The 69,627-nt window shown below is 47.4% G+C and overlaps 3 protein-coding genes, 4 long non-coding RNA genes, 5 other non-coding genes and 2 pseudogenes across 12 annotated transcripts in view; 6 read left to right on the top strand and 8 right to left on the bottom strand.

The window, feature by feature from the left end:
• LOC135580538 (olfactory receptor 12D1-like) overlaps nt 1-448 on the bottom strand; it is a 627-nt gene extending 179 nt beyond the window's left edge. The window contains exon 1 of the mRNA XM_065076358.1: nt 1-448. This exon is cut by the window's left edge and continues 179 nt beyond it. Coding sequence (XP_064932430.1) covers nt 1-448 — 448 coding nt within the window.
• An 11,102-nt stretch (nt 449-11,550) lies between these two features.
• Nucleotides 11,551-12,771, top strand: LOC135580516 (olfactory receptor 12D2-like; annotated as a pseudogene).
• A 3,416-nt stretch (nt 12,772-16,187) lies between these two features.
• Nucleotides 16,188-16,259, top strand: TRNAM-CAU (transfer RNA methionine (anticodon CAU)). Its single transcript has one exon. It is a non-coding gene; the product is annotated as a tRNA-Met (tRNA).
• A 642-nt stretch (nt 16,260-16,901) lies between these two features.
• On the top strand, nt 16,902-16,973 carry TRNAQ-CUG (transfer RNA glutamine (anticodon CUG)). Its single transcript has one exon. It is a non-coding gene; the product is annotated as a tRNA-Gln (tRNA).
• Nucleotides 16,974-17,640: 667 nt separating this feature from the next.
• On the bottom strand, nt 17,641-19,288 carry LOC135580605 (uncharacterized). The gene is made up of 2 exons (XR_010475524.1): nt 19,206-19,288; nt 17,641-18,424 (listed from the first exon to the last, which is right to left on the bottom strand). It is a non-coding gene; the product is annotated as an uncharacterized LOC135580605 (long non-coding RNA).
• A 5,364-nt stretch (nt 19,289-24,652) lies between these two features.
• Nucleotides 24,653-26,326, top strand: LOC135580604 (uncharacterized). The gene is made up of 2 exons (XR_010475523.1): nt 24,653-24,790; nt 25,543-26,326. It is a non-coding gene; the product is annotated as an uncharacterized LOC135580604 (long non-coding RNA).
• A 602-nt stretch (nt 26,327-26,928) lies between these two features.
• TRNAQ-CUG (transfer RNA glutamine (anticodon CUG)) lies at nt 26,929-27,000 on the bottom strand. Its single transcript has one exon. It is a non-coding gene; the product is annotated as a tRNA-Gln (tRNA).
• Nucleotides 27,001-28,172: 1,172 nt separating this feature from the next.
• On the bottom strand, nt 28,173-28,244 carry TRNAM-CAU (transfer RNA methionine (anticodon CAU)). The gene has a single exon. It is a non-coding gene; the product is annotated as a tRNA-Met (tRNA).
• A 4,032-nt stretch (nt 28,245-32,276) lies between these two features.
• Nucleotides 32,277-33,248, bottom strand: LOC135580537 (olfactory receptor 12D2-like; annotated as a pseudogene).
• A 4,449-nt stretch (nt 33,249-37,697) lies between these two features.
• On the bottom strand, nt 37,698-50,549 carry LOC135580536 (olfactory receptor 10A7-like). Its single transcript, XM_065076357.1, has 2 exons — nt 50,412-50,549; nt 37,698-38,956 (listed from the first exon to the last, which is right to left on the bottom strand). Exons 1-2 carry the CDS (start codon nt 50,547-50,549, stop codon nt 37,925-37,927), a joined length of 1,170 nt encoding a protein of 389 aa, XP_064932429.1. The 3' UTR covers nt 37,698-37,924.
• A 239-nt stretch (nt 50,550-50,788) lies between these two features.
• On the top strand, nt 50,789-50,860 carry TRNAM-CAU (transfer RNA methionine (anticodon CAU)). The gene has a single exon. It is a non-coding gene; the product is annotated as a tRNA-Met (tRNA).
• Nucleotides 50,861-52,715: 1,855 nt separating this feature from the next.
• On the bottom strand, nt 52,716-54,584 carry LOC135580603 (uncharacterized). The gene is made up of 2 exons (XR_010475522.1): nt 54,281-54,584; nt 52,716-53,499 (listed from the first exon to the last, which is right to left on the bottom strand). It is a non-coding gene; the product is annotated as an uncharacterized LOC135580603 (long non-coding RNA).
• A 5,401-nt stretch (nt 54,585-59,985) lies between these two features.
• Nucleotides 59,986-61,709, top strand: LOC135580602 (uncharacterized). Its single transcript, XR_010475521.1, has 2 exons — nt 59,986-60,148; nt 60,926-61,709. It is a non-coding gene; the product is annotated as an uncharacterized LOC135580602 (long non-coding RNA).
• A 4,730-nt stretch (nt 61,710-66,439) lies between these two features.
• Nucleotides 66,440-67,387, bottom strand: LOC135580535 (olfactory receptor 12D1-like). The gene has a single exon (XM_065076356.1). It carries the CDS (start codon nt 67,367-67,369, stop codon nt 66,440-66,442), a length of 930 nt encoding a protein of 309 aa, XP_064932428.1. The 5' UTR covers nt 67,370-67,387.
• Nucleotides 67,388-69,627: the final 2,240 nt, after the last annotated feature.

The raw sequence follows: 69,627 nt of genomic DNA, 5'->3' as shown, positions 1-69,627 counted from the left end.
ACAACAGTGCCACAACGGTGAGGTGGGAGGCACAGGTGGAGAAGGGCTTCCATCTTCCTTCCTGGGACCGGACTTTATGGAAGGTGAAGAAGATGAGGTAGAGGTAGGAGAGGACTATGAGAGCAAAGGAGCCTAGTGCAACAGATGTGGTAATGACATTGAGGAGGGTCATGTTGAGGCTGGTACTACTGCAAGCCAAATTCAACAGTGGCTTGATGTCACAGAAGAAGTGATGAATGTGGTTGTGGCCACAGAAAGTCAGCTGAGAGGTCATGACTGAGTGTATCATGGCATGCACAAAACCAATGGACCAGCTGGCCGCAGCCAGCAGCAGACAAGTCTGGGGGCTCATGACAAGGGTGTAGCGCAAAGGATTGCAGATGGCCACGTAACGGTCATAGGCCATGGTGGCCAGTAGCACAACCTCAGTACTTCCCAGGAAGTACATAATCAAACACAAAAGAAACTAACATGGACAAAAATAAAACTTGAATGTAGTCTTCTCCTATTTCTGTCAAGAACCAAGAAAATCTTCAAATAAAGCCTTCTACCTATGCATAACAGCACAATATGTAAGATGTGAAACATGGCTACTTTCTCACCATCACCCACACTCATATTTCAGTTGTCCTCATCTGTAACTTCCTGCTGCAACTCCTGATCCCATCAATAAAACTCCTAGCTTCTGATGCTTTCTTTCCACTATTGTGCCTACATTTCATTAAGTCGCTTTCAGTTTTCACATTTCTAATGGTTACCATCTCTTCCAGACAGTTCTGAGATATGAAAAACTGCACAATTTCCAATTTTGTATAAACAGCCAGCAGAACGTGCCCCAAGGTATCATACAGGCCTCAGCATTTCTTTTGGTTGCTGATGAGAATAAAGCAAGAGGCTGCCTGAGCTTGTGATCACAAACTGCTTTTCCTATTGGACTGTATACTCTGCCTAAAGAATGTCTCTAGGTTGCTCAGCAGCAGACGAATGGGACAAAAGCCAAGATCTCAGCTCCCGCAATACTGTGATGGAGCAAGACTGAACTTGCAGGAGACGAGTTACCTGGTGCAAGTTCCAGACGAACGGGCTCATCCCACTGAAAGTCGGTCATACTGCCCAATGAGACAACACGGTCAGTTCTGTCACCATCGTTCGTCTTCTGAAATGCAAATGGGTACACACTTGCTTTCAGTTTTTTTTTCATAAAGAACAAAGAACAAACTCCCGACATTATTCTACTAGAGCAGGCAGGCACAGCTATTTCTGGCTTACAACAGAGACCCCAAATTTTACAAGATGAGTAGTTTTCTCTGTACATTCAAAGCAGTGATGATTAAGATTGACGAATCCAACTAGAAAAATATAATTACTTGCAAAATATGCCTTTTAAATACGTTAGAAAATATACATATAGGTTAGAACATATCCTCAGCAAAGCTGAGGATAAATCAGAATATTTTGTGGAGTTAAGAGACCGAGAATTTCTGCTCTCCTTTTTTCTGTGGTATCTCCTTGACATTCTTGTAGCTGAGAGATCAATGCTGCAGCTGTGATGACAATGACTACTATGAGTTCTCAAGGGCTTGTAGTTATTCAGGTAGGATGCATGGAGGAAGCTTTGCAAATGGTACTAGAAATCTCTGGTGACCTCATTAGAGGAGGAATAAAGATTTTCCTTCATGTCCAAAATGTGCAAAATATAAACAACCTCATGTGGGAATTAAATTTCCTATTGCTTTGTTCACTCTCCTGAGGTGAGATTTCTGAATCAATGGGGAATTGCACAGCAACATAGTGTTGCCTGAAGAAAGTGCGTAGATGAGCACCCGTAAAACAGAAAAGATAAAGTGAAACAGTCCACAAAAAACAAACAACCAATCTACCTCTCCTCCTCAACACCCCCCCCCTAAAAGATCTAACACAAAGATCTCCATCTCGGTGCACAGAGTTTATGGCTGGAATTCCTCCTGAGTTGTGCAACCCCAGCTGACCTGAAGCAGTGTTTGGGCAACATTTCCTAAATCTCTTTCAAATATTAGAATTAGAATTAGTATTTGTGAAACCTCACATTTGTTCCATCCATTGTGCTCTCTTTGGATTTCTGATGTTTTATTTTCGCTGTGGTTTCACAGATAAGGATGAGATTCTGGCGTCTTTGTAGCAAAATACTTGCCAAATTTGCATCTCAATGTCAGGAGTCAGCCCAAGGGCTCCTAGTTTCCTTTCTGAAGCAAAACAGCCACCCATAGAAATTGTGGGATCCATACCAAGGTCTGGCTGCCCTACATACCACTCCAATAGTAAGACAGTTTTGGATATTCCTGGTTTATAATCCCACACCCAGGTCCCACCAGCAGCAGAGAAGAGATTGAAAATAAGAAGCTATAAGATGATAGGACAGACTGCAGAGATGAGGTGCAGGGCTCACCAGGTGAGTGCATTGACTGGCCCTGTTTTCATGGGACCAGTCCATTTTTATACCCTTTCCTGTTTACCCTGCCTTTGTTTGTCCCTGTTTACCTTCATCGAGTCATTGACTGACAAGGTTTGGTTCTTCTCAATGTCTCCCTTATCGTTTGTCCCTTATTACCATGTCAAGGGAGTCAGTTTATTCTCCAATTTTCTGCGACTGCGTAAGCATCGTACCTCTCACACTCCCCTCTCTTGTGGGGAGAAAATTAAAAGGAAGTGGAAAGAGTTGTGGATCAAGGTAATGACAGTTTAATAAGGGGAGAAAAAGCTGTGTGCACAAGCAAAAATGGACTTAATTCACAACTTCACATCATCAGGCAGATGTCCAGCCACTTCCTAGGAAGCAGGGACTCAGCATGCCTAAGTGTGGCTTGAGAAAACAAACACCTTAACTGTGAACATGGTCTCATCCTCCTCCATTCCTTGAGCTTTTCTTGCTGTGCGAAACCTCATATGGTATGGAATATCCCCTTGGGCAGTTTGGGCCAGCTGTCCTGGCTGTGTTCCCTCCAAGTCACCATCTTATCCCAAGACTTCTGGTCTTTGTGGAGAGACAGACTTGACTCTGAACAAGCACTGCTCACCAATAGCCAAAATATTGGTGTTTTTTCAACACTCTTTAAGCCAAAAATACAAAGCACACACCACACAGCACTCACTAGGAAGAAGGCTGACTCCATGCCAGCTCAACACAGTACAATCTCCTCCCCTCATTCCATGCCATCTGCATCATGCTGAGGTCCAGCATTCTCTGAAACATTGAAGTATCCTCTGACCATCCCATTCACACATTGTGTTAATTCTATAACCGACTGAAACCTTTCCACTTGCCTAAGCCACAATGCATTAAAATCTTTTATCCTTCTACCCCATACAGTATCACAGTATCACAGTATCACAGTATCACAGTATCACAGTATCACAGTATCACAGTATCACAGTATCACAGTATGTTTGGGATTGGAAGGGACCTCAGAAGATCATCTAGTCCAATCCCCCTGCTGGAGCAGGAACGCCTAGGTGAGGTCGCACAGGAACATGTCCAGGCGGGTTTTGAATGTCTTCAGAGAAGGAGACTCCACAACCTCCCTGGGCAGCCTGTTCCAGTGCTCTGTTACCCTCACTGAGAAGAAGTTTTTTCTCAAATTTAAGCGGAACCTCTTGTGTTCCAGCTTGAACCCATTACCCCTTGTCCTATCATTGTTGGCCACCGAGAAGAGCCTGGCTCCATCCTCATGGCACTCACCCTTTATATATTTATAAACATTAATGAGGTCCCCCCTTAGTCTCCTCTTCTCCAAACTAAAGAGCCCCAGCTCCCTCAGCCTTTCTTCATAAGGGAGGTGCTCCACTCCCTTAATCATCTTGGTTGCCCTACGCTGGACCCTCTCCAGCAGTTCCCTGTCCTTCTTGAACTGAGGGGCCCAGAACTGGACACAATATTCCAGATGTGGTCTCACTAGGGCGGAGTAGAGGGGAAGGAGAACCTCTCTCGATCTACTAGCCACTCCCCTTCTAATACACCGCAGGATGCCATTGGCCTTCCTGGCCACAAGGGCCCAGTGCTGGCTCATGGTCATCCTGTTGTCCACCAGGACCCCCAGGTCCCTTTCCCCTACACTGCTCTCTAATATGTAATTTCCCAACCTATACTGGAACCTGGGGTTGTTCCTGTCCAGATGCAGGTCTCTACACTTTCCCTTGTTAAATTTCATTAGGTTATTCCCCGCCCAACTCTCCAGCCTGTCCAGGTCCCGCTGGATGGCAGCACAGCCTTCTGGTGTGTCAGCCACACCTCCCAGCTTAGTGTCATCAGCAAACTTGCTGATAGTACACTCTATTCCCTCGTCTAAATCGTTAATGAATATATTGAATAATATTGGCCCCAGCACTGACCCCTGAGGCACTCCACTAGATACTGGCCTCCAACTAGACTCCGCACCATTGACTACCACTCTCTGGTTTCTCTCCTTAAGCCAGTTTGCAACCCACCTCACTAGTCTATTGTCTAGACCACACTTCCTCAACTTAGCTGTGAGGATGCTGTGGGAGACTGTGTCAAAGGCTTTACTGAAGTCAAGGTAGACCACATCCACCGTTCTGCCATCATCCATCCACCTTGTTACATTCTCCTAAAAGGCTATGAGGTTGGTCAAACATGACTTACCCTTGGTAAAGCCATGCTGACTGCCCCTAATAACCCTCTTATCCTTGATATGCCTTGAGATGGCACCAAGGATTAGCTGTTCCATTACTTTCCCAGGGACAGAGGTGAGGCTGACCGGTCTATAATTACCCGGGTCCTCCTTCTTGCCCTTTTTGAAGACTGGAGTGACATTTGCTTTCCTCCAATCCTTGGGCACCTCCCCCGTTTCCCAAGACTTGGCAAAGATGATGGAGAGCAGTCCAACAATGACTTCAGCCAGCTCCCTCAGCACCCGCAGATGCATCCCATCTGGACCCATGGATTTATGGATGTCCAGACTATTTAATTGCTCCCTAACCCAGTCCTCATCAACTAAAGCAAACTCCTCCATTGACCTGGCTACATCCGGGGTCTCAGGGGTACAGGGCTCCCCAGGACAGCCTCCGGCAGAGTAGACTGAGACAAAGAACGCATTCAGTAATTCTGCCTTCTCTGTATCTTCTGCCACCAGGGCACCCACCCCGTTCATTAGTGGGCCTACATTGCCTCTGGTATTAGTTTTATCAGCTATGTATTTGAAAAAGTTCTTTTTGCTGTCCTTGACCCCTCTCGCCAGCTGTAATTCTAAGGAGGCCTTGGCTATCCTAGCTGCCTTCCTACATCCTCTAACAGCAGCCTTATATTCTTCCCAAGTGGCCAGCCCCTGCTTCCATGACCTGTAAACTCTCCTTTTCTGCTTGAGCATACCCAACAGATCCCTATTCAACCACGCAGGCCTCCTGGCTCCCTTCCTTGACTTCCTTCGTGTGGGGATGCTCTGATCCTGAGCGTGGAAGAAGCAATCTCTGAATGCAATCCAGCTATCTTGGGCCCCTTTTCCTTCAAGCAGTCTTGCCCATGGGATTTCCCCCAGCAATTGCTTGAAAAGGCCAAAGTTAGCCCTGCTAAAGTCCAGGGTTGCAATTCTACTTGCTATTCTGTTCCTGCCACCCAAGATGCTGAACTCCACCATCTCGTGGTCACTGCAACCCAGGCAGCTCTCAACCTTTACTGCTTCGACCAGACCCTCCTTGTTAGTGAGGATGAGATCCAGCAGTGCACCTCTCCTAGTCGGTTCCTCCACCATCTGCATGAGGAAGTTATCATCAATGCACTGGAGGAACCTCCTGGACTGTGGCTGGCTGGCTGAATGGTCCTTCCAGCAAACATCAGGGAAATTAAAATCCCCCACAACAACCAGGGCCTGTGACTGTGAGGCCACTCTCAACTGCCTTTATTTTCATTTCCTATTTTATCCGTTTTTTATTCCCAAAATCCACTCTTAGCAGCACTTGTTACATTTACTACTGTAGTGGATTGGGCTGCAGCTGGACTCCCACCCAGCTGTTCTCTCATGTCCCCTCCTCAATAGAACAGGACAGGAGGATAAAATAAGATGAGAAATCTCTTGAGATAAGTATGCGAAGATCATTGACTGATTACCATCAAAGGCAAAACAGGCCAACTTGGGGAAAATTGATCTATTTTTTGCCAATTAAAATACATTGGATGGTAAGAAACAAACAAACAAAAACACCTGCCCCCACCTCTCCTTATTTTTCCCAGGCTAAACTTAACTCCTTCATTCCCCGATCTCCTACAGTGATGTGATTTAGGTAATAATGACACAAAGTGGAAGAGAAAATACTGCTTGGGTATAAGCAATTCTAGAATTGGGACTGAAATTAGATCGAAATAAGCTGAGAGAAAATAGAAGCATGAGCTCCATTTCACTTTACTGAACACTCCCTCTGGCAAGCCAGAGAAAGAATCAGACAGAAAGTACCAGGTTCAATGAGTTATGGATCCATCCCATCCCTTAGCTTTCCCTCAGTCCACATAAGAAGGGAACTAATTAAAACAAAGCTACCACAGCGAGCTGGCGCTGTTTCAGCTTACCCTTTCTGTCCTGAACTGAGCAAGTTACTAGCTAGTTTGGGAAAGAGATCTTTGTTCTGAGTGCAAAAAAATCAGATCAAGTCCAGACTAGAACCCAGTCTCTCCCACCAGTAGCAGGGACACTTGCAGGAGACACGGCTCCTCCCCTCCAATCGTGAGCTACTAACTTGATTCTCAACGCGTTATTGAGGGTCCTTTCTTGAGGGGGAAACAATCCAGGCTATAATTTTTGCATTGATGCAGAGGAAAACAAACATCTGTTTGCCAAGCCAGAGAGTTTGCCTCCTTAATGGACATGGAGGTAGAGGGGGTTGGGGGGATAAGAATTTTGTAATCTACTTTGTAATATTCCTGCTATGACCTGGGTTCACTTCTTTGTTTGCAAGGCCTGAGGTACAACAACTATAATTTATTCCAATACGCCAAGTAAAAAAGGGCAGATATTTCAAGGACATTGTATGGAACTGAACTGTATAGGCCTCTGAGGCCTACGTGTCCAGCAAGAGAGCAAGAGTCGAGCAGCCTACGTGCCTGACATGACTTTGTGCAGGCTTGAGTGAAAACAAAAGAAAGAGTGTCCAGTGAAGAAAAGAGTCAGCAAGTCAGCAATTTTATAAATACTTTTTGCTTAACACTAGAGCTTGTGCAGATTTGTTAAATCCAATCACTTGTTAGTTTGTGAACAGTAGTTATTATCCAATTACCTGCAGTATTCTGATGGGTGGGTAGGTCAAAAAGATAATGAGGGAGAATTGTAACAAACAATAAATGTCTTCACTTCAATTCACATTGGATGTGTGGAGCCTGTGGTTTTCGCCCTTGCAAGTGGTGACCCCGACGTGATCCGCAAGAAGTTACGGAGGGTGGACGACTGCTATGAGGAACGAGCCTCAGCTGGAGATGGCGCAGCTGGACCGTGACCGGGGCGCAGTCTGTGGGCTGTGTCTCTCCTGTTTGCTGCGGTAGAGACGGGAGGAAGAATATCATTGCAACGGACAAACGAAGAGGTGAGCAGCTGGAGGCGAGAGGAGGTGGGGCAGAATATATCTAATGAAGAAGGGGCAATACTGCAGCTCCTCTTGCATATCCTCTCTAGGAGAGGAGTGAAGTATGAGGAGAATAACCTAAAAAGACAGGGACAATGGGTTTCCTACCAATCCGTCAGGAGCTTTTCAAATAGAGACTTGGGAAAAAGTGGGAAATGCGTTGTGGGAAGCAATCAGCCACAGTGAAAAAGGTATTAACAACCTTGCAACCACCTGGTGGCTGATAATTTCTACATTGAAACAGTTAAAAGCCGAAAAAAATGTTACACAGAGCGCCTTCGTGGCTTTGAGTCCAACTTGCAACAGTTAAAGGACAAAAGGACTGTTACGAGCCACAGTGATTTGAAACAGGCTTTTCCAGTTCAATTGCAAGCGTTTGCTCCTGATCCAGCAAAGTATTCACTCCCAGAAGAAAAGACAACAGAGGAATAGTCTGCACCTTTTCTGAGGGAAGAATTGCCAAAATAACAGGACGAGTCTACTGACGATATGGACATTGATCCAAATGCACCCTCTGATTCAACGAAGAAGAAACAGTTTTTTCCTCCTTTGCCACTGTCTACACTGCCTACTCCTGAACCTCCGATTCATCCTGGGATTCCGATGAAGCCTAAATGGGCCCAAAAGCTTATTCGGAAGGTAGAAGATTTGGAGAGACAGCAACAGATTCAACAAGCTCAACTAGAAGACCAAGAATGCAGAGACGACATTACAATGCATAAACTGGAACAGAACACCTCTGATAGGCATTCTGGGGAGGGAAAGGGAGGAGATGCAGGTGGCAATCCTACCATGAGGTGGCAAGGTATTACAAAAAATGCATTACTTGAGGGCGAAGTTTTGCCTTCTGTGTATCCGGTAATGCTGGGAGGTACAGGGAATGACGGGAGAAAGAACTCTAGTTACTGGGCTCCTTTTCCCTGGGAAGTAGTCAAGGAGGCAAGGAAATCACTAAAAGAACACGGGTTACAGTCACCTTATACTCAGGCATTTATTGATAATACTTTTACTACTTAATCTTATGAATCCATTGGATTAATGAACGTCGATGCAAATGATATTAACAACAATTCAGCAGCTACTCTGGTGGACACGCTGGTATGATATGGTACAATAAGCAGTAATACAGAATTTAGAAAGGGGTGACAGAGATCCATTAAGAACAGCTGCATTTGATATGCTCACAGGCTAGGGAGAGTTTGCTGATGTACAAAGACAAGCTAGGCTCTGCTTGTGCCGATATTGCATCTGTCAATGCACTTAGCTAGGGAAGCATTGAAAACTCTGCCTGAGGATGAGAAAATTATAACGCCATGTACTAGTGTTAAGCAAGGTCAAAATGAGTATTACATGGCCCTGGGGGTCCCAGAGAACCATGCAGCGGCCAGAAATGAGCTGATGGGTCAGGCTCAAAGGGTTCCAGTAAACAGGTTTGTGTTGGGCTGATGAGTAGCCACTGCGGAGTTCTGCAGGCATCCATCTTAGGGCCAGATATCTTCATAAACAACTTAAACGCAGGACTTAATGGAATGTTAAGTAAGTTCACCAATGACACAAAACTGGGAGAAGATGTTTTTTGGCTTTTTTGGAAGGAGGGCTGCGGGTGGGTTGGTTGGCTTGGTTAGTTTTGGGAAGGATTTGTTATTATCTAGTCTCTGTGGGCTGCTTTATTTTCACTCTTCTACTTTGCAGGTGCTCATCTACACACTACGTTGCTGTGCAATTCACCATTGATTCAGAAAATTCATCTCAGGAGACTGATCAAAGCAATAGGAAATTCAATTGCTGTTGATATTTTGCACATTCTAGACATGAAGAAAAAACTTTCCCCACCTCTAATTTGGTTATTAGAAATTTCTGGTAGCATTTGCAAAGTTTGCTCCTTACATCCTACCCAAATAGTTACAAGCCCCTGAGAACTCACAGTAGTCATTGTCATCACAGCTGCAGTATTGATCTCTCAGATACAAGAATGACAAGGAGATACCACAGAAATAAGGAGAGTAGAAACACTCTTAACTCCACAAAATACATCATCTCGTCCTCAGCTTTGCTTTCTGGCTCTCAGTCAAAGGGCCCTACTGCAATGAGAAAAGTGCTGATTGACAGTGAGGTGAGGATTGAGCAGAACTATTTTTTTATATTATGTAATTTATATAGTTGGAAAAATAGGAAAACCTCAGCATGAAAAATCTTGTATTTACATTTGTGTTTAGTTAGAAGGAAACTAAAATAACAATAACAATAAAATTGAAAATAAAAGAGAATAAGTTTGGGAAAACTATTTTCTTTTGACTGCATGTGCTGATCAGTTTATCACAGAAAATATTAGTCAGCATCGGGGAAACAGAAGGGAAGTGTTAGAAACAGAAGAAAAAAAAGATGTTCAGAAGGAAGAGAGGAAAGGGATTAGATCACCTGTGGTTGGCTGAGAAAAACAGGCAGAACCAGAGGAGGTAGTGGAACACACCTGAATGAATGCTGTCTTTCTGCAGATGCATTTCAATGAGGAGGGCTTTGGAGCCTAAAGGTGGCAAATCACATGGAAGAAACTGAAGCATTGGTATTGCACAGAGAATGGCATCTCTAACTCTGGCAGTGCAGGTGATACACTAAAATATTGATAAGGCTGTAATATTATCAAACCTAATGTTTCCAATGGAGCTTGTTCAATGATCAGACTAAAAGCATTTTCAGAGAAATATGGTCAGTGTTCCAGAGTGGACGCATGTGTGCAACATGCTCATGTTCTTTTATGGTGAAATTAGTTTGGAAGCTCCCTGTTTGTTTCCTGTTTTCATGCTGAAAAACTTAGCTAAGGAAGCATGAGAAAAGGAGTGATTGGGCTGGAGACCTCTCTGAATGGCTTTCAAAAATAATTTGTTTTAAGTATATAGTACAGCAGAATGGATGAGAAAGACTGTGAAATGTACCTATATATGTTTTAACCTCTTTAAAAGATGTATTTTGAAAGTCATTATTTCTTCATTAGTTGGATTGATCAATTTTAGTCATCACTGCATTGAGTGTACAGAGAAAACTACTCATCTTGTAAGATTTGGGGTCTCTGTTGTAAGCCAGAAATACCTGTGCCTGCCTGCTCTACTAAAATAATCTCAGGATTTTGTTCTTTATTCTGGATGGTTGGGAATCACCCAGAGACAAACAATGGTGACAGAACTGACCGTGTTGTCTCAGTGGGCAGTATGACCAACTTTCAGTGGGATGAGCCCGTTTGTCTGGAACTTGCACCAGGTAACTCGTCTCCTGCAAGTTCAGTCTTGCTCCATCACAGTATTGCGGGAGCTGAGATCTTGGCTTTTGTCCCATTCGTCTGCTGCTGAGCAACCAAGAGACATTCTTTAGGCAAAGTATACATTCCAATAGCAAAACCAGCTTGTGATCATAAGCTCAGGCAGCCTCTTCCTTTATTCTCATCAACATCCAAAATAAATTTTGATGACTGTATGGTACTTTAGAGCACCTTCTGCTGGCTGTTTATACAAAATTGGAAATTGTGCAGTTTTTTGAGATGGAAGAATTGTCTGAAAGAGACGGCAACCATTAGAATGTGAAAGTTGAAATTGGCTTAATGAAATGTAGGGACAATAGTGGAAAGAAAGGATCGGGAGTGAATCACTTGAGGAGTTAAAAGCTTTATTGATGAGTTCAGGGGTTGCAGCAGGAAGTTACAGATGAGGACATTTGAAATACCAATGTAAGGAAGTAGTCCTGTTTCACGTCTTATTTATTCTGCTGTTACGCATAGGAGGAAGGCTTTATTTGAAGAGTTTCTTGGTTCTAGACAGAAATAGGAGAAGACTACATTCAAGCTGTTTTTGTCCATGTTAATTTCTTTTATGTTTGATTACGTCTGATGTTTTGTTATGCTCTTGCTGCTCACAACTGTGGAACCTTGACATTTTGCTTTTGTTTCTTACTGTTCTAGCAATGATGAACCAGACTGAGTTCAGCGAGTTCATCCTCATGGGTTTCACTGATATCCAGGGGCTGCAGCACTTTTTCTTTGTTTGCTTCCTCTTGCTCTACTTGACCAATCTTCTGGGAAATGGTGCCATTGTGACCATGGTGATAGCTGAGCCCCATCTTCACACACCAATGTACTTCTTCCTGGGGAACCTGACATCCTCTACTCCACAGTCACTGGTCCCAAGATGTTGACTGGCCTTCTCTTTGGAGCATCAGCCCATCTCTTTTGGTGGGTGCTTGGCCCAGCTTCACTTCTGCCACTTCCTGGGCAGTACTGTGGCTGTGCTACTGGCCACCATGGCCGACGACCGCTATGTGGCCATCTACAATCCTTTGCGCTACACCCTTGTCATGAGTCCCCGGACTTGTTTGCTGCTGGCTGCGGCCAGCTGGTCCATTGGTTTTGTGCATGCCATGATACACTCAGTCATGACCTCTCAGCTGACTTTCTGTGGCCACAACCACATTCATCACTTCTTCTGTGACATCAAGCCACTGTTGAATTTGGCTTGCAGTAGTACCAGCCTCAACATGACCCTCCTCAATGTCATTACCACATCTGTTGTTCTAGGTCCCTTTGCCCTCTCCTATCTCTACATCATCTGCTTCATCTTCCATAAAGTCCGGTCCCAGGAAGGAAGATGGAAGCCCTTCTCCACCTGTGCCTCCCACCTCCCTGTTGTGGCACTGTGGTACATACCAGTGCTCTTCAATTATACACCACCCTCCTCAGGAAGCTCCCTTCAAAGGGATGTGCAAGTGTCTCTCCTGTACAGTGCTGTCACCCCAGCTCTGAACCCCTTGATCTACACTCTTAGGAACCAGGAGATGAGATCTGCCCTGAAAAAAATGCTAGGGAAAAATTCATGTTCCTGGAGGAATGTGACTAAAACAAGGACAAGGCTCAGAATGTAGTTTACTCCACCTCTCCTGTTTCTAAGGAGAAAGCTCAGAAGGACACTGTATTGCAAAAGCCTGGAAAACAAACAATTATCTCATGTAGTTTAACACATTAAGAAGTTAATTGTTTAGATATGAATCAAAGGGGAGATATTCATGGACTTGAAGCTTATTCCATCGTATTTACATGCCATATGTATGGTAGCCCATGTGGTCTCCGGCTTCTAAAACAGATGCATTTGTACCTCTTGCAGGACATGAGGCAGAGCTGACAGCCCCATGCAGGTGTCCTGGATGATCTGATAAGAAATTACTTGACAGCTCTGTTTTGGCAGCAGAATGACCCTCTGGTCATTCAGACCTCCTGTATAGATGAAGAGAGTTAGCATGTGTTATGTTTTGGGCGGACATAACTTGAGTGTGATATTGTCAACGTTTGATTTGAGTCAGCCCCCTGGAGCGATCTGGTGAACGGTGAAACAATTGATCTGTATTTACATGAACTTCTACAGACATGTTAAATGTCCTCGAGTAACCTACCCTGACTTTGCCTTTGGATCCAGAACTGGACACGTCTGTTGCAGGTTCTTTGTCACACTCCATGCCTGTGAATTAAGGACATTTCTAAGAGCACTGGATATCTAGTTATACTTGGGTACCAAATCCCAACCTTAGTGTGGGGTGCAGCATTTTATAAGTGCTTCATTTTGAGATGCTTTGGGTCTTTACACAGACATTCAGCACCATTCAGTTTTAGCCTGTATTACAGTTCCATGTCATGGAATCATATCATAGAATCATAGAATCATTTGGGTTGGAAGATACTCTTAGGATCATCAAGTCATACCATAAAATAACTCTAGCACTATTCCATGTCTCTAAGAACCTTTTCTAAACACCTTTTTAACCCCTCCAGGGATGGTGACTCCACCACTGCCCTGAGCAGCCTGTTCCAATGCCTGAAAACCCTTTCCAGGAAGAAATTTTTCCTGTATCTAATCTAAACCTCCCCTGGTGCAACTTGAGGCCATTTCCTCTTGTTCTATCACTTGTTACTTGGGAGAAGAGACCAACACCATCCATGCTCCAACCTCCTTTCAGGCAGTTGTGGATAGCAAAAAGGTCTCCCCTTAGCCTCCTTTTCTTGAGGCTAAACAGACCTTGTTCCCTCAACTGCTCCTCATCACACTTGTGCTCCAGGTCCTTCACCAGCTTCATCACCTCCTCTGCACTCTCTCCAGTACTACAATATCCCTCTTATGATGAGGGGCCCAAAACTGAACACACTATTTGAGGTGAGACCTCCCCAGCACCGAGTGCAGTGGCACAACCACTCCTCTAGTCCTCCTGGTCATTCCTGATACATGCCAGGATGCAGGTGGCCTTTTTGGCCACCTGGACACACTGCTGGCTCATGTTCAGTCGACTGTCAATCAACACCCCCAGATCCCTTTCTGCCACCAGCTTTTCAGCCACTCTTCCCAGAGCCTGCAGCGTTCATGGGGATGTTGTGCCCGAAATGCAGGCCCTCGCACTTGGCCTTGGTGAACGTCAGAAAACTGGCCTCTGCCCAGTGATCCATCTGGTCCAGATGCCTGTGAAAACAAGATTAAACAAAACTCGTCCCAGTACAGAGCCCTGAGGACACCACTCATAACCAGCAACCCACTGGATTTGGCTCCTTTCACCAAAACTCTATGGCCCGTCCATCCAGCCAGTTCTTTATCTATCAAAGATACACCACCCAGGCCATGAGCTGCAGCTTCTCCAGCAGATGCTGTGGGATACGGTGTCAAAGGCCTTACATAAAATCTAGGTACACAACATCCACAGCCTTTCCCTCATCTACTACGTGGGTCATCTTGTTGTCCAAGGAGATCAGGCTGGTCAAACAGGACCTGCCTTTCATAAACCCACGTTGACTGGGCCTGATCTTACAGTTCTCATGTATGTGCCATGTGATGTTACCCAAGATCATCTGCTCCATGACCTTCCCTAGCACCAAGATTAGACTGACAGGTCTGTAGTTCCCCGAGTTCTCCTTATGGCCCTTCTTGTAGACGGGCATCACATTAGCCAACTTCCAGTCAACTGGGACCTCCCCAGTTAGCCAGGATTGTTAATAGATAATGGAAAGTGTCTCAGTGATCACCTCTGCCAGCACCCTTGGGTGCATCTCATCTGCCCCCATAGACTTGTGGATGTCCAAGTAGTGTAGCAGGACGCTAACCATTTATGCTTGGATTATTGGGTTTTGATTCTGCTCCCCGTCCCTGTTTTCTGCCTCAGGGGGCTGGGTACCGGGAGCACAACTGTTCTGACTATTTAAGACTGAGGCAAAGATGGCATTTAATACCTCATCCTTTCCCTCATCTTCTGTCAATATGTTTCCCTCGGTACCTCTCAAGGGATATTCTCCTTAGCGCTCCTCTTGTTGCCGACATATTTACAGATACATTTTTTGTTGCCTTTTACAGAGGTGACCAGGCCCACATCTTGACAAAATGGAGTGCAACAGACTTATCACAGAATGTTAGTGATTGGAAGGGACCTGGAAAGCTCATCCAGTGCAATCCCCCTATGGAGCAGGAACACCCAGATGAGGTGACACAGGAAGGTGTCCAGGCGGGTTGGAATGTCTGCAGAGAAGGAGACTCCACAACCTCCCTGGGCAGCCTGGGCCAGGCTCTGCCACCCTCACCAGGAACAAGTTTCTTCTCAGATTTATGTGGAACCTCCTGTGTTCCAGTTTGCACCCATTGACCCTTGTCCTGTCACTGGTTGTCACTGAGAAGAGCCTGGCTCCATCCTCCTGACACTCCCCCTTTTCATATTGATAACCATTAATGAGGTCACCCCTTAATCTCCTCCTCTCCAAGCTAAAACTTAACAGTTTAACCAGTCAGTTAACAGGGAGTGTTGGTGGCGGGACACATAAGGGGATGTTGCTGTCTGAATACGAAAGGCAGATCGCAAAGCTTGTGTGCTCCAAGTACCTCAGTCAATGGGGAAAGGAGGAGGAATCACCTGTGGTTGGGATAAGGGTAAATACGGGGCTGTGTCTTCCCATGCTTTGGAGAGATCCCATAGAGACTCCAGTGGACTTTATTCTTCAGTGTCCTCCAGGCTGAACAAACCCAGTGACTTTAGCTGCTCTTCACTTGGCTTCCTGTCCAAACACTTGAGCAACTTTTTAGCCCTCTTCTGCACACTCTCTAGTAGCTTAAGATCTTCTTTATCCCATGGCACCCAGCCCTGCACACAGTGTCTCAGGTGAGGCCGCTCCAGTGCAGAGCAGAGCGGGACAGTCCCCTCCCTCACCTGGCTGGCCATGCTGTGCTGGATACACCCCAGGGTACGGTTGGACCTCTTGGCTGCCAGGGCACACTGTTGGCTCATGTCCAACTTGACGTCAAACAGAACCCCCAGATCCTTCTCCGTGGAGCTGCTCTCCAGCATCTGGTAACCCAGTCTGTATGTACAGCAAGGGTTGCCAAAGAGGGGAGAAGGACAAAGCAAGGCCCTTGCGCTTGCCAGCCCGAGTGTGGGGGAACTGAGGTTTGCAGGGAGAGCTCGATGCAGCCTGGTGATGGGTGCAGGGAAGAGGAGGGCAGGAGGCCTGAGCAGCAGCGCTGGTGCTGGCAGGTCCAGGCAGCATCAGGCAGGGCTGGGGAGGTCCCTGCAGAGCTGCTGGGGGGAGCAGAGTGGCGCAGCGGGAGCGTGCTGGGCCCATAACCCAGAGGTCGATGGATCAAAACCATCCTCTGCTACTTGCTTTTGGCCTCGCTCCAGCCCCACCAGACACTGCCTCTCCCTTGCAGCGTTCACCAGGTGCTCCCTGCACTGCTGCCCTCCTGCCCTCTGGACACCCAGGGCTGCCCAGGGCTGTCCCAGTGCCTGAGCCCCCTCTCTCTGCCACTGACACCTTCTCCTTTGCTTTCTCTGCAGGCACCACTTCCAAAGTGCCCATCAGGAAAACAGAGATCATAAAGCGTTCTAAACATCTCCGTAGTGAGGAAAGGCTGAGGGGGCTGGGTTTCTTTAGTTTGGTGGAGAATGAGGGGTGACCTTATTTACGTTTACAAGTATATGAAGAGTGAGTGTCAGGAGGAGGGAGCCAGGTTTTTTTAGTGACAGCCAGTGATAGGACAAGGGGTAATGAGTTCAAACTGGAACACAAGAGGTTCCACTTAAATTTGCAACGGAACTTGTTCCCAGTGAGGGTGCCAGAGCCTGGACCAGGCTGTCCAGGGAGGTTGTGGAGTCTCCTTCCTCATTCTATGGCTGGTGGCACTGGAGGAAGGGAGTTTGTACTTGGTGATGGCCAGGGAGCTGGAGAGAGTGCCAGGCTCACCCAGGACCATATGGCTGCACTGGGCTGGTCACAGGAGAAAGACAACAGGTGTTCAGCAGGTCCCATGGTGTAATGGTGAGCACCCTGCACTCTGAATCCAGCGATCTGAGTTCAAATCTCAGTGGGACCTCAAGTTTTAGCTCTCTCAGGACTTTCCTCAGCATGCACAGCCTTGCTGTTGGGTCATCTCTTTAATGCATTCCCATCAGCCCCCCTCTCCTGTGCTCCCAGCCCTGGCACTGACATCAGTGCCCCTTCTCCTGCCCTGTGCCCAACAAACATCTGCAGGTTTCCCGAGCTCTGGCCCTGCCCCGTCTCAGCTCCCTTCTTCCTGATGGCTGCTTCTGGATGGGGGATCCAGCAGCGGCTCAGCAAACCACTCAAGAGCTGAGGTGCAGATCATGCAGGCCAAGCCTGGCTCAAAGCAGGGTCAAGAAGAGGAGGCTGTTGAGGGCCTTGTCTGGTTGGCTGTTGGACATTTTCTACGATGGAGAATCTACAGCCCTGCTGGGAACCTTTTCCCCATCTTGACCACCAATGTTTCTGGCATGAAGTTTATTTCCTCTCCTCTCATTGCTTCTTGTGAAATCCATTTGTCTGATGTTTTCCTGCCTTTCTCTTGCCTACTTGCTTATTTTTGGTGTTCTGCTGTCACTTCAGGGAATTCCACCCACCCTGGCACTGTTTCTGCATGGGGACACAGTCATTGTCATGGGAAAGAGCAGGTTCTCCCTCTTTCTTGCAGAGCGGTTGAACAACTGACAGAGGAGGAGGACAAACCACCACGAGTCTCCAGCTACGCTGCGCAAAGTCTTTAATGAGAAGGAGCAAAAGCAGTGGCACAGAACAGAGATCAAGAAACACATCTGCTGGGTTCAGGGCAACACAGAGAACAGCCCATTGCCCAAGGAAAAGCTTGAAACACAAAGCACTTGCCTTTCCCCATTCTGCTCCACCTGCTGGCAATCCCAGCCCAGCAAGAGCAGTCCCTAACTCCAGCACCCTCCCCCAGCACCAGGAGGTTCAGCAAAGCAGAAGAGAACGAGCCCTTTCTCAAGGAGCTCAGAGCAAAGCAGAGCCAGAGGAGGCACAGTGAGGCCTGACGTGCAGCCAGGAGCCGTGGGCACAGGTCCCTCCTGCCAGCTGGCATGAGGACACCCAGCCCATCTGCAAGGCCTGGCCACACTCCTGCTGTGCAGTCCCCATCATTCTTCCTGCTCCAGAAGGGACGATGTACCAGGTTCAGCAGTTCAGTCGGCAGCGGGGTGGAGGCAGGCACAGCCCTGACCCCCCCAGACCAAGGGAGCCCCCAGAAGAGATGGGAACCCCCCCAGTGCTGAGGGAGCTCCCAACGGCAGCTGACAGAGAGGATCCCACAACTGTGTTCTGAGGGAAAGAAGTGAGAATGGGGCCCGGCAGGGTCACCACCACTGGAGAGGCCTCAATGGCCACCGTCGAGTCACCACAGCGGGCGACACAGGGCTCACTGCAGCTGCCTGCAAGTGGGGTTGGGCCAGAGGAACCACAAGGTGCTGGGATACAGGGTCTGAAGCAAGACATCTCTCGGTGAGGGAGGCAAAGCTGAAACACAGAGCACAGACACAACACAATTTCAGTCTGTCTTTCTTGTCCTCAGTTCTCTCTGCAGATGCACTTCACTGTCCTCCACCTGCCTTTTAACTCTAAGTTCAGAAATTGCCTCCAGCTCAGCTTGCTGACATGTACAACAGGTATGACACCTCAGCTAAAGCTAGATTTGAATGCCTAGGACCAAAGAAGTAACTGATTGCTGATGTCACAAGGACATCCTCCTGCATTACCCAGTGCAAAAGCCCAGATGAACTTTCATGCCACTAGTCCACCACAAATAGTCTGCGTGGAGCAAGGGTCTCAGAAATCAGCTCTTGAGAACACACAGTGTGAACAAAGCCGCCATGACCCTCACTGTGCTCTCAGAGTTGCATGGTCCAGAAAGGCTGAACCACTGTTGGGACAGGACCCAGCTCAGTGGATTAAAATCCCCTGTGGAGAGCCTGATCATACCCCATCTCCAGAACAGGCAATGCTGCATGGAAGGAGGCACTGGATGCACTTGACCATTTGGTTAGAGACCATCTGTCTAAGGCAGAAATTCTGCTGAGCAAGCAGACCTCCCTGCAGCTGAGCCCCATTCATCCCCTTGTGCTTGAAAGAACCTTCCTCTTCCCAGCTATCCCCAGCCAGGCCCATCAAAACGGAAAGAGTTGGCAGCCCTTCAACAGTTCTATTGCTGTGCACATTGAGGCAGCCCAAGGATCCACCTGAGTAGCCACCATGACAGCAGTCCAGCCCATGGGGAGAGATGGAGTGCACAGAGTCTTACCTCGTTCCTGGAGGAAAGGGAGGCAAGAGAGGAGGATGCAGAGCCTGGAGCAGCGCAGGCTTTTATGCTGTGTCCTAGTGCCCCGTGGGGCCACAAACATTCCTTGCTCATGAAGTATTTAAACACATAGTAGCTGTTGCTTGATGAGTCCTTGCTGGTGCTTAATTACTTGGTCCTTTCATCCCAAATGTTGTGTTCCTTTTTCATACTGCTGGACACCAAAATAATTAATCTGTGTCCCAGCTTCATAAGGCAACTTACTTCTGAGGTCTATGTCTAGTATTCAGGTTGATTTTTTTGGTTATTTTGTGATATGGATTGTCACATTGCCTTCTTAATGGTGAGTGCAACCACCAGTCATGGTGAAGTTCTGCTTTAAAGGATACGTCAAGTCAACTCTCCAATGTTTTCAGTGCAGGCACACAGGCTAAACCTGAGAGACGTTCCTCCCCACAGGTCATTGTAGACACGGAGGAGACTATGAGTAAGTTGTAACAGAATGTTGAGACTGTGCAATCTCATACAGGAGAAGAGATGCACCTCTACAGGGATGTGGCAAAGCTGAACAGCAAGGAAAAACCATTTGGGGCTGGAGGGAAGTCCCTTGTGGGTTGGAATGACAGCCACGACGACCTTGTTCATGTTCATCAGGCTGTACCACATCCAGGTTTTGTGATTAAAGAGATGCCTTTGTCCTTTCTTGAAAGAGACCCACACCCAAATGGACCTGGTTTGCTCTGCAAGGGAACCCCAGAGCCCTAAGGCTTGCATGGCCTGCTTATGCGGACAAGTGCAGGGCAAGGAACAGATGCTCATGGCCATTTTTCTTGGGTCAGGAATGGCATGGCCCATACCATGCATTACAGACTACAAAGGGACATTGGATCAGCATCCTAGGGCACCTGGGAAAAACCCTGAACTACCGTCAAACATGAGTCATTGCTGTGAATTTCAGTGGACATGTTGTCCTGGCCTCAGGTGCACCAGCGATACCAGAGCTCATGGCCTCATGAAACCACTGGTGCTTCTACGTGATCTTGAACTGTTGCTATGTTCCAAGGCATGACCTTTTGCTGGCTACTCAGGGACTCATGTGACAGTGTTAGGTCAACGGCTGCACTTGATTTTCTTGAGGGTCTCTTCCAACCAAAGCGACTCTTTCATTCAGCATACCTGAGAAGTACAACAGTTGGAATGGGTGTCTGGAGGTCCTCTGCTCCAATGAACTGCTCCAAGCAGCTCAAATTCCCCAATAACTCAACAGCTTCAGGCCTCTTACCCTTTTGCATTTACATCCATCTCCTGCTCCCCACATTGCTCATCTTCACTAGACTCCATAACCCTAGTGGCGTGAGCCTTACCCTACACACCACGTGCTCCAGCCCTCACGTTCTGTCTGTTCCTCTGCCAGTACTTCTCTCCAGAAGATCCCAGGGTTATGGGATGAGGTCTGGAGGTGGATGGGAAGTAAACAGAAGGATTAGGAGTGAAGGCTCCTTCCAGGATTTACAGTGAAAGTTCTGCTTCTACAGACTTTCCCTCTTCTTCCTGTCGCACCTGCTGCCCAGAAGAGGGTTATACTCAATGGCATGAAAGTGAAATGCAGACCATGTGGCATTCACACATCCAGCACTCATGGTCTTCATGGACCACTACAAGATTTCTTGGCTCATTCAGATCAAACCTAGATATCGGTGTGTTTCAAAAGTGGGATGAAACAACCAGACTGAGAAGGAGAAAGAGAAGTGGCCATCCCTGAGGTGTCATTATACAGACCACATGAAAAAATCTATTCATCTCATTTCCCCAGACCCTTCTGTGTAACTGCTAAACAATGCTGGCACCCTCACTGCCATCTCCTGGTGGCCCGCAAGGGGCACAGTGCAGCCCTGGATGTGCTGTCCTAGAGACAGTGACTTCTCCAATGGTGGCAGAGTTCAGAAGTCAACAGGACAAGGCTCAGAGCTTCCTGAGGTAAGTGGGAAGCTTTGTCTGCTCAGAGCAGGAGATTGGTCCAGAGGACCTTCTCAGGTCCCTTCTAACCATCATTATTTGGAAGAGCATGGAGTCTCAAGAGCCCTTGAGCAGCAAACAAACAGCAATGCCTTGGAAGTCAGCTGCAGCACAAGGCTGCATAGAAGCACCAGTTGATTCAGGAATGATGCTAAAAGGTGTGGTAATGCCTTTGAGGAAAGCAGAGCTTTCAGAGGAATGAGGCTATGACTCTGGTATCTCTGACATGCCTGAGGCTGGGGCACTTTGTCCACTGGAGTCCACAGCATGATGACTCACGTTTGCCAGGAGCTCAGGGTTTTTCCCAACTCTTTCACATCATGATGACTCCCAGGTGCTCTGTGAGACTGATGCAATGTCCCTCTGTAGTCTGAAATGTATAGAATAGATCACCCCATCTGTGATCAAGAAAAAAGGCCATGAGCTTTTGCCTCTCTGCCCTGAACCTCTCTGCAAACTCAGGCCATGCATTCCTCTGGGGTATGGGATGCTCTTTCTGAGCAAATCAAGTCGATTTGGGTGTGGGTGTCTTTCAGAGATGGGCATGGGCTTCTCTGTGATCACCCTCCTATGTGTTGATTTTCTTCTTTTCAATAGGTTCTTCACTTCTTGATCCAAGCCTAAATTCCTTCTTGGAAGAAACATGAGGGCCTGGTTATCAAAGGATGTGGCTATGGAGATCCCATGGAGAGGTTACTTGAAAGAGACCGGCTTGACCCTCTGGTCTGCTCTTCATTATTATTAATCTGCCTTTTGTTCCCTGGGCTCATGGGCAGACTAAACAAGCTGTGGCAGAGCCTGATATGAGTATTTAAGGTCCTTGAGGCCCTCAGTCCTGCTTGCAAGGGGTTTCCCTCCAGCCCACAATGATCCTTCTTTGCTATTGAGCTTTGCAACATCCCTGCAGAACAGCATCTATTCTCCTGTACAAGATTGTGCAGTCTTGAACCTACTTGCTCTCTCCTGTGTGTCTACAATCCCCATTGTAGAAATGTTCCTTAGGTTTAGCTTGAATATCTGCACTAAAAGCACCCAACAGCTAACTCAAGGTGTCCATCATAGATGCATTTCACCGTGGCTCATGTTTATGCTCACCATGAAGAGGGCAATGTGACAAAGGCAATTCATGAGACACAAACCCACTTAAAATTTGGCTGCACACAAGCTGAGCCTCAGAGTTTATTTACGTTACAAATGCGGGACACAGAAGAATTGTTTCGACGTATCACAATGTCGAGGGTTAAGATTGCGGGGTGACAATAAAACCCTGGCAAATACATTGTTAACCTCCTCTTCCCCCCCACTTCCCCCTTTTTTGCCCCTCCCTCTCCCCCCTTCCCACTCAGGACAGGTGATCGGGAGGGAAAGAAGGACAGAGAGAAGAGAGTTGGAAAAATTAACAATGTTTTACTAATGCTACTAATAAGAATAGAGAAAATAATACAAAATATACAAAACCTACCTTGAAAGTCTCAGCAACTGCAGAGCCGGCACCCGAAGTCCTGGACTGGACTCTGCAGCCAAGCGGAGCTGGATTCAGTCTGTCACTAGGCCTCAGTTCGCAGTGACAACTAGCAAGGTCCTCTCCTAATGACGGCCATAAGGAAAAAAAGGGAAAAAGGGACGAGATCCTCGTGATCTCGCACTTTTATGTGAAGTATTCACGTGAATGGAATGTTATACACAGTTGGTCAGTTTCTTGGTCACTTGTTTCTCGTCTCCCCTCTCGCGAGATGTCCATCTGTGCTTATCAATAAGTTTGCATTCCATTGCTAGGTTTACCAAAACATGTGTCTGGTTCTCCAGGAAAATGCAGTTAATATGAAGGCTTTAGCTGACAGGCAAATTCACTGAAAGAGAAACTTGTTTTTAACAAAACCAGGACACACAGTCACCAAGCACTGATCCTGATAGGGGGCTTCAGCCACTCAGACATCTGCTGGGAAAGTGGTACGGCAAACCGCAAGCAGTCCGGGAAACTACTGGAATGTGCTGAGGACAACTTTTTATTACGGGTGATGGAAACTCCATCCAGAGGAGAGACACTGCTGGACCTGTTGTTTACTAGTGCGGAAGAATTTACCCAACGGGTCAAGACTGGGGTAGTATGACTACAATTGACATGCAAGAGGTAGATATACTCAACAACTTTTTTTGTCACTGTCTTCACTGGCAAGTGTCTTAGCCACAACACCAAAGTAATGCAATCCAAAGGCAGGGCCTGGGAGAATGAAGTACCAGTCATCACGGGAGATCACGTTCAAGCCCATATAACAAACGTGAATGTGCACAACTCCGTGGGACTTGTTGAGATGCATCCAAGGATCCTGAAGAAATTGGCAGATGAAGTTGCAAAGCCAATAGCGATCAAATTTGAAGAGCTGTGGCAGGTTGGTGAAATTTCTGGAAAAGTGAAAACATAACCCCCACTTTATTATTTATTATTTAAAATCTTTGCTGAGAACATAGACAGTGGGATTGAGTTCACCCTCAACAAGCTTGCAGATGGGACCAAGTTGAGTGACATGGTTGTTACTCTAGAGGGAAGGGATGCCAGCCAGAGGGACCTTGACAGGCTAGAGAGGGGGTCCAGGCGAACCTCATGAAGTTCAACAAAGCCATATGCAAGGTTCTGCACCTGGGTCAAGGCAATCCCAAACACGGATATGGGCTGCGCCATGACTGAATAGAGAGCAGCCCTGTGGTGGAGGATTTGGGCATATTGGTGGATGAAGAACTGAATATGAGCCGCCAATGCATGCTTGCAGCCCAGAAAGCCAGTTGTATCCTGGGCTGTATCAGAACAAGGGTGGCCTGAAAGTCAGAGGTGATTCTACCCATCTACTCTGCCCCATGAGACTCCACCTGGAGTACAGTGTTTAGATGTAGGGCCTGCAACATCAGAAATACATGGACCTGCTCAATTGGGTCCAGAGTAGTACACACAGATGATCAGGGGGTCTGGGCACCTCTCCTAGGAGGAGAGGATGAGAGATTTGGGGGTTTTTATGCTAGAGAATAGAAGGCTCTTCAGAGACCTCAAGACGGGGAGGGACACTTTGTCAGGGAGTGCAGTGACAAGAAGAGAGGCAAAGTTTTTAAAATGAAAAAGGTTAGATGTGGATTAAATATTTGAAAGAAACTCTTCCCTGTGATGGTGGTGAGACACTGGACCAGGCCTTCCATAGAAGCTGTGATTGCTCCATCTTGGAAGTGTTTAAAGCACTTTAAAGCTGGAAGGGCCTTTGAGAAACCTTTTCTTGTCAAAGGTGTCCTTGTCCATGTGAGGGGGGTAGAACAAAATTATATTTAAGGACCTTTAGAATCAAAACTCGTTCTGTGATTCACAGCTCATTCCAGTTATTATGAAGTGGGAGCAAAATATTTCAGATGAAATGGGCAGGGACTCAATCACCAGCAAGGCTTTGGCAAGCAACAACTAATGGGAGCTTAGATGCTTCATGAGCGAGGAATGTTTGTGGCCCCACAGAGCACTAGGACACAGCATAAAAGCCTGCGCTGCTCCAGGCTCTGCATCCTCCTCTCTTGCCTCCCTTTCCTCCAGGAACGAGGTAAGACTCTGTGCACTCCATCTCTCCCCATGGGCTGGACTGCTGTCATGGTGGCTACTCAGGTGGATCCTTGGGCTGCCTCAACGTGCACAGCAATAGAACTGTTGAAGGGCTGCAACCTCTTTCCTTTATAATGGGCCTGGCTGGGGAGAGCTGGGAAGATGGGGATTCTTTCAAGCACAAGGGGATGAATGGGGCTCAGCTGCAGGGAGGTCTGCTTGCTCAGCAAATGGTCAAGTGCATCCAGTGCCTCCTTCCATGCAGCACTGCCTGTTCTGGAGATGGGGTATGATCAGGCTCTCCACAGGGGCTTTAAATCCACTGAGCTGGGTCCTGTCCCAAAAGTGGTTCAGCCTTTCTGGACCATGCAACTCAGAGAGCACAGTGAGGGCCATGGCAGCTCTGTGCACACTGTGTGTTCTCAAGAGCTGATTTCTGAGACCCTTGTTCCATGCAGCCTATTTGTGGTGGACTAGTTGCATGAAACTTCATCTGGGCTTTTGCACTGGGTAATGCAGGAGGAGGTCCTTGTGACATGAGCAATCAGTTAGGCACTTCTTTGGTCCTAGGCATTCAAAACTAGCTTTAGCTGAGGTGTCATACCTGTTGTACATGTCAGCAAGATGAGCTGGAGGCAATTTCTGAACTTAGAGTTAAAAGGCAGGTGGAGGACAGTGAAGTGCATCTGCAGAGAGAACTGAGGACAAGAAAGACAGACTGAAATTGTGTTGTGTCTGTGCTTTGTGCTTCAGCTTTGCCTCCCTCACCGAGAGATGTCTTGCTTCAGACCCTGTATCCCAGCACCTTGTGGTTCCTCTGGCCCAACCCCACTTGCAAGCAGCTGCAGTGAGCCCTGTGTCGCCCGCTGTGGTGACTCGACAGTGGCCATTGAGGCCTCTCCAGTGGTGGTGACCCTGCCGGGCCCCATTCTCACTTCTTTCCCTCAGAACACAGTTGTGGGATCCTCTCTGTCAGCTGCCGTTGGGAGCTCCCTCAGCACTGGGGGGGTTCCCATCTCTTCTGGGGGCTCCCTTGGTCTGGGGGGGTCAGGGCTGTGCCTGCCTCCACCCCGCTGCCGACTGAACTGCTGAACCTGGTACATCGTCCCTTCTGGAGCAGGAAGAATGATGGGGACTGCACAGCAGGAGTGTGGCCAGGCCTTGCAGATGGGCTGGGTGTCCTCATGCCAGCTGGCAGGAGGGACCTGTGCCCACGGCTCCTGGCTGCACGTCAGGCCTCGCTGTGCCTCCTCTGGCTCTGCTTTGCTCTGAGCTCCTTGAGAAAGGGCTCGTTCTCTTCTGCTTTGCTGAACCTCCTGGTGCTGGAGGAGGGTGCTGGAGTTAGGGACTGCTCTTGCTGGGCTGGGATTGCCAGCAGGTGGAGCAGAATGGGGAAAGGCAAGTGCTTGGTGTTTCAAGCTTGTCCTTGGGCAATGGGCTGTTCTCTGTGTTGCCCTGAACCCTGCAGATGTGTTTCTTGATCTCTGTTCTGTGCCACTGCTTTTGCTCCTTCTCATTAAAGACTTTGCGCAGCGTAGCTGGAGACTCCTGGTGGTTTGTCCTCCTCCTCTGTCAGTTGTTCAACCGCTCTGCAAGAAAGAGGGAGAACCTGCTCTTTCCCATGACAATGACTGTGTCCCTATGCAGAAACAGTGCCAGGGTGGGTGGAATTCCCTGACAGGACACCAGAAGCAATGGACAGGAGAGGAAATAAACTTAATGCCAGAAACAATGGTGGTCAAGATGGGGAAAAGGTTCCCAGCAAGGCTGTAGATTCTCCATCTTAGAAAATGTCCAACAGCCAACCAGACAAGGCCCTCAACAGCCTCCTCTTCTTGACCCTGCTTTGAGCCATGCTTGGCCTCCATGATCTACACCTCAGCTCTTGTGTGATTTGCTGAGCCGCTGCTGGATCCCCCATCCAGAAGCAGGCATCAGGAAGAAGGGAGCTGAGACAGGGCAGGGCCAGACCTCGGGAAACCTGCAGAGGTTTGTTGGGCACAGGGCAGGAGAAGGGGCACTGATGTCAGTGCCAGGGCTGGGAGCACAGGAGAGGAGGGCTGATGGGAATGCATTAAAGAAGTGACCCAACAGCAAGGCTGTGCATGCAGAGGAAAGCTCTGAGAGAGCTAAAACTTGAGGTCCCACTGAGATTTGAACTCAGACCAGTGGATTCAGAGTGCAGAGTGCTCACCATTACACCATGGGACCTGCTGAACACCTGTTGTCTTTCTCCTGTGGCCACCCCACTGCAGCCATATGGTCCTGGGTGAGCCTGGCACTCTCTCCATCTGCCTGGCCATCACCAAGTAAAAACGCTCTTCCTCCAGGGCCACCAGGCACCCGCTACTCACAGGGCTTTTCAAGGGAATGCCAGAGCTATTTGCACAAGCCTCACATGCCTTCTGTTACAAGATCCAGGCTGCTAAGCCCTGAGAATCTCACTTTCTGTTCATAAGACCTGGTTATGAAGTTTCCAGCATATGCTCTTCAACATTGCCCCTCACAGAGTGCATTGATAACCCAGAGTTGGGTGGTTTGATGCTTGTACTTGTGCTCTCTGCTGCTGCTTCCCTGCACCCCCATGTTGAAGACCCTGCATGATCCAGACTGCTTTCCTCTGCTAGGATTGTCTTGGCTGACTTCAAACCCTGGGCCTTTCTTCCAGGACACACTGTTCCCTTCTGTCCCAAAGTAGCCTCTCCCTCAGTGAGAATGGCGTTCATCTCCTAAGGCTGTTCCAGACTCCTTCACACCAGGCTCCTTTACCTGCACGAGCAGGATGCATCTTCCCTCTGCTCTTTCCCACTCTTTTCGTTTCTTCCTCCTCTCTCAGCCTGGCCTTTTCTGCCCTTTCTCGAATATGTCTTCACAGGGGGGCCACACACATTGCTGATGGCTCAGCTTTATGGTGCAGCAGGTGCACTGCAGAGCTGGAACTGTCCACATCCCACACAGGTCTTCCCCTTACCTCTTGACACAGAGGTGGTTCCCACACTAACATGCTTGTCCTCCTCCCCAGCTGCAGAGCCCTGATGGTCCCCTCTTGTTCCTGGGAAGGTGGGGACTGAGCTGCCTGGTGGCAAGTGGGAAACAGCAGTGTTCCCAGGACATCCCCTGCCTGCTTGGAGGAACTGTGTGCTGTGCTCTGGCTGCTGGTCCACAGCCTCCTCTGCCTTGCTGATGGGCACTTTGGAAGCAGTGCCTGCAGAGAAAGCAAAGGAGAAGGTGTCAGTGGCAGAGAGAGGGGGCTCAGGCACTGGGACAGCCCTGGGCAGCCCTGGGTGTCCAGAGGGCAGGAGGGCAGCAGTGCAGGGAGCACCTGGTGAACGCTGCAAGGGAGAGGCAGTGTCTGGTGGGGCTGGAGCGAGGCCAAAAGCAAGTAGCAGAGGATGGTTTCGATCCATCGACCTCTGGGTTATGGGCCCAGCACGCTCCCGCTGCGCCACTCTGCTCCCCCCAGCAGCTCTGCAGGGACCTCCCCAGCCCTGCCTGATGCTGCCTGGACCTGCCAGCACCAGCGCTGCTGCTCAGGCCTCCTGCCCTCCTCTTCCCTGCACCCATCACCAGGCTGCATCGAGCTCTCCCTGCAAACCTCAGTGTCCCCGCACTCAGGCTGGCAAGTGCAAGGGCCTTACTTTGTCCTTCTCCCCTCTTCGGCAACCCTTGCTGTACATACAGACTGGGGGACCAGATGCTGAAGAGCAGCTCCACGGAGAAGGATCTGGGGGTTCTGTTTGACGTCAAGTTGGACATGAGCCAACAGTGTGCCCTGGCAGCCAAGAGGTCCAACTGTACCCTGGGGTGCATCCAGCACAGCATGGCCAGCCAGGTGAGGGAGGGGACTGTCCCGCTCTGCTCTGCACTGGAGCGGCCTCACCTGAGACACTGTGTGCAGGGCTGGGTGCCATGGGATAAAGAAGATATTAAGCTACTAGAGAGTGTGCAGAAGAGGGCTAAAAAGTTGCTCAAGTGTTTGGACAGGAAGCCAAGTGAAGAGCAGCTAAAGTCACTGGGTTTGTTCAGCCTGGAGGACGCTGATGAATAAAGTGCACTGGAGTCTCTATGGGGTCCCTCAAAAGTGTGGGAAGACACAGCCCCGTATTTACCCTAATCCCAACCACAGGTGATTCCTCCTCCTTTCCCCATTGACTGAGGTACTTGGAGCACACAAGCTTTGCTATCTGCCTTCCGTTTTCAGCCAGCAGCATCCCCTTATGTGTCCCCCCACCAACATTCCCTGTAAACTGACTGGTTAAACCTATAAGTTTTAGCTTGGAGAAGAAGAGACTAAGGGGTGACCTCATTAATGGTTATCAATATGGAAAGGGGGAGTGTCAGGAGGATGGAGCCAGGCTCTTCTCGGTGACAACCAGTGACAGGACAAGGGGCAATGGGTGCAAACTTGAACACAGGAGGTTCCATTGAAATCTGAGAAGAAACTTGTTTGGGGTGAGGGTGGCAGAGCCTGGCCCAGGCTGCCCAGGGACGTTGTGGAGTCTCCTTCTGTGCAGACATTCCAACCCGCCTGGACACCTTCCTGTGTCACCTCATCTGGGTGTTCCTGTTCCATGGGGGGATTGCACTGGATGTGCTTTCCAGGGCCCTTCCAGCCCCTGACACTCTGGGATTCTGTGATAAGTCTGTTACACTCCATTTTGTCAAGATACGGGCCTGGTCACCTCTGTAAAGGCAACTAAAAAGGTATCTGTAAATATGTTGGCAACAAGAGCAGGTCTAAGGAGAATCTCTATCCCCTGACAGATACAGAGGGAAACAAAATGACAGAGGATGACCGAAAGGCTGCTAAGGTATTAAATGCCATCTTTGCAGCAGCCTTAATTAGTCAGAACAGTGGTGCTCCAGGTACCCAGCCCCCTGAGCCAGAAGACAGGCGTGGGGAGCAGAATCAAACCCCAGTAATCCAAGGATAAATGATTAGCGTACTGCTACACTACTTGGACATCCACAATTTCATGGGGGCAGATGAGATGCACCCAAGCGTGCTGAGGGAGCTAGCGGACGTGATCTCTGAGTCACTTTCCATTATCTATCAGCAATCTTAGCCAACTGGGGAGGTCCTAGTTGACTGGAAGTTGGCTAATGTGATGCCTGTCTACAAGAAGGGCCGTAAGGAGAACTCAGGAAACTACAGACCTGTCAGTCTAATCTTGGTGCTAGGGAAGGTCATGGAGCAGGTGATCTTGGGTAATATCACATGGCCCATACAAGAGAACCATAAGATCAGGCCCAGTCAACATGGGTTTATGAAAGGCAGGTCCTGTTTGACCAACCTGATCTCCTTGTACAACAAGATGACCCACGTAGTAGATGAGGGAAAGGCTGTGGATGTTGTGTACTTAGATTTTAGTAAAGCTTTTGACACCTTATCCCACAGCATCTCCTGGAGAAGCTGCAGCTCATGGCCTGGATGGTGTATCTGCAATGGGTAAAGAACTGGTTAGGTGGCTGGGCCCAAGGAGTTGTGGTGAAAGGAGCCAAATCCAGTGGGTGGCTGGTTATGAGTGGTGTCCCCAGGGCTCTGTACTGGGCCCAGTTTTGTTTAATCATTTTTTCAATAACCTGGGTGAGGGGATTGGGTGCACCCTCACTAAGTTTGTAGATGACACCAAATTGGGTGGGAGTGTTGATCTGCTGGCAGGTGGGAAGGCCATGCACAGGCATGTGGACCAGCTGGATCACTGGGCAGAGGCCAATTTTCTGAGGTTCACCAAGGCCAAGTGTCGGGGCCTGCACTTGGGTCACAACATCCCCATGAACGGTGCAGGCTCAGGGAAGAGTGGCTGAAAAGCTGCCTGGCAGAAAGGGATCTGGGAGTGTTGATTGACAGCTGACTGAACATGAGCCAGCAGTGTGTCCAGGTGGCCAAAAAGGCCACCAGCATCCTGGCATGTATCAGGAATACTGTGACCAGGAGGACTAGAGCAGTGGTTGTGCCACTGCACTCGGTGCTGGGGAGGTCTCACCTTGAATAGTGTGTTCAGTTTTGGGCCCCTCATCATAAGAGGGATATTGAAGTACTGGAGAGAGTGCAGAGGAGGTGATGAAGCTGGTGAAGGACCTGGAGCACAAGAATGACGAGGAGCAGTTGAGGGAACAAGGTCTGTTTAGCCTTAAGAAAAGGAGGCTGAGGGGAGACCTTATTGTTATCTACAACTGCCTGAAGGGAGGTTGGAGAATGGAGGGGGTTGGTCTCCTCTCCCAAGAAACAACTGATTGGACAAGAGGAAATGGCCTCAAGTTGCACCAGGGGAGGTTTAGATTGGATACAGGAAAAAATTCTTCATGGAAAGGGTTGTCAGGTATAGGAACAGGCTGCCCAGGGCAGTGGGGAGTCACCATCCCTGGAGGGGTTGAAAAGGTGTTTAGAGAAGGTTCTTAGGGACATGGTATAGTGCTACAGTTGGGTTATGGTTGGACTCGGTGATGCTGAGGGTGTCTTCCAACTGAAATGATTCTATGATACGATTCCATGACATGGAAGTGTAATCCAGGCTAAGACTGAAGGTGCTGAATGTCTGAAATGGCTGAAAGACCCACAACACCTCCAAAAGAAGCACTTATAATCAATCTTCTGCATCCCACATAAAGGCTGGGATTTGGTACCCAAGTGTAAGTAGATATCTAGTGCTCTTAGAAACGTCCTTAATTCACAGGCATGGAGTTTGACAAAGAACCTGCAACAGATGTCTCCAGGTCTGGATCCAAAGGCAAAGTCAGGGTAGGATACTCAAGGACATTTAACATGTCTGTAGCAGTTCATGTAAATACAGATCAATTGTTTCACCGTTCACCAGATCCCTCCACGGGGCTGACTCAAGTCAAATGTTGACAATATCACGCTCAAGTTATGTCCACCCAAAACATAACACACACTAACTCTCTTCAGCTATACAGGAGCTCTGAATGACCACAGGGTCATTCAGATGCCTTAGCAGAGTTGTTAATTTCATGTCTTAGACATCTAGGACACCTGCATAGGACTTCCAGCTCTGCCTCAAGTCCTGCAAGAGGCACAAATGCTTCTGTATTAGAAGCTGGAGACCACATGGGCTAACATACACATTGCATCTAAATATGATGGAAGGAGCATCAAGTCCATGATTATCTCAACTTTGATATAGATCTACACAATTACCTTCTTAATGTGTTAAACTACATGAGATAAACCGTCGTTTTCCAGTTTCTTTCAACACAGTGTCCTGAGCTTTCTCTTAGAAACATGTCCTGCAAGAGGTACAAATGCATCTGTTTTAGAAGCCGGAGACCACATGGGCTACCATACATATGGCATGTAAATACGATGGAATAAGCTTCAAGTCCATGAATATCTCCCCTTTGATTCATATCTAAACAATTAACTTCTTAATGTGTTAAACTACATGAGATAATTGTTTGTTTTCCAGGCTTTTGCAATACAGTGTCCTTCTGAGCTTTCTCCTTAGAAACAGGAGAGGTGGAGTAAACTACATTCTGAGCCTTGTCCTTGTTTTAGTCACATTCCTCCAGGAACATGAACTTTTCCCTAGCATTTTTTTCAGGGCAGATCTCATCTCCTGGTTCCTAAGAGTGTAGATCAAGGGGTTCAGAGCTGGGGTCACAGCACTGTACAGGAGAGACACTTGCACATCCCTTTGAAGGGAGCTTCCTGAGGAGGGTGGTGTGTAATTGAAGAGCACTGGAATGTACAACAGTGCCACAACAGTGAGGTGGGAGGCACAGGTGGAGAAGGGCTTCCATCTTCCTTCCTGGGACCGGACCTTATGGAAAATGAAGCAGATGATGTAGAGGTAGGAGAGGACTATGAGAGAAAAGGAGCCTAGTGCAACAGATGTGGTAATGACATTGAGGAGGGTCATGTTGAGGCTGGTACTACTGCAAGCCAAATTCAACAGTAGCTTGATGTCACAGAAGAAGTGATGAATGTGGTTGTGGCCACAGAAAGTCAGCTAAGAGGTCATGACTGAGTGCATCATGGCATGCACAAAACCAATGGACCAGCTGGCTGCAGCCAGCAGCAGACAAGTCTGGGGGCTCATGACAAGGGTGTAGCGCAAAGGATTGCAGATGGCCACGTAACCGTCATAGGCCATGGTGGCCAGTAGCACAGCCTCAGTAGTTCCCAGGAAGTGGAAGAAGTGGATCTGAGCCAAGCACCCACCAAAAGAGATGGGCTGATGTCCAAAGAGAAGGCCAGTCAACATCTTGGGACCAGTGACTGTGGAGAAGACAATGTCCAGGCAGGACAAGTTCCCCAGGAAGAAGTACATTGGTGTGTGAAGACGGGGCTCAGCTATCACCACGGTCACAATGGCACCATTTCCCAGAAGATTGGTCAAGTAGAGCAAGAGGAAGAAGATGAAGAAAAAGTGCTGCAGCCCCTGGATATCAGTGAGACCCAAGAGGATGAACTCGCTGAGCTCTGTCTGGTTCAGCATTGCTAGAACAGAAAGAAGCAAAAGCAAAATGTCAAGGTTCCACAGTTGTGAGCAGCAAGAGCATTACAATACTTCAGACATGTTATCAAACACAATAGAAATGATGTGCGAGTGATGTATGTATATATGAAGTAAAACATGGCTAATTTCTCACATTCGCCCACATTCATATTTCAGTTGTCCTCATTTGTAACTTCCTGCTGCAACCCATGATCTCATCAATCAATCTCATATCTCATCATGTGAATCACTCTTGATGCTTTCTTTCCAGTATTGTACCTACATTTCATTAAGTGGATTTCAACTTTCACATTTTATTGGTTGCAATCTCTTTCAGACAATTCTTCCATCTGAAAAACTGCACAATTTCCAATTTTGTATAAACAGCCAGCAGAAGGTGCCCCAAGGTATCATACAGTCCTCAGCATTTCTTTTGGATGTTGATGAGAATAAAGGAAGAGGCTGCCTGAGCTTGTGATCACAAACTGCTTTTCCTATTGGAATGTATACTTTGCTTAAAGAATGTCTCTAGGTTGCTCAGCAGCAGACGAATGGGACAAAAGCCAAGATGTCATCTCCCGCAATACTGTGATGGAGCAAGACTGAACTTGCAGGAGACGAGTTACCTGGTGCAAGTTCCAGACGAACGGGCTCATCCCACTGAAAGTCGGTCATACTGCCCAATGAGACAACACGGTCAGTTCTGTCACCATCGTTCGTCTTCTGAAATGCAAATGGGTACACACTTGCTTTCAGTTTTTTTTCATAAAGAACAAAGAACAAACTCTTGACATTATTCTACTAGAGCAGGCAGGCACAGCTATTTCTGGCTTACAACAGAGACCCCAAATTTTACAAGATGAGTAGTTTTCTCTGTACATTCAACGCAGTGATGATTAAGATTGACGAATCCAACTAGAAAAATATAATTACTTGCAAAATATGCCTTTTAAATAGGTTAGAACATATACAGATATATCTCACAAACTTTCTTGTCCATCCTGTCTTAGTTTATACCTCTACTGAAAATAGGTGATTTTTGAAAACCATTATGTGAGGTCTCCATCCCAATCACTCCTTTTCTCATGCTTCCTTAGCTTATTATTTCAGTGTGTAAACAGGAAACAAGCAGAGAACTTTCAAACTGATTATACAATATAAGACCTTGAGTACGTAGGCTGAAGATAATTTATGCACATATGAAAATACTTCCAGTCTGATCTTTGAACAAGCTCCATTGGAAACATTAGATTTGATAATATTACAGCCTTATCAACATTTTAGTGTGTCACCTGCACTGCAAGAGTTAGAGATGCCATTCTCTGTGCAATACCAATGCTTCAGTTTCTTCCATGGGATTTGCCACCTTTAGGCTCCAAAGCCCTCCTCATTGAAATGCATCTGCAGAAAGACAGCATTTCATTCAGGTGTGTTCCACTACCTCCTCTGGTTCTGCCTGTTTTTCTCACTCAACCACAGGTGATCTAATCCCTTTCCTCTCTTCCTTCTGAACATCTTTTTTTTTCATCTCCTTCTACTAGTTCCCTTCTGTTTCACAGGTGCTGACTAATATATAATCTAAGTAACTGATGAACACATCCAGACAAATAGTTCTCCCAATCTGCTTTTTTCTTTTATTATTTTTTTTATTACTTTAAGACTCTACGTTAAATACAAATGCAAAGACAAGATTTTTCATGCTGAAGCTTGCCTATTTTTCCAACTATTTATCTGATTAATCATAAAAAAACCATGAATTCTGCACAAACCTCACTGTCAATCAGCACTTTTCTCATTGTAGTAGTGCTCTCTGACTGAGAGTTAGAAAGCAAAGCTGAGGATAAATCAGAATATCTTGTGGAGTTAAGAGACCGAGAATTTCTGCTCTCCTTTTTTCTGTGGTATCTCCTTGACATTCTTGTAGCTGAGAGATCAATGCTGCAGCTGTGATGACAATGACTACTATGAGTTCTCAAGGGCTTATAGTTATTCAGGTAGGATGCATGGAGGAAGCTTTGCAAATGGTACTAGAAATCTCTGATGACCTCGTTAGAGGAGGAATAAAGATTTTCCTTCATGTCCAAAATGTGCAAAATATCAACAACCTCATGTGGGAATTAAATTTCCTATTGCTTTGTTCAGTCTCCTGAGATGAGATTTCTGAATCAATGGGGAATTGAACAGCAACATAGTGTTGCCTGAAGAAAGTGCGTAGATGAGCACCCGTAAAACAGAAAAGATAAAGTGAAACAGTCCACAAAAAACAAACAACCAATCTACCTCTCCTCCTCAACACCCCCCCCCTAAAAGATCTAACACAAAGATCTCCATCTCGGTGCACAGAGTTTATGGCTGGAATTCCTCCTGAGTTGTGCAACCCCAGCTGACCTGAAGCAGTGTTTGGGCAACATTTCCTAAATCTCTTTCAAATATTAGAATTAGAATTAGTATTTGTGAAACCTCACATTTGTTCCATCCATTGTGCTCTCTTTGGATTTCTGATGTTTTATTTTCGTTGTGGTTTCACAGATAAGGATGAGATTCTGGCGTCTTTGTAGCAAAATACTTGCCAAATTTGCATCTCAATGTCAGGAGTCAGCCCAAGGGCTCCTGGTTTCCTTTCTGAAGCAAAACAGCCACCCATAGAAATTGTGGGATCCATACCAAGGTCTGGCTGCCCTACATACCACTCCAATAGTAAGACAGTTTTGGATATTCTTGGTTTAGAATCCCACACCCAGGTCCCACCAGCAGCAGAGAGGAGATTGAAAATAAGAAGCTATAAGATGATAGGACAGACTGCAGAGATGAGGTACAGGGCTCACCAGGTGAGTGCATTGACTGGCCCTGTTTTCATGGGACCAGTCCATTTTTATACCCTTTCCTGTTTACCCTGCCTTTGTTTGTCCCTGTTTACCTTCATCGAGTCATTGATTGACAAGTTTTGGTTCTTCTCAATGTCTCTCTTATCGTTTGTCCCTTATTACCATGTCAAGGGAGTCAGTTTATTCTGCAATTTTCTGCAACTGCGTAACCATCGTACCTCTCACACTCCCCTCTCTTGTGGGGAGAAAATTAAAAGGAAGTGGAAAGAGTTGTGGATCAAGGTAATGACAGTTTAATAAGGAGAGAAAAAGCTGTGTACACAAGCAAAAATGGACTTAATTCACAACTTCACATCATCAGGCAGATGTCCAGCCACTTCCTAGGAAACAGGGACTCAGCATGCCTAAGTGTGGCTTGAGAAAACAAACACCTTAACTGTGAACGTGGTCTCATCCTCCTCCATTTCCTCAGCTTTTCTTGCTGTGCGAAACCTCATATGGTATGGAATATCCCCTTGGGCAGTTTGGGCAAGCTGTCCTGGCTGTGTTCCCTCCTAGTCTCCATCCTATCCCAAGACTAAGGGTCTTTGTGGAGAGAAAGACTTGACTCTGAACAAGCACTGCTCAGCAATGGCCAAAATATTGGTGTTTTTTCAACACTCTTTAAGCCAAAAATGCAAAGCACACACCACACTAGCTGCTAGGAAGACGGTTGACTCCATGCCAGTCGGACACAGTATAATCTCCATGCCATCTGCATCATGCTCCGGTCCAACATTCTCTGAAACATCAAAGTATCCTCTGACCATTCCATTCACACATTGTGTCATTTCTATAATCAACTGTAACCTTTCCACTTGCCTGTCCCACAATGCATTAAAATCTTTCATCCTTCTACCCCATACCTTTATTTTCATTTCCTATTTTATCCATTTTTTATTCCCAAAATCCACTCTTAGCAACACTTGTTACTTTTGCTACTGTGGTGGATTGTCCTTGGGCTGCAGCTGGACGCCCACCCAGCTGTTCTCTAATGTCCCCTCCTCAACAGGACAGGACAGGAGGAGAAAATAAGATGAAAAATCTTATAATATGCTGTAAGAAAATAGATGCACAAGTTACATTTCATTTTGATGAACACTCCCTCTGGCAAGCCAGAGAAAGAATCAGACAGAAAGTACCAGGTTCAATGAGTTATGGATCCATCCCCTACCTTAGCTTTCCCTCAGTCTACATGAGAAGGGAACTAATTAAAACAAAGCTACCGCAGCGAGCTGGCAGTCTTTCAGCTTACCCTTTCTGTCCTGAACTGAGCAAGTTACTAGCTAGTTTGGGAAAGAGATCTTTGTTCTGAGTGCAAAAAAATCAGATCAAGTCTAGACTAGAACCCAGTCTCTCGCACCAGCAGCAAGGACACTTGCTCCAATCATGAGCTACTAACCTGATTCTCAACGCATTATGGAGGGTCCTTTCTTGAGGGGGAAACGATCCAGGCTATAACTTTCGCATTCATTTAGAGGAAACCAAACATCTGTTTCCCAAGCCAGAGAGTTTGTCTGTTTAATGGACATGGAGGTAGAGGGGGTTGGGGGGATAAGAATTTTGTAATCTACTTTGCAATATTCCTACTATGAGCTGGGTTCACTTCTTTGTTTGCAAGGCCTGAGGTGCAACAACTATAATTAATTCTAATACGTCAAGTAATAAAGGGCAGATATTTCAAGGATTTAACTGCAAAGAATTACTCAAATAGCACAGGTCTTTTGAAAAGCATTTCATTTCATTCATAAATAGCATTTATTTTTTTCCATTAGGGAAACACCTATAATCTTTGCATCTACAAGGAATCCATCACCTGGAGAGCGAAAAAACAGTCATCTGCTTCCCGAGTAACCACTTGTCAACACATGTCCTCAGGCTTTGCTTGACTTCCTGGTTCCTCAGGCTGTAGATGATGGGGTTGAGCATGGGAGTGACCACGGTGTAAGACAGGGACACCATTTTCTTCATGTTGGATGAGAGGCTGGACTTGGGTCGCAGGTGAATGATGCCAGTTGTGCTGTAGAAAAGAGTCACAACCACCAGGTGAGCTGCACAGGTGGAAAAGGCTCGCCTCTGGCCCACAGCCAAGGGGATCTGAAGAACAGCATGGATAATGCAAAGGTAGGAGATGGCTATCAGAGAAAAGGGAATCATCACTATTAGGACAATAGCAATAAAAATCAGTAGTTCAAAGAAGGCTGTGTCTACACACACCAGCTTCAGCAAAGGAGAAACATCACAAAAGAAATGATCAACTGTGTTTCTCCCACAGAAGGGCAGGGTAAATAACCATGTGGTGAAGCCCAGAGCCACAGGGACACCACACAGCCAAGACCCAATGGCCATCTTGAAGCAGCGATCCCTGTTCATCAGGGTGGCATAATGCAATGGGTGGCATATTGCCGCTTGCCGGTCATAAGCCATTGCTCCTAAGAGGAAACACTCACAGGTGACAAAAAGAATAACGCAGTTGAGCTGCAAGGCGCAAGCTGTGAAGGAAATAACTTTTCTCTCCACCAGCAGAATTGCAAGCATCTTGGGGACAATGGTGAGGCTGTAGCAGATTTCTGTCAAGGCAAGATTCTTTAGGAGGTAGTACATGGGCGTGTGTAGGACAGGGTCAACGGTTGTGATCACAACAATTAGAGAGTTCCCTATCAACGTGGCCAGGAACATGATGGAAATCAGCATGAAAAACAGGAGCTGCATCTTGCCATGGAAGGCAAACCCCGAAAGGAAGAAGTGAGTAGCGATGGTTTGGTTTCCTGGCTTCATTTCCTCGACAGGTTCTGTCCTAAAAGAGAAAAAGCAAAACAAAACACACAACAAAAGGGTTAGTAGCTTGGGACAGACTTGTGGTCTCAGGAATTGCTACACTTGCAAGTACAATGAAGCTTAAAATATGAATGAGATGAAACTTGGACTGGATATGACAGTGACCCCAGTGGAAAAATATCTCAGCTGGGCAACCTCTTCAAGATCATCTTTAACAGTCACAGGCTGGGATGCATCTTCTCATATTTAGGTAAACACAAAATAGACATTAAAATTTCCAATAACCATTCTGTCCTTATTTTATATAGAAACAAATGAATCCTTCCAAAGGGCAGGTCACCTTAGTGTAAGAGTGGCATCTATGATGTGACAGAAGAATTCACTGTGGATGGGCTGGATGTCTCTCAGTAAATTTCAGCATCTAAATGTCTGCAGGCATCTAACTGTGAACCAGTCATCTTGGAACTGGTTTGTATTTAATGGTGGGAAATACAGCACAAGACAGAAGCACCATTTATTTCCTTCTAAAGTGGATGTCCAAGGATGCCAGGATTGGAGGATCATTAATCATGAAATGAGTGTACAATGGCCTAATTTTTTGATAGCTGGAAATAACTGAAATATTATTGGTGCTCTAAGCCAGGTGATATGGAGATCCTGTGGCTTCCCACCTCCTGGTCTGACTCAAGCAGAAGTGATCTACCTGCGTTATTTTCACTGTTAATCCTGCAAAATACAATCCAAACCTAGACAGCTTTAAATTCATAAAAGTTTTCACTCACTTACTTTTGTTTCATCAAATCATATAAAATCTGTATTCTGAGTTTTCATTTAATGTAAGCTCTGGGAAGTAACATGATGCCCAGCATACCAACGGCTGCCCCCATGAAAGTGGCTGCCAGCATCTACACCTTGCTGCCATTTTCTGGGATTTATCATCTCAGCAGATCTGCTCACAGAATTATTTCTCTGGGAAACTTCCTGGACTGTTTTGAATTTTCACTTGCTCCCAGTAGGATCAGACCTCCAGTGAGCAACTTCTTAGGATGATGAGATCATGCGTTAAGTGATCTTTTTTTTTAATATCTTTGGGCTATATGAGTGTGCAGTATGTCTTATGACATACTAGCAATCTAATTATAGTATTAGCAGTGTTTCTTTCCACGTGTTCAGAACTGCTGCTGCTCTGTCACAAATTACATGGCTTTCTCGTTTCTGTGAGTTCTCTCATTGTCTCATCCGTGTGAATGGAAATGTCTTTATCCGTGTGTGGTGACCTGGCTTTGGGCGGCTGCCAGGCTCCCACGCAGCCGCTCGCTCACTCCCCCTCCTGGACAGGACAGGACAGGATGGGGGAGAAAACGAGATGAAAAGCTTCCAACTCAGGGAGATCACTTACAAATTGCCATCACGAGCAATTCACACTGACCCTAATAAATGCTCAAGATACGTTACTTTAACATAATCCTAAAAAGACTCTATGTTGGCTTTTCCTAAAGTACAACTGCTTGTTACAGTTTTTGCTCATTTGTCAAAAAAAAAAACAAAACCAAACCCAAACAAATAATCTCTCCAGTTTCCTTTCACATTGAGATGATTGTGGTTTCTGTTGCAACAGATTTGAATGCTTGCTCCATCCTCCTCCTCTGAGCCTCAAGCTCTCCTGGGTTCCACCTGCCTCTTCAGAGCATTCCTGCAGTGTGTGGTGTGTGTGCGTGTTTTGCATGGCTGAAGGGATTTTTCATCAGCCACACAGGTATATTCTCTGAAGCATCAATCTGCCAGTTTGCATGGTGAAAGTGCATGAGATAATTAAGAATTCTTATTTTTCAAAGTTCATGTCCTGTTTGAGTATGCAATAGGCTCGGTATTGAAAGCCAAAGCTGAAATGGAATTGAATCTGGCCAGGGATGTCAAAGACAGTAAGAAAGGCTTCTGTAAGTACATAGGTGACAAAAGGCAGACAAAGGAAAATGTGGGCCCATTGCTGAATGAGTTGGGGGACCTGGTGACACAGGACATAGAAAAGGGGGATATACCGTATGCCCGCTTGTCCTTGGTGTTTACTAGCAAGACCAGGCTTCAGGAATCCCAGACCCTAGAGATCAGGGACAGAGTCTGGAGCATGAATGGCAAATCCTCGGTGAAAGAAGATCACGGCAGGGAATACCGGACATACATAAGTCCACGAACCCTGATGGGATGCTCCCATGAGTGCTGAGGGAGCTGGCTGATGTCATCATGAGGCCACTCTGCATAATCTTTGCATGCTCACTGTGATTGGGGGAGATGGCTGAGGACCAAAGGAATGGAAATATCACTCCTGTCTTTGAAAAGGGCAAGAAGGAGGACATGGAGAACTACAGGCTGCCCAGCTTCACTTTGGTCTCTGGGAAGGTGATGGAGGAACTCATGAGGTGAACCTTTTCCAAGCTGTTGTGGCTTAACCCCAGTGAGCAATCAAAACCATGAGAGCTGCTCACTCAGTCCACCTGTCCCTCTTCTCCAAACAGGGAAGAGATGCAAAAGGGAAAGGGGAAACCCATGGACTGACATAAAAACAGCATAATAAAATAACAAAATAAAGTAATATACTCCTACTACTACTAATTATAACGTGTCTAAAATAAAAATAAAATGGAAATCATCTGTGAGTTGTTCTTCAACTGATTCGTCAGTGAATAGAAAGACCCTCTAGCCAGAGGAAGACTCCATGCTGACATCCTTTATCTTGCTGTTGGAAGGGACGGCAGCCTGTACATGACAAAGTGTTGTTTCTGCACAGCTTCAAAGCACAACCATGTGAGTTACTTACACCTGCTGGCATACTTTGTGCAGAAGTCATATCTGGCCCATTAAGAACCACATTTCATCAAGAAAGAAGACTCAACAGAGAAGAAGATGGAAAAAAAGCATTAGTGATATAGAACTCCAAGCAAATCCCAGCCTAACAGAGTAGTTCCTTGTCGAGGGTTTTGATTATGGGGTGACAATAAAACCCTGGCAGATGTATTGTTAACCTCCTCTCCTCCCCCCACTTCCCACTTTTGCCCCTCCTTCTTCCCCCTTCCCACTCAGGACAGGCGATCGGGAGGGAAAGAAGGACAGAGAGAAGAGAGTTGAAAAAATTAAAAATGTTTTACTAATGCTACTAATAAGAATAGAGAAAATAATACAAAATATACAAAACCTCCCTTGAAAGTCTCAGCAACTGCAGAGCCGGCACCCAAAGTCCTGGACTGGACTCTGCAGCCAACCGGAGCTGGATTCAGTCTCTCACTAGGCCTCAGTTCGCAGGGTGACTAGCAAGATCCTCTCCTAATGTCAGCCATGAGGAAAACGGGAATAGGTCCTCATGATCTCCCACTTTTATATGAAGTATTCACGTGAATGGAATGTTATACACAGTTGATCAGTTTCTTGGTCACTTGTTTCTTGTTGTCCCTCTCGCGAGATGTGAATCTGTCCTTATCAATAAGTTTGCATTCCATTGATATGTGTACCAAAACATGTATCTGGTTCTCAGGGAAAATGCAACTAATATGAAGGCTTTAGGTGACAGGCAAAATCACTAAAAGACAGCGATCATGCTGTACAAAGTAGTTATTGAGACAACTGGGATGGCACTGGGAAGTGCCTTTGGTTTTGTCCTTTATAGAGACAGTCTAGGACTGGTATGTAGTTATGTGTACACAGGTGTACAGAAATGGTTTAGACCCTATGGAGTGTGCCAGCTGGGGTCTAAATATCATCACAGAAGAAGAAGGGACTATATTAAGTTCTGGGTCACATCCATCATCCTAGGATACCTAACCTTGTCAAGAATTGCACTACAGATCTCCATTTAGGCAACTGAATCTGGATCTCATACCCGTACTCATGGCTTGGTGAGCATGATCACTTCATAAACAGGGACACAGACAAGCAGAGATGTCGTGCTTTCTTCCTCTTGGTCTACAATACCAAAGGTGGGCCCTGGGGGTCCCAGAGAACCATGCAGTGGGCAAGAATTGGGCTGATGGGTCAGGCTCAAAGGGTTCTAGTAAACAGTTTTTGTTGGGCTGATGAGCAGTCACTATGGGGTCCTGCAGGCATCCCTCTTAGGGCCAGATATCTTCATAAACAACTTAAACGCAGGACTTAATGGAATGTAAAGTAAGTTCACCAAATTGGGAGAAGATGTTTTTTGGTTTTCTTGGAAGGAGGGCTGCGGGTGGGTTGGTTGGTTTGGTTAGTTTTGGGAAGGTTTTGTTATTATCTAGTCTCTGTGGGCTGCTTTATTTTCACTCTTCTACTTTGCAGGTGCTCATCTACACACTATGTTGCTGTGCAATTCACCATTGATTCAGAAGTCTCATCCCAGGAGACTTATCAAAGCAATAGGAAATTTAATTCCCACATGAGGTTGTTGATATTTTGCACATTCTGGACAAGAAGAAAAGACTTTTTGCTCCTCTAATTTGGTCATCAGAGATTTCTGGTAGCATTTGCCAAGTCTGCTCCTTGCATCCTACCTAAATAACTACAAGCCCCTGAGAACTCATAGTAGTCATTGTCATCACAGATGCAGTATTGATCTCTCAGCTACAGGAATGCCAAGGAGATACCACAGAAAAAAGGAGAGTAGAAACACTCTTAACTCCACAAAATACGTTGCTTTGTCCTCGGCTTTGCTTACTGGCTCTCAATCAAAGGGCCCTACTGCAATGAGAAGAGTGCTGATTGACAGAGAGGTGAGGATTATGCAGAACTATTTTTTTATATTTCGTTATTTATATAGTTGGAAAAATAGGAAAACCTCAGCATGAAATATCTTGTATTTGCATTTGTGTTTAAGTTAGAAGGAAACTAAAATAACAATAAAATTGAAAATAAAAGAGAATATGTTTGGGAAAACTATTTTCTTTGGACTGCATGTGCTCATTAGTTTATCACAGAAAATATATTAGTCAGCAACTGGGAAATAGAAGGGAAGTGTTAGAAACAGAAGAAAAAGATGTTTAGAGGGAAGAAAGGAAAGGGATTAGATCATCTGTGGTTGAGTGAGAAAAACAGGCAGAACCAGAGGAGGTAGTGGAACACACCTGAATGAAATGCTGTCTTTCTGCAAATGCATTTCAATGAGGAGGGCTTTGGAGCCTAAAGGTGGCAAATCCCATGGAAGAAACTGAAGCATTGGTATTGCACAGAGAATGGCATCTCTAACTCTTGCAGTGCAGGTGACAGACTAAAATATTGATAAGGCTGTAATATTATCAAATCTGATTTTTCCAATGGAGCTTGTCCAAAGATCAGACTAAAGGCATTTTCAGAGAAATGTGAGCAGTGTTCCAGAGTGAACGCATGTGTGCAACATGCTCATGTTCTTTTATGGTGAAACCAGTTTGGAAGTTCCCTGTTTGTTTCCTGTTTTCATGCTGAAAAACTAAGCTAAGGAAGCATGAGAAAAGGAGCGATAGGGCTGGAGGCCTCTCTGAATGGCTTTCAAAAATCATTTGTTTCAAGTAGAAGTATATAGTACAACAGAATGGATGAGAAAGACTGTGAAATGTTCCTATATATGTTTTAACTTCTTTAAAAGATGTCTTTTGAAAGTAATATTTTTTCATTAGTTGGATTGATCAATTTTAGTCATCACTGCATTGAATGTACAGAGAAAACCACTCATCATGTAATATTTGCAGTCTCTGTTGTAACCAAGAAATAGCTGTGCCTGCCTGCTCTACTAAAATAATGTCAGAATTTTGTTCTTTATTCTGTATGGTTGGGAATCACACAGAGACGAACGATGGTGACAGAACTGACCGTGTTGTCTCAGTGGGCAGTATGACTGACTTTCAGTGGGATGAGCCCGTTCGTCTGGAACTTGCACCAGGTAACTCGTCTCCTGCAAGTTCAGTCTTGCTCCATCACAGTATTGCGGGAGCTGAGATATTGGCTTTTGTCCCATTCGTCTGCTGCTGAGCAACCAAGAGACATTCTTTAGGCAAAGTATACATTCCAATAGCAAAAGCAGTTTGTGATCACAAGCTCAGGCAGCCTCTTGCTTTATTCTCATCAGCATCCAAAAGAAATGCTGAGGACTGTATGGTACCTTAGAGCACCTTCTGCGGGCTGTTTATACAAAATCAGAAAGTGTGCAATTTTTCATATCTCAGAACTGTCTGGAAGAGATGGTAACCATTAGAAATGTGAAAACTGAAATCAACTTAATGAAATGTAGGCACAACAGTGGAAAGAAAGCATCAGAACTTAGAAGATTTATTCATGGGATCAGGAGTTGCAGCAGGAAGTTACAGATGAGAACAACTGAAATATGAGTGTGGGTGAAGGTGAGAAAGCAGTCCTGTTTCACATCTTACATACTCTTCTGTTATGCATAGGTGGAAGGCTTCATTTGAAGATTTTCTTGGCTCTAGACAGAAATAGGAGAAGACTACATTCAAGTTTTTTTTGTCCATGTTAGTTTCTTCTGTGTTTGATTATGTCTGATGTTTTGTTATGCTCTTGCTGCTCACAACTGTGGAACCTTGACATTTTGCTTTTGCTTCTTATTGTTCCAGCAATGCTGAACCAGACAGAGCTCAACGAGTTCATCCTCTTGGGTCTCACTGATATCCAGGGGCTGCAGCACTTTTTCTTTGTTTGCTTCCTCTTGCTCTACTTGACCAGTCTTCTGTGAAATGGTGCCATTGTGACCACGGTGATAGCTGAGCCCCATCTTCACACACCAATGTACTTCTTCCTGGGGAACTTGTCCTGCCTGGACATTGTGTTCTCCACAGTCACCGGTCCCACGATGTTGACTGGCCTTCTCTTTGGACATCAGCCCATCTCTTTTGGTGGGTACTTGGCCATCAACTTGGCCATCAGTGACATCAAGCCACTGTTAAATTTGGCTTGCAGTAGTACCAGCCTCAACATGACCTCCTCAATGTCATTACCACATTTGTTGCACTAGGCTCCTTTGCTCTCATAGTCCTCTCCTACCTCTACCTCATCTTCTTCACCTTCCATAAAGTCCGGTCCCAGGAAGGAAGATGGAAGCCCTTCTCCACCTGTGCCTCCCACCTCCCTGTTGTGGCACTGTTGTACATACGAGTGCTCTTCAATTACACACCACCCTCCTCAGGAAGGTCCCTTCAAGGGATGTGCAAGTGTCTCTCCTGTACAGTGTTGTCACCCCAGCTCTGAACCCCTTGACCTACACTCTTAGGAACCAGGAGAAGAGATCTGCCCTGAAAAAAATGCTAGGGAAGAAAACTCTTCCTTGGAGGAATGTGACTAAACCAAGGACAAGGCTCAGAATGTAGTTTACTTCCCCTCTCCTGTTTCTAAGGAAAGAGCTCAGAGGGACATTGTATTGCAAGAGACTGGAAAACAACCAATTATCTCATGTAGGTTAACACATTAAGAAGTTAATTGTCTAGATATGAATCAAAGGGGAGATAATCATGGACTTGAAGCTTCTTCCATGATATTTAGATGCCATATGTATGGTAGCGTATGTGGTGTCCGGATTCCAATACAGAAGCATTTGTGCCTCTTGCAGGACTTGAGGCAGAGATGACAGCACCATGCAGGTGTCCTGGTTGATCTAAGATAAGAAATTACTTGACAGCTCTGTTTTGGCAGCAGAATGACCCTGTGGTCGTTCAGAGCCCCTGTATAGCTGAAGAGAGTTAGAAGTGTTATGTTTTGAGTGGACATAACTTGAGCATGGTATTGTCAACATTTGACTCGAGTCAGACCACTGGAAGGATCTGCTGAATGATGAAACCACTGATCTGTATTTACATGAACTGCTACAGACATGTTAAATGTCCTCAAGTATCCTACCCTGACTTTGCCTTTGGATCCAGAACTGGACACGTCTGTTGCAGTTCCTTTGTCACACTCCATGCCTGTGATTTAAGGACATTTCTAAGAGCACTGGATATCTACTTATACTTGGGTACCAAATCCCAACTTTAGTGTGGGATGCAGCAGTTTATAAGTACTTCATTTTGAGATTTTGTGTGTCTTAACACAGACATTCAGCACCTTCAGTCTTAGCCTGGATTACAGTTTCATGTCATGGAATCGTATCATAGAATCATAGAATCTTTTCAGTTGGAAGAGACCCTCAGCATCACTGAGTCCAACCATAACCCAATCCTAGCACTAAACCATGTGCCTAAGAACCTTCTCGAAACACCTTTTCAACCCCCCCAGGGATGGTGACTCCAGTACTGCCCTGGGCAGCCTGTTCCGTTGCCTGAAAACCCTTTCCGGGAAAATCTTTTTCTAATATCCAATCTAAACCTCCCCTGGCACAACTTGTGGCCATTTCCTCTTGTCCAATCAGTTTTTTCTTGGGAGAAGAGACCAACCCCCTCCATTCTCCAACCTCCTTTCAGGCAGTTGTAGATAACAATAAGGTCTCCCCTCAGCCCCCTTTTCTTAAGGCTAAACAGACCTTGTTCCCTCAAATGCTCCTCATCACACTTGTGCTCCAGGTCCTTCACCAGCTTCATCACCTCCTCTGCACTCTCTCCAGTACTTCAATATCCCTCTTATGATGAGGGGCCCAAAACTGAACACACTATTCAAGGTGAGACCTCCCCAGCAACGAGTGCAGTGGCAAAACCACTGCTCTAGTCCTCCTGGTCACACTATTCCTGATACATGCCAGGATGCTGGTGGCCTTTTGGCCACCTGGACACACTGCTGGCTCATGTTCAGTTGGCTGTCAATCAACACTCCCAGATCCCTTTCTGCCAGGCAGCTTTTCAGCCACTCTTCCCTGAGCCTGCAGCGTTCATGGGGATGTTGTGACCCAAGTGCAGGCCCCAGCACTTGGCCTTGTGTGCTGGTTTGACTGAAAATGGGTTAGCTTTCTTCGTGCAGTTAGAAAACTTTCCTTTTTCATAGCTACCACACTATTTATTTGGACTGAGTTGAGAACAAGCAGATAACACCCCAACACAGAGTTAATGTTTTTAATTGCTTTGGTCTGAGAGCCAAGGACATTTTGAGTACCTTGCTTACAGGTGTGAGGCATCAAGGAAGGGCAGCAGAAATGGAGCAGAGCTTGACTGACATCCAGACTGATCAATTTGAGTATTCCATCCCATTAGTATCCTGCTAATGATTTAAGGAGAGTTGGGGAGCAAGAAACTTCCAGTTTTGGCTCTAGTGATCTCTCTGGTTTTTCACTCTCTCTCTCTCTCTTGGTAGCCAGAAAGTTCAGTTGGGACACTCAGCCCAGCCTTTTGCCATTTTGCAGAGGCCTCTGGGCTCCTCTGCCTTTTCTCTCTCTTTCTCTCTCTCTGGGATCAGCTTTAGGACCAGGTGTGGCTTGCTGGGATTAGCTGCTCATTTGTGGCCAGAGTTTATTTGGAATTGTTTTGAGTATATTTTATTTCTCCTATTTATCTCTCTCTCTATATATATATATATATATATAGATAGATAGATATTTACTAGTAGTGTATTAGTATTTTGTTATTTTAGTTATTTTATTAAACTGTGTTTATCTCAATCCGAGTTTCTCCCTTCCTTTTTGATTCTTTCCCCTGCTGGGGCGGGGCAGGGGAGGGGGAGAGCAAATGGCTATTGGTCGTACTGCTAACTTGGGTTAAACCACGACACCTTGTTAAACCTCAGGCACTTGCCCTCAGCCCAACGCTCCAGCTGGTCCAGATCCCTCTGTATGGCCTTCCTACCTTCCAACAGATCAACACTTTCACCCAATTTGGTGTCATCTGCAGACTCACTGAGGGTGCACTCAATCCCCTCATTCTGATTATTGACAAAGAGACCAAACAAAACTGCCACCAGTACAGAGCCCTGAGGACACCACTCATAACCAGCCACCCACTGGATTTGGTTCCTTTCACCACAACTCTTTGGGCCCCGCCATCCAACCAGTTCTTTACCCATTGCAGATACACCATCCAGGCCATGAGCTGCAGCTTCTCCAGGAGATGCTGTGGGATATGGTGTCAAAGGCCTTACTAAAATCTAACTACACAACATCCACAGCCTTTCCCTCATCTACTACGTGGGTCATCTTGTCATACAAGGAGATCAGGTTGGTCAAACAGGACCTGCCTTTCATAAACCCACCTTGACTGGGCCTGATCTTCTGGTTCTCCTCTATATGCCATGTCATGATCCACAGGATTATCTGCTCCATGACCTTCCCTAGCACCAGGTTAGACTGACAGGTCTGAAGTTCCCTGGATCTTCCTTCTGACGCTTCTTCTAGATGGGTGTCACGTTAGCCAAATTCCAGTCAACTGGGACCTCCCCGTTAGCTAAGATTGCAGATAATTAATGGAAAGTGGCTCGGTGATCACCTCCGCCAGCTCCCTCAGCACCCTTGGGTGCATCTCATCTGGCCCCATAGACTTGTGGGTGTCCAAGCAGTATAGCAGGACACTAACCATTTCCCCCTGGATTATTTGTGCTTCATTCTGCTTCGCATCCCTGTCTTCTGGCTCAGGGGGCTGGGTACCTGAAGCACAACTGTTCTGACTATTAAAGACTGAGGCAAAGATGGCATTTAGTACTTCAGCATTTCCCTCATCTTCTGTCACTATGTTTCCCTCTGTATCCATCAGGGATGGACATTCCCCTTACCGCTCCTTATGTTGCTGATATATTAAACTTGTTGCCTTTTACAGTGGTGACCAGGCCCGTATCTTGACAAAATGGAGTGCAACAGACTTACCACAGAATCCCAGAGTGTCAGGGGTTGGAAGGGCCCTGGAAAGCTCATCCAGTGCAATCCCCCCATGGAGCAGGAACACCCAGATGAGGTTACACAGGAAGGTGTCCAGGCGGGTTGGAATGTCTGCACAGAAGGAGTCTCCACAACCTCCCTGGGCAGCCTGGGCCAGGCTCTGCCACCCTCACCCCAAACAAGTTTCTCCTCAGATTTCAATGGAACCTCCTGTGTTCCAATTTGCACCCATTGCCCCTTGTCCTGTCACTGGCTGTCACCAAGAAGAGCCTGGCTCCATCCTCCTGACACTCCCCCTTTCCATATTGATAACCATGAATGAGTCACCCCTTAGTTTCCTCTTCTCCAAGCAAAAACTTATAGGTTTAACCGGTCAGTTTACAGGGAATGTTGGTGGGGGGACACATAAGGGGATGTTGCTGGCTGAATACGAAAGGCAGATCGCGAAGCTTGTGTGCTCCAAGTACCTCAGTCAATGGGTAAAGGAGGAGGAATCACCTGTGTTTGGAATTAGGGTAAATACGGGGCTGTGTCTTCCCACGCTTTTGAGAGACCCCATAGAGACTCCAGTGCACTTTATTCATCAGTGTCCTCCAGGCTGAACAAAACCAGAGGCTTTAGCTGCTCTTCATTTGGCTTCTTCTCCAAACCCTTCAGCAACTTTTTAGCCCTCTTCTGCACACTCTCTAGTAGCTTAATATCTTCTTTATCCCATGGCACCCAGCCCTGCACACAGTGTCTCAGGTGAGGCCGCTCCAGTGCAGATCAGAGCGGGACAGTCCCTTCCCTCACCTGGCTGGCCATGCTGTGCTGGATGCACCCCAGGGTACGGTTGGACCTCTTGGCTGCCAGGGCACACTGTTGGCTCATGTGCAACTTGCTGTCAAACAGAACCCCCAGATCCTTCTCCGTGGAGCTGCTCTTCAGCATCTGGTCCCCCAGTCTGTATGTACAGCAAGGGTTGCCGAAGAGGGGAGAAGGACAAAGCAAGGCCCTTGCGCTTGCCAGCCCAAATGCGGGGACACTGAGGTTTGCAGGGAGAGCTTGGTGCAGCCTGGTGATGGGTGCAGGGAAGAGGAGGGCAGGAGGCCTGAGCAGCAGCGCTGGTGCTGGCAGGTCCAGGCAGCATCAGTCAGGGCTGGGGAGGTCCCTGCAGAGCTGCTGGGGGGAGCAGAGTGGCGCAGCGGGAGCGTGCTGGGCCCATAACCCAGAGGTCGATGGATCGAAACCATCCTCTGCTACTTGCTTTTGGCCTCGCTCCAGCCCCACCAGACACTGCCTCTCCCTTGCAGCGTTCACCAGGTGCTCCCTGCACTGCTGCACTGCTGCCCTCCTGCCCTCTGGACACCCAGGGCTGCCCAGGGCTGTCCCAGTGCCTGAGCCCCCTCTCTCTGCCACTGACACCTTCTCCTTTGCTTTCTCTGCAGGCACCGCTTCCAAAGTGCCCATCAGCAAGGCAGAGGAGGCTGTGGACCAGCAGCCAGAGCACAGCACACAGTTCCCCCCAGCAGGCAGGGGATGTCCTGGGGACACTGCTGTTTCCCACTTGCCACCAGGCAGCTCAGTCCCCGCCTTCCCAGGAACAAGAGGGGACTATCAGGGCTCTGCAGCTGGGGAGGAGGACAAGCCTGTTAGTGTGGGAACCACCTCTGTGTCAAGAGGTAAGGGGAAGACCTGTGTGGGATGTGGACAGTTCCAGCTCTGCAGTGCACCTGCTGCACCATAAAGCTGAGCCATCAGCAATGTGTGTGGCCCCTCTGTGAAGACATATTCGAGAAAGGGCAGAAAAGGCCAGGCTGAGAGAGGAGGAAGAAACGAAAAGAGTGGGAAAGAGCAGAGGGAAGATGCATCCTGCTCGTGCAGGTAAAGGAGCCTGGTGTGAAGGAGTCTGGAACAGCCTTAGGAGATGAACGCCATTCTCACTGAGGGAGAGGCTACTTTGGGACAGAAGGGAACAGTGTGTCCTGGAAGAAAGGCCCAGAGTTTGAAGTCAGCCAAGACAATCCTAGCAGAGGAAAGCAGTCCGGATCATGCAGGGTCTCCAACATGGGGGTTCAGGGGAGCAGCAGCAGAGAGCACAAGTACAAGCATCAAACCACCCAACTCTGGGCTATCAATGCACTCTGTGAGGGGCAATGTTGAAGAGCATAAGCTGGAAACTTCATAACCAGGTCTTATGAACAGAAAGTGAGATTCTCAGGGCTTATCAGCCTGGATCTTGTAACAGAAGGCATGTGAGGCTTGTGCAAATAGCTCTGGCATTCCCTTGAAAAGCCCTGTGAGTAGCGGGTGCCTGGTGGCCCTGGAGGAAGAGCGTTTGTACTTGGTGATGGCCAGGCAGATGGAGAGAGTGCCAGGCTCACCCAGGACCATATGGCTGCACTGGGGTGGCCACAGGAGAAAGACAACAGGTGTTCAGCAGGTCCCATGGTATAATGGTGAGCACTCTGCACTCTGAATCCACTGGTCTGAGTTCAAATCTCAGTGGGACCTCAAGTTTTAGCTCTCTCAGAGCTTTCCTCAGCATGCACAGCCTTGCTGTTGGGTCACTTCTTTAATGCATTCCCATCAGCCCTCCTCTCCTGTGCTCCCAGCCCTGGCACTGACATCAGTGCCCCTTCTCCTGCCCTGTGCCCAACAAACCTCTGCAGGTTTCCCGAGGTCTGGCCCTGCCCCGTCTCAGCTCCCTTCTTCCTGATGGCTGCTTCTGGATGGGGGATCCAGCAGCGGCTCAGCAAATCACACAAGAGCTGAGGTGCAGATCATGCAGGCCAAGCCTGGCTCAAAGCAGGGTCAAGAAGAGGAGGCTGTTGAGGGCCTTGTCTGGTTGGCTGTTGGACATTTTCTAAGATGGAGAATCTACAGCCTTGCTGGGAACCTTTTCCCCATCTTGACCACCATTGTTTCTGGCATATAAGTTTATTTCCTCTCCTGTCCATTGCTTCTGGTGTCCTGTCAGGGAATTCCACCCACCCTGGCACTGTTTCTGCATGGGGACACAGTCACTGTCATGGGAAAGAGCAGGTTCTCCCTCTTTCTTGCAGAGCGGTTGAACAACTGACAGAGGAGGAGGACAAACCACCATGAGTCTCCAGCTATGCTGCACAAAGTCTTTAATGAGAAGGAGCAAAAGCAGTGGCACAGAACAGAGATCAAGAAACACATCTGCAGGGTTCAGGGCAATCCAGAGAACAGCCCATTGCCCAAGGACAAGCTTGAAACACAAAGCACTTGCCTTTCCCCATTCTGCTCCACCTGCTGGCAATCCCAGCCCAGCAAGAGCAGTCCCTAACTCCAGCACCCTCCCCCAGCACCAGGAGGTTCAGCAAAGCAGAAGAGAACGAGCCCTTTCTCAAGGAGCTCAGAGCAAAGCAGAGCCAGAGGAGGCACAGCGAGGCCTGACGTGCAGCCAGGAGCCGTGGGCACAGGTCCCTCCTGCCAGCTGGCATGAGGACACCCAGCCCATCTGCAAGGCCTGGCCACACTCCTGCTGTGCAGTCCCCGTCATTCTTCCTGCTCCAGAAGGGACGATGCACCAGGTTCAGCAGTTCAGTCGGCAGCAGGGGGGAGGCAGGCACTGCCCTGACCCCCCCAGACCAAGGGAGCCCCCAGAAGAGATGGGAACCCCCCCAGTGCTGAGGGAGCTCCCAACGGCAGCTGACAGAGAGGATCCCACAACTGTGTTCTGAGGGAAAGAAGTGAGGATGGGGCCCGGCAGGGTCACCACCACTGGAGAGGCCTCAATGGCCACCGTCGAGTCACCACAGCGGGCGACACAGGGCTCACTGCAGCTGCTTGCAAGTGGGGTTGGGCCCGAGGAACCACAAGGTGCTGGGATACAGGGTCTGAAGCAAGACATCTCTCGGTGAGGGAGGTAAAGCTGAAACACAGAGCACAGACACAACACAATTTCAGTCTGTCTTTCTTGTCCTCACTTCTCTCTGCAGATGCACTTCACTCTCCTCCACCTGCCTTTTAACTCTAAGTTCAGAAATTGCCTCCAGCTCAGCTTGCTGACATGTACAACAGGTATGACACCTCAGCTAAAGCTAGATTTGAATGCCTAGGACCAAAGAACTAACTGACTGCTGATGTCACAAGGACCTCCTCCTGCATTACCCAGTGCAAAAGCCCAGATGAAGGTTCATGCCACTAGTCCACCACAAATGCGCTGCGTGGAGCAAGGGTCTCAGAAATCAGCTCTTGAGAACACACAGTGTGCACAGAGCTGCCATGGCCCTCACTGTGCTCTCTGAGTTGCATGGTCCAGAAAGCTTGAACCACTGTTGGGACAGGACCCAGCTCAGTGGATTTAAAGCCCCTGTGGAGAGCCTGATCATACCCCATCTCCAGAACAGGCAGTGCTGCATGGAAGGAGCCACTGGATGCACTTGACCATTTGGTTAGAGACCATCTGTCTAAAGCAGAAATTCTGCTGAGCAAGCAGACCTCCCTGCAGCTGAGCCCCATTCATCCCCTTGTGCTTGAAAGAACCTTCCTCTTCCCAGCTCTCCCCAGCCAGGCCCATCAAAAGGGAAAGAGTTGGCAGCCCTTCAACAGTTCTAGTGCTGTGCACGTTGAGGCAGCCCAAGGATCCACCTGAGTAGCCGCCATGACAGCAGTCCAGCCCATGGGGAGAGATGGAGTGCACAGAGGCTTACCTCGTTCCTGGAGGAAAGGGAGGCAAGAGAGGAGGATGCAGAGCCTGGAGCAGCGCAGGCTTTTATGCTGTGTCCTAGTGCCCCGTGGGGCCACAAACATTCCTTGCTCATGAAGCATTTAAACACATAGTAGCTGTTGCTTGATGAGTCCTTGCTGGTGCTTAATTACTTGGTCCTTTCATCCCAAATGTTGTGTTCCTTTTTCATACTGCTGGACACCAAAATAATTAATCTGTGTCCCAGCTTCATAAGGCAACTTACTTCTGAGGTCTAAGTCTAGTATTCAGGTTGATTTTTTTGGTTATTTTGTGATATGGATTGTCACATTGCCTTCTTAATGGTGAGTGCAACCACCAATCATGGTGAAGTTCTGCTTTAAAGGATACGTCAAGTCAACTCTCCAATGTTTTCAGTGCAGGCACACAGGCTAAACCTGAGAGACGTTCCTCCCCACAGGTCATTGTAGACACGGAGGAGACTATGAGTAAGTTGTAACAGAATGTTGAGACTGTGCAATCTCATACAGGAGAAGAGATGCACCTCTACAGGGATGTGGCAAAGCTGAACAGCAAGGAAAAACCACTTGGGGCTGGAGGGAAGTCCCTTGTGGGTTGGAATGACAGCGACGACAACCTTGTTCATGTTCATCAGGCTGTACCACATCCAGGTTTTGTGATTAAAGAGATGCCTTTGTCCTTTCTTGAAAGAGACCCACACCCAAATGGACCTGGTTTGCTCTGCAAGGGAACCCCAGAGCCCTAAGGCTTGCATGGCCTGCTTATGCGGACAAGTGCAGGGCAAGGAACCAAATGCTCATGGCCATTTTTCTAAGGTCAGGAATGGCACGGCCCATTCCATGCATTACAGACTACAAAGGGACATTGGATCAGCATCCTAGGGCACCTGGGAAAAACCCTGAACTACCATCAAACATGAGTCATTGCTGTGAATTTCAGTGGACATGTTGTCCTGGCCTCAGGTGCACCAGCGATACCAGAGCTCATGGCCTCATGAAACCACTGGTGCTTCTACGTGATCTTGAACTGTTGCTATGTTCCAAGGCATGACCTTTTGCTGGCTACTCAAGGACTCATGTGACAGTGTTAGGTCAACGGCTGCACTTGATTTTCTTGAGGGTCTCTTCCAACCAAAGCGACTCTTTCATTCAGCATACCTGAGAAGTACAACAGTTGGAATGGGTGTCTGGAGGTCCTCTGCTCCAATGAACTGCTCCAAGCAGCTCAAATTCCCCAATAACTCAACAGCTTCAGCCCTCTTACCCTTTTGCATTTACATCCATCTCCTGCTCCCCACATTGCTCATCTTCACTAGACTCCATAACCCTAGTGGCGTGAGCCTTTCCCTACACACCACGTGCTCCAGCCCTCACGTTCTGTCTGTTCCTCTGCCAGTACTTCTCTCCAGAAGATCCCAGGGTTATGGGATGAGGTCTGGAGGTGGATGGGAAGTAAACAGAAGGATTAGGAGTGAAGGCTCCTTCCAGGATTTACAGTGAAAGTTCTGCTTCTACAGACTTTCCCTCTTCTTCCTGTCACACCTGCTGCCCAGAAGAGGGTTATACTCAATGGCATGAAAGTGAAATGCAGACCAGGTGGCATTCACACATCCAGCACTCATGGTCTTCATGGAGCACAAACAGATTTCTTGGCTCATTCAGATCAAACCTAGATATCGGTGGGTTTCAAAAGTGGGATGAAACAACCAGACTGAGAAGGAGAAAGAGAAGTGGCCATCCCTGAGGTGTCATTATACTGACCACATGAGAAAATCTATTCATCTCATCTCCCCAGACCTTTCTGTGTAACTGCTAAACAATGCTGGCACCCTCACTGCCATCTCCTGGTGGCCCGCAAGGGGCACAGTGCAGCCCTGGATGTGCTGTCCTAGAGACAGTGACTTCTCCAATGGTGGCAGAGTTCAGAAGTCAACAGGACAAGGCTCAGAGCTTCCTGAGGTAAGTGGGAAGCTTTGTCTGCTCAGAGCAGGAGATTGGTCCAGAGGACCTTCTCAGGTCCCTTCTAACCATCATTATTTGGAAGAGCATGGAGTCTCAAGAGCCCTTGAGCAGCAAACAAACAGCAATGCCTTGGAAGTCAGCTGCAGCACAAGGCTGCATAGAAGCACCAGTTGATTCAGGAATGATGCTAAAAGGTGTGGTAATGCCTTTGAGGAAAGCAGAGCTTTCAGAGGAATGAGGCTATGACTCTGGTATCTCTGACATGCCTGAGGCTGGGGCACTTTGTCCACTGGAGTCCACAGCATGATGACTCACGTTTGCCAGGAGCTCAGGGTTTTTCCCAACTCTTTCACATCATGATGACTCCCAGGTGCTCTGTGAGACTGATCCAATGTCCCTTTGTAGTCTGAAATGTATGGAATAGATCACCCCATCTGTGACCAAGAAAAGAGGCCATGAGCTTTTGCCTCTCGCCCTGAACCTCTCTGCAAAATCAGGCCATGCATACCTCTGGGGTATGGGATGCTCTTTCTGAGCAAATCAAGTCGATTTGGGTGTGGGTGTCTTTCACAGATGGGCATGGGCTTCTCTGTGATCACTCTCCTATGTGTTGATTTGCTTCTTTTCACAAGGTTCTTCACTTCTTGATCCGAGCCTAGATTCCTTCTTGGAAGAAACATGAGGGCCTGCTTATCAAGGGATGTGGCTATGGAGATCCCATGGAGAGGTTACTTGAAAGAGATCGGCTTGACCCTCTGGGCTGCTCTTCATTATTATTAATCTTCCTTTTGTTCCCTGGGCTCATGGGCAGACTAAACAAGCTGTGGCAGAGCCTGATATGAGTATTTAAGGTCCTTGTGGCCCTCAGTCCTGCTTGCAAGGGGTTTTCCTCCAGCCCACAATGATCCTTCTTTGCTATTGAGCTTTGCAACATCCCTGCAGAACAGCATCTATTCTCCTGTACGAGATTGTGCAGTCTTGAACCTACTTGCTCTCTCTTGTGTGTCTACAATGACCCATTGTAGAAATGTTCCATAGGTTTAGCTTGAATATCTGCACTAAAAGCACCCAACAGCTAACTCAAGGTGTCCATCATAGATGCATTTCACCGTGGCTCGTGTTTATGCTCACCATGAAGAGGGCAATGTGACAAAGGCAATTCATGAGACACAAACCCACTTAAAATCTGGCTGCACACAAGCTGAGCTTCAGAGTTTATTTACGTTACAAATGCGGGACACAGAAAAATTGTTTCGACGTATCACAATGTCGAGGGTTAAGATTGCGGGGTGACAATAAAACCCTGGCAAATGCATTGTTAACCTCCTCTTCCCCCCCACTTCCCCCTTTTTTGCCCCTCCCTCTCCCCCCTTCCCACTCAGGACAGGTGATCGGGAGGGAAAGAAGGACAGAGAGAAGAGAGTTGGAAAAATTAACAATGTTTTACTAATGCTACTAATAAGAATAGAGAAAATAACACAAAATATACAAAACCTACCTTGAAAGTCTCAGCAACTGCAGAGCCGGCACCCGAAGTCCTGGACTGGACTCTGCAGCCAACCGGAGCTGGATTCAGTCTCTCACTAGGCCTCAGTTCGCAGTGACGACTAGCAAGGTCCTCTCCTAATGACGGCCATAAGGAAAAAAAGGGAAAAAGGGACGAGATCCTCATGATCTCGCACTTTTATGTGAAGTATTCACGTGAATGGAATGTTATACACAGTTGGTCAGTTTCTTGGTCACTTTTTTCTCGTCTCCCCTCTCGCGAGATGTCCATTCGTGCTTATCAATAAGGCTGCATTCCATTGCTAGGTTTACCAAAACATGTGTCTGGTTCTCCAGGAAAATGCAGTTAATATGAAGGCTTTAGCTGACAGGCAAATTCACTAAAAGAGAAACTTGTTTTTAACAAAACCAGGACACACAGTCACTAAGCACTGATCCTGATAGGGGGCTTCAGCCACTCAGACATCTGCTGGGAAAGTGGTACGGCAAACCGCAAGCAGTCCGGGAAACTACTGGAATGTGCTGAGGACAACTTTTTATTACGGGTGATGGAAACTCCATCCAGAGGAGAGACACTGCTGGACCTGTTGTTTACTAGTGCGGAAGAATTTACCCAATGGGTCAAGACTGGGGTAGTATGACTACAATTGACATGCAAGAGGTAGATATACTCAACAACATTTTTTGTCACTGTCTTCACTGGCAAGTGTCTTAGCCACAACACCAAATTAATGCAATCCAAAGGCAGGGCCTGGGAGAATGAAGTACCAGTCATCACGGGAGATCACGTTCAAGCCCATATAACAAACGTGAATGTGCACAACTCCACGGGACTTGTTGAGATGCGTCCAAGGATCCTGAAGAAATTGGCAGATGAAGTTGCAAAGCCAATAGCGATTAAATTTGAAGAGCTGTGGCAGGTTGGTGAAATTTCTGGAAAAGTGAAAACATAACCCCCACTTTTTAAAAGTGTAGAAAGGAAGACTGAGGGAACTGCAGCCTGGTCAGTCTCACCTCTTTGCCCAGCAAGACCATAAGGCAGATCCTCCTGGAAACTATTCTAAGGCACATGGAAACAAAGATGACTGGTGACAGCCAACATGGTTGTCCTGGCAAATTGTGCCCGAGAAACTTACTGGCCTTCTACACATTGGCTCAGTGGTCACACTCAAAGAGTTGCAGTCAATGTCTTGAAGTCCGGGGGAAGACCAACGACCAGTGGTGTCCCTCAAGGGTCTGTACTGGGACCAGTATTATTTAAAATCTTTCCTGAGAACATAGACAGTGGGATTGAGTTCACCCTCAAAAAGCTTGCGGATGGGAACAAGTTGAGTGACATGGTTGTTACTTTAGAGGGAAGGGATGCCAGCCAGAGGGACCTTGACAGGCTAGAGAGGGGGTCCAGGCGAACCTCATGAAGTTCAACAAAGCCATATGCAAGGTCCTGCACCTGGGTCAGGGCAATCCCAAACATGGATATGGGCTGCGCCATGACTGAATAGAGAGCAGCCCTGTGGTGGAGGATTTGGGCATATTGGTGGATGAAGAACTGAATATGAGCTGCCAATGCATGCTTGCAGCCCAGAAAGCCAGTTGTATCCTGGGCTGTATCAGAAGAAGGGTGGCCTGAAAGTCAGAGGTGATTCTACCCATCTACTCTGCCCCATGAGACTCCACCTGGAGTACAGTGTTTAGATGTAGGGCCTCCAACATCGGAAATAGATGGACCTGCTCAGTTGGGTCCAGAGTAGTACACACAGATGATCAGGGGGTCTGGGCACCTCTCCTAGGAGGAGAGGATGAGAGATTTGGGGTTTTTCATGCTAGAGAATAGAAGGCTCTTCAGAGACCTCAAGATCGGGAGGGACACTTTGTCAGGGAGTGCAGTGACAAGAAGAGAGGCAAAGTTTTTAAAATGAAAAAGGTTAGATGTAGATTAAATATTTGAAAGAAACTCTTCCCTGTGATGGTGGTGAGACACTGGACCAGGCCTTCCATAGAAGCTGTGATTGCTCCATCTTGGAAGTGTTTAAAGCACTTTAAAGCTGGAAGGGCCTTTGAGAAACTTTTTCTTGTGAAAGGTGTCCTTGTCCACGTGAGGGGGGTAGAACAAAATTATATTTAAGGACCTTTAGAATCAAAACTCATTCTGTGATTCACAGCTCATTCCAGTTACTATGAAGTGGGAGCAAAATATTTCAGATGAAAGGGGCAGGGACTCAATCACCAGCAAGGCTTTGGCAAGCAACAACTAATGGGAGCTTAGATGCTTCATGAGCAAGGAATGTTTGTGGCCCCACAGAGCACTAGGACACAGCATAAAAGCCTGCGCTGCTCCAGGCTCTGCATCCTCCTCTCTTGCCTCCCTTTCCTCCAGGAACGAGGTAAGCCTCTGTGCACTCCATCTCTCCCCATGGGCTGGACTGCTGTCATGGTGGCTACTCAGGTGGATGCTTGGGCTGCCTCAACGTGCACAGCAATAGAACTGTTGAAGGGCTGCCACCTCTTTCCCGTTTGATGGGCCTGGCTGGGGAGAGCTGGGAAGAGGAAGGTTCTTTCAAGCACAAGGGGATGAATGGGGCTCAGCTGCAGGGAGGTCTGCTCAGCAGAATTTCTGCTTTAGACAGATGGTCTCTAACCAAATGGCCAAGTGCATCCAGTGGCTCCTTCCATGCAGCACTGCCTGTTCTGGAGATGGGGTATGATCAGGCTCTCCACAGGGGCTTTAAATCCACTGAGCTGGGTCCTGTCCCAACAGTGGTTCAGCCTTTCTGGACCATGCAACTCAGAGAGCACAGTGAGGGCCATGGCAGCTCTGTGCACACTGTGTGTTCTCAAGAGCTGATTTCTGAGACCCTTGTTCCACGCAGCCTATTTGTGCTGGACTAGTGGCATGAACCTTCATCTGGGCTTTTGCACTGGGTAATGCAGGAGGAGGTCCTTGTGACATCAGCAATCAGTTAGTTCTTTGGTCGTAGGCATTCAAATCTAGCTTTAGCTGAGGTGTCATACCTGTTGTACATGTCAGCAAGATGAGCTGGAGGCAATATCTGAACTTACAGTTAAAAGGCAGGTGGAGGACACTGAAGTGCATCTGCAGAGAGAACTGAGGACAAGAAAGACAGACTGAAATTGTGTTGTGTCTGTGCTCTGTGTTTCAGCTTTGCCCGCCTCACCGAGAGATGTCTTGCTTCAGACCCTGTATCCCAGCACCTTGTGGTTCCTCTGGCCCAACCCCACTTGCAAGCAGCTGCAGTGAGCCCTGTGTCGCCCGCTGTGGTGACTCGACGGTGGCCATTGAGGCCTCTCCAGTGGTGGTGACCCTGCCGGGCCCCATCCTCACTTCTTTCCCTCAGAACACAGTTGTGGGATCCTCTCTGTCAGCTGCCGTTGGGCGCTCCCTCAGCACTGGGGGGGTTCCCATCTCTTCTGGGGGCTCCCTTGGTCTGGGGGGGTCAGGGCTGTGCCTGCCTCCACCCCGCTGCTGACTGAACTGCTGAACCTGGTGCATCGTCCCTTCTGGAGCAGGAAGAATGATGGGGACTGCAGAGCAGGAGTGTGGCCAGGCCTTGCAGATGGGCTGGGTGTCCTCATGCCAGCTGGCAGGAGGGACCTGTGCCCACGGCTCCTGGCTGCACGTCAGGCCTCGCTGTGCCTCCTCTGGCTCTGCTTTGCTCTGAGCTCCTTGAGAAAGGGCTCGTTCTCTTCTGCTTTGCTGAACCTCCTGGTGCTGGGGGAGGGTGCTGGAGTTAGGGACTGCTCTTGCTGGGCTGGGATTGCCAGCAGGTGGAGCAGAATGGGGAAAGGCAAGTGCTTGGTGTTTCAAGCTTGTCCTTGGGCAATGGGCTGTTCTCTGTGTTGCCCTGAACCCTGCAGATGTGTTTCTTGATCTCTGTTCTGTGCCACTGCTTTTGCTCCTTCTCATTAAAGACTTTGTGCAGCATAGCTGGAGACTCATGGTGGTTTGTCCTCCTCCTCTGTCAGTTGTTCAACCGCTCTGCAAGAAAGAGGGAGAACCTGCTCTTTCCCATGACAATGACTGTGTCCCCATGCAGAAACAGTGCCAGGGTGGGTGGAATTCCTTGACAGGACACCAGAAGCAATGGACAGGAGAGGAAATAAACTTAATGCCAGAAACAATGGTGGTCAAGATGGGGAAAAGGTTCCCAGCAAGGCTGTAGATTCTCCATCTTAGAAAATGTCCAACAGCCAACCAGACAAGGCCCTCAACAGCCTCCTCTTCTTGACCCTGCTTTGAGCCAGGCTTGGCCTGCATGATCTGCACCTCAGCTCTTGTGTGATTTGCTGAGCCGCTGCTGGATCCCCCATCCAGAAGCAGCCATCAGGAAGAAGGGAGCTGAGACGGGGCAGGGCCAGACCTCGGGAAACCTGCAGAGGTTTGTTGGGCACAGGGCAGGAGAAGGGGCACTGATGTCAGTTCCAGGGCTGGGAGCACAGGAGAGGAGGGCACGCTCCCGCTGCGCCACTCTGCTCCCCCCAGCAGCTCTGCAGGGACCTCCCCAGCTCTGCCTGATGCTGCCTGGACCTGCCAGCACCAGCGCTGCTTCTCAGGCCTCCCGCCCTACTCTTCCCTGCACCCATCACCAGGCTGCACCAAGCTCTCCCTGCAAACCTCAGTGTCCCCGCACTTAGGCTGGCAAGTGCAAGGGCCTTGCTTTGTCCTTCTCCCCTCTTTGGCAACCCTTGCTGTACATACAGACTGGGGGACCAGATGCTGAAGAGCAGCTCCACGGAGAAGGATCTGGGGGTTCTGTTTGACGGCAAGTTGGACATGAGCCAACAGTGTGCCCTGGCAGCCAAGAGGTCCAACCGTACCCTGGGGTGCATCCAGCACAGCATGGCCAGCCAGGTGAGGGAGGGGACTGTCCCGCTCTGCTCTGCACTGGAGCGGCCTCACCTGAGACACTGTGTGCAGGGCTGGGTGCCATGGGATAAAGAAGATATTAAGCTACTAGAGAGTGAGCAGAAGAGGGCTAAAAAGTTGCTGAAGTGTTTGGAGAAGAAGCCAAATGAAGAGCAGCTAAAGCCTCTGGTTTTGTTCAGCCTGGAGGACACTGATGAATAAAGTGCACTGGAGTCTCTATGGGGTCTCTCAAAAGCATGGGAAGACACAGCCCCGTATTTACCCTAATTCCAAACACAGGTGATTCCTCCTCCTTTACCCCATTTGACTGAGGTACTTGGAGCACACAAGCTTTGTGATCTGCCTTTTGTATTCAGCCAGCAACATCCCCTTATGTGTCCCCCCACCAACATTCCCTGTAAACTGACTGGTTAAACCTATAAGTTTTAGCTTGGAGAAGAGGAAACTAAGGGGTGACTCATTAATGGTTATCAATATGGAAAGGGGGAGTGTCAGGAGGATGGAGCCAGGCTCTTCTCAGTGACAACCAGTGACAGGACAATGGGCAATGGGTGCAAACTTGAACACAGGAGGTTCCATTGAAATCTGAGGAGAAACTTGTTTGGGGTGAGGGTGGCAGAGCCTGGCCCAGGCTGCCCAGGGGGGTTGTGGAGTCTCCTTCTGTGCAGACATTCCAACCCGCCTGGACACCTTCCTGTGTAACCTCATCTGGGTGTTCCTGCTCCATGGGGGGATTGCACTGGATGAGCTTTCCAGGGCCCTTCCAACCCCTGACACTCTGGGATTCTGTGGTAAGTCTGTTGCACTCCATTTTGTCAAAATACGGGCCTGGTCACCACTGTAAAAGGCAACAAGTTTAATATATCAGCAACATAAGGAGCGGTAAGGGGAATGTCCATCCCTGATGGATACAGAGGGAAACATAGTGACAGAAGATGAGGGAAATGCTGAAGTACTAAATGCCATCTTTGCCTCAGTCTTTAATAGTCAGAACAGTTGTGCTTCAGGTACCCAGCCCCCTGAGCCAGAAGACAGGGATGCTGACCAGAATGAAGCACAAATAATCCAAGGATAAATGGTTAGCGTCCTGCTATACTGCTTGGACATCCACAAGTCTATGGGGCCAGATGAGATGCACCCAACGTTGCTGAGGGAGCTGGCGGAGGTGATCACCAAGCCACTTTCCATTAATTATCTGCAATCTTAGCTAACTGGGAAGGTCCCAGTTGACTGGAATTTGGCTAACGTGACACCCATCTAGAAGAAGCGTCAGAAGGAAGATCCAGGGAACTACAGACCTGTCAGTCTAACCTGGTGCTAGGGAAGGTCATGGAGCAGATAATCCTGTGGATCATGACATGGAATATAGAAGAGAACCATAAGATCAGGCCCAGTCAACGTGGGTTTATGAAAGGCAGGTTCTGTTTGACCAACCTGATCTCCTTGTACGACAAGATGACCCACGTAGTAGATGAGGGAAAGGCTGTGGATGTTGTGTAGTTAGATTTTAGTAAAGCCTTTGACACCATATCCTACAGCATCTCCTGGAGAAGCTGCAGCTCATGGCCTGGATGGGTGTATCTGCAATGGGTAAAGAACTGGTTGGATGGCCGGGCCCAAAGAGTTGTGGTGAAAGGAACCAAATCCAGTGGGTGGCTGGTTATGAGTGGTGTCCTCAGGGCTCTGTACTGGTGGCAGTTTTGTTTGGTCTCTTTGTCAATAATCAGAATGAGGGGATTGAGTGCACCCTCAGTGAGTCTGCAGATGACACCAAATTGGGTGAAAGCGTTGATCTGTTGGAAGGTAGGAAGGCCATACAGAGGGATCTGGACCAGCTGGAGCGTTGCGCTGAGGGCAAGTGCCTGAGGTTTAACAAGGTGTCGTGGTTTAACCCAAGTTAGCAGTACAACCAATAGCCATTCGCTCTCCCCCTCCCCTGCCCCGCCCCAGCAAGGTAAAGAATCAAAAAGGAAGGGAGAAACTCGGATTGAGATAAACACAGTTTAATAAAATAACTAAAATAACAAAATACTAATACACTACTAGTAAATATCTATATATATATAGATAGATATAGAGAGAGATATATAAATAAGAGAAATAAAATATACTCAAAACAATTCCAAATAAACTCTGGCCACAAATGAGCAGCTAATCCCAGCAAGCCACACCTGGTCCTAAAGCTGATCCCAGAGAGAGAGAAAGAGAGAAAAAAGGCAGAGGAGCCCAGAGGCCTCTGCAAAATGGCAAAAGGCTGGGCTGAGTGTCCCAACTGAACTTTCTGGCTACCAACAGAGAGAGAGAGTGAAAAACCAGAGAGATCACTAGAGCCAAAACTGGAAGTTTCTTGCTCCCCAACTCTCCTTAAATCATTAGCAGGATACTAATGGGATGGAATACTCAAATTGATCAGTCTGGATGTCAGTCAAGCTCTGCTCCATTTCTGCCGCCCTTCCTTGATGCCTCACACCTGTAAGCAAGGTACTCAAAATGTCCTTGGCTCTCAGACCAAAGCAATTAAAAACATTAACTCTGTGTTGGGGTGTTATCTGCTTGTTCTCAACTAAGGCCAAATAAATAGTGTGGTAGCTATGAAAAAGGAAAGTTTTCTAACTGCACGAAGAAAGCTAACCCATTTTCAGTCAAACCAGCACACAAGGCCAAGTGCTGGGGCCTGCACTTGGGTCACAACAACCCCATGAACGGTGCAGGCTCAGGGAAGAGTGGCTGAAAAGCTGCCTGGCAGAAAGGGATCTGGGAGTGTTGATTGACAGCCAACTGAACATGAGCCAGCAGTGTGTTCAGGTGGCCAAAAGGCCACCAGCATCCTGGCATGTATCAGGAATAGTGTGACCAGGAGGACTAGAGCAGTGGTGGTGCCACTGCACTCGGTGCTGGGGAGGTCTCACCTCGAATAGTGTGTTCAGTTTTGCGCCCCTCATCATAAGAGGGTTATTGAAGTACTGGAGAGAGTGCAGAGGAGGTGATGAAGCTGGTGAAGGACCTGGAGCACAAGTGTGATGAGGAGCAGTTGAGGGAACAAGGTCTGTTTAGCCTTAAGAAAAGGAGGCTGAGGGGAGACCTTATTGCTATCTACAACTGCCTGAAGGGAGGTTGGAGAATGGAGGGGGTTGGTCTCTTCTCCCAAGAAACAACTGATTGGACAAGAGGAAATGGCCACAAGTTATGCCAGGGGAGGTTTAGATTGGATATTAGAAAAAGATTTTCCCGGAAAGGGTTTTCAGGCAACGGAACAGGCTGCCCAGGGCAGTACTGGAGTCACCATCCCTGGGGGGGTTGAAAAGGTGTTTCGAGAAGGTTCTTAGGCACATGGTTTAGTGCTAGGATTGGGTTATGGTTGGACTCAGTGATGCTGAGGGTCTCTTCCAACTGAAATGATTCTATGATTCTATGATACGATTCCATGACATGAAACTGTAATCCAGGCTAAGATTGAAGGTGCTGAATGTCTGTGTTAAGACACACAAAATCTCAAAATGAAGTACTTATAAACTGCTGCATCCCACACTAAAGTTGGGATTTGGTACCCAAGTATAAGTAGATATCCAGTGCTCTTAGGAATGTCCTTAATTCACAGGCATGGAGTGTGACAAAGGAACTGCAACAGACGTGTCCAGTTCTGGATCCAAAGGCAAAGTCAGGGTAGGATACTTGAGGACATTTAACATGTCTGTAGCAGTTCATGTAAATACAGATCAGTGGTTTCATCATTCAGCAGATCCTTCCAGTGGTCTGACTCGAGTCAAATGTTGACAATATCATGCTCAAGTTATGTCCACTCAAAATATAGCATTTTTTTCATGGCAGATCTCTTCTCCGGGTTCCTAAGAGTGTAGATCAAGGGGTTCAGAGCTGGGGTGACAGCACTGTACAGGAGAGACACTTGCACATCCCTTTGAAGGGAGCTTCCTGAGGAGGGTGGTGTATAATTGAAGAGCACTGGTATGTACAACAGTGCCACAACGGTGAGGTGGGAGGCACAGGTGGAGAAGGGCTTCCATCTTCCTTCCTGGGACCGGACTTTATGGAAGGTGAAGAAGATGAGGTAGAGGTAGGAGAGGACTATGAGAGCAAAGGAGCCTAGTGCAACAGATGTGGTAATGACATTGAGGAGGGTCATGTTGAGGCTGGTACTACTGCAAGCCAAATTCAACAGTGGCTTGATGTCACAGAAGAAGTGATGAACGTGGTTGTGGCCACAGAAAGTCAGCTGAGAGGTCATGACTGAGTGTATCATGGCATGCACAAAACCAATGGACCAGCTGGCCGCAGCCAGCAGCAGACAAGTCTGGGGGCTCATGACAAGGGTGTAGCGCAAAGGATTGCAGATGGCCACATAACGGTCATAGGCCATGGTGGCCAGTAGCACAAACTCAGTAGTTCCCAGGAAGTGGAAGAAGTGGATCTGAGCTAAGCACCCACCAAAAGAGATGGGCTGATGTCCAAAGAGAAGGCCAGTCAACATCTTGGGACCAGTGACTGTGGAGAAGACAATGTCCAGGCAGGACAAGTTCCCCAGGAAGAAGTACATTGGTGTGTGAAGATGGGGCTCAGCTATCACCGTGGTCACAATGGCACCATTTCCCAGAAGACTGGTCAAGTAGAGCAAGAGGAAGCAAACAAAGAAAAAGTGCTGCAGCCCCTGGATATCAGTGAGACCCAAGAGGATGAACTCGCTGAGCTCTGTCTGGTTCAGCATTGCTAGAACAGTAAGAAACAAAAGCAAAATGTCAAGGTTCCACAGTTGTGAGCAGCAAGAGCATAACAAAACATCAGACATAATCAAACACAAAAGAAACTAACATGGACAAAAATATAACTTGAATGTAGTCTTCTCCTATTTCTGTCAAGAACCAAGAAAATCTTCAAATAAAGCCTTCTACCTATGCATAACAGCACAATATGTAAGATGTGAAACATGGCTACTTTCTCACCATCACCCACACTCATATTTCAGTTGTCCTCATCTGTAACTTACTACTGCAACTCCTGATCCCATCAATAAAACTCCTAGCTTCTGATGCTTTCTTTCCACTATTGTGCCTACATTTCATTAAGTCGCTTTCAGTTTTCACATTTCTAATGGTTACCATCTCTTCCAGACAGTTCTGAGATATGAAAAACTGCACAATTTCCAATTTTGTATAAACAGCCAGCAGAAGGTGCCCCAAGGTATCATACAGGCCTCAGCATTTCTTTTGGTTGCTGATGAGAATAAAGCAAGAGGCTGCCTGAGCTTGTGATCACAAACTGCTTTTCCTATTGGACTGTATACTTTGCCTAAAGAATGTCTCTAGGTTGCTCAGCAGCAGACGAATGGGACAAAAGCCAAGATCTCAGCTCCCGCAATACTGTGATGGAGCAAGACTGAACTTGCAGGAGACGAGTTACCTGGTGCAAGTTCCAGACGAACGGGCTCATCCCACTGAAAGTCGGTCATACTGCCCAATGAGACAACACGGTCAGTTCTGTCACCATCGTTCGTCTTCTGAAATGCAAATGGGTACACACTTGCTTTCAGTTTTTTTTTCATAAAGAACAAAGAACAAACTCCTGACATTATTCTACTAGAGCAGGCAGGCACAGCTATTTCTGGCTTACAACAGAGACCCCAAATTTTACAAGATGAGTAGTTTTCTCTGTACATTCAAAGCAGTGATGATTAAGATTGACGAATCCAACTAGAAAAATATAATTACTTGCAAAATATGCCTTTTAAATACGTTAGAAAATATACATATAGGTTAGAACATATCCTCAGCAAAGCTGAGGATAAATCAGAATATTTTGTGGAGTTAAGAGACCGAGAATTTCTGCTCTCCTTTTTTCTGTGGTATCTCCTTGACATTCTTGTAGCTGAGAGATCAATGCTGCAGCTGTGATGACAATGACTACTATGAGTTCTCAAGGGCTTGTAGTTATTCAGGTAGGATGCATGGAGGAAGCTTTGCAAATGGTACTAGAAATCTCTGGTGACCTCATTAGAGGAGGAATAAAGATTTTCCTTCATGTCCAAAATGTGCAAAATATAAACAACCTCATGTGGGAATTAAATTTCCTATTGCTTTGTTCACTCTCCTGAGATGAGATTTCTGAATCAATGGGGAATTGCACAGCAACATAGTGTTGCCTGAAGAAAGTGCGTAGATGAGCACCCGTAAAACAGAAAAGATAAAGTGAAACAGTCCACAAAAAACAAACAACCAATCTACCTCTCCTCCTCAACACCCCCCCCTAAAAGATCTAACACAAAGATCTCCATCTCGGTGCACAGAGTTTATGGCTGGAATTCCTCGTGAGTTGTGCAACCCCAGCTGACCTGAAGCAGTGTTTGGGCAACATTTCCTAAATCTCTTTCAAATATTAGAATTAGAATTAGTATTTGTGAAACCTCACATTTGTTCCATCCATTGTGCTCTCTTTGGATTTCTGATGTTTTATTTTCGCTGTGGTTTCACAGATAAGGATGAGATTCTGGCGTCTTTGTAGCAAAATACTTGCCAGATTTGCATCTCAATGTCAGGAGTCAGCCCAAGGGCTCCTAGTTTCCTTTCTGAAGCAAAACAGCCACCCATAGAAATTGTGGGATCCATACCAAGGTCTGGCTGCCCTACATACCACTCCAATAGTAAGACAGTTTTGGATATTCCTGGTTTATAATCCCACACCCAGGTCCCACCAGCAGCAGAGAAGAGATTGAAAATAAGAAGCTATAAGATGATAGGACAGACTGCAGAGATGAGGTGCAGGGCTCACCAGGTGAGTGCATTGACTGGCCCTGTTTTCATGGGACCAGTCCATTTTATACCCTGTCCTGTTTACCCTGCCTTTGTTTGTCCCTGTTTACCTTCATCGAGTCATTGACTGACAAGGTTTGGTTCTTCTCAATGTCTCCCTTATCGTTTGTCCCTTATTACCATGTCAAGGGAGTCAGTTTATTCTGCAATTTTCTGCAAC

The sequence above is a fragment of the Columba livia genome, chromosome 11 (assembly GCF_036013475.1).
Source record: "Columba livia isolate bColLiv1 breed racing homer chromosome 11, bColLiv1.pat.W.v2, whole genome shotgun sequence".
NCBI lineage: Eukaryota > Metazoa > Chordata > Aves > Columbiformes > Columbidae > Columba > Columba livia.
This window is presented reverse-complemented; position numbering and strand designations above follow the sequence as displayed.

Coding starts and splice junctions, on each gene's coding strand:
- LOC135580536 (XM_065076357.1), bottom strand. CDS start 50,549: ATGCTGAAGAGCAGCTCCACGGAGAAGGATCTGGGGGTTCTGTTTGAC. Junction 38,957..50,411: donor AGCACAGCATGGCCAGCCAG/GTGAGGGAAGGG, acceptor GTCTGTCCCAAG/CTACTAACCCTTTTGTTGTG.
- LOC135580535 (XM_065076356.1), bottom strand. CDS start 67,369: ATGCTGAACCAGACAGAGCTCAGCGAGTTCATCCTCTTGGGTCTCACT.